This window comes from Lepisosteus oculatus, chromosome 15 (genome assembly GCF_040954835.1).
Source record: "Lepisosteus oculatus isolate fLepOcu1 chromosome 15, fLepOcu1.hap2, whole genome shotgun sequence".
NCBI classification, from domain to species: Eukaryota; Metazoa; Chordata; class Actinopteri; order Semionotiformes; family Lepisosteidae; genus Lepisosteus; species Lepisosteus oculatus.
In genome coordinates, this window is record NC_090710.1 from 4,810,238 (window position 1) to 4,882,326 (window position 72,089).

General features: G+C 38.5%; 4 protein-coding genes across 7 annotated transcripts in view; 1 reads left to right on the forward strand and 3 right to left on the reverse strand.

Annotated features, from left to right (window-relative positions):
- The first annotated feature begins 19,702 nt into the window (after positions 1-19,702).
- On the forward strand, positions 19,703-26,681 carry LOC107079407 (interleukin-5 receptor subunit alpha-like). Its single transcript, XM_015363361.2, has 8 exons — positions 19,703-19,896; positions 22,913-23,018; positions 23,120-23,301; positions 23,958-24,106; positions 24,191-24,335; positions 24,524-24,614; positions 24,765-24,846; positions 25,982-26,681. The coding sequence occupies exons 1-8, from the start codon at positions 19,809-19,811 to the stop codon at positions 26,030-26,032; spliced, it is 894 nt and encodes a 297-aa protein (XP_015218847.2). The 5' UTR covers positions 19,703-19,808; the 3' UTR covers positions 26,033-26,681.
- Positions 26,682-27,823: 1,142 nt separating this feature from the next.
- Positions 27,824-31,920, reverse strand: slc25a6 (solute carrier family 25 member 6). Its single transcript, XM_006638897.3, has 4 exons — positions 31,680-31,920; positions 29,999-30,485; positions 29,302-29,442; positions 27,824-28,285 (listed from the first exon to the last, which is right to left on the reverse strand). The coding sequence occupies exons 1-4, from the start codon at positions 31,788-31,790 to the stop codon at positions 28,128-28,130; spliced, it is 897 nt and encodes a 298-aa protein (XP_006638960.1). The 5' UTR covers positions 31,791-31,920; the 3' UTR covers positions 27,824-28,127.
- A 2,365-nt stretch (positions 31,921-34,285) lies between these two features.
- On the reverse strand, positions 34,286-52,397 carry asmtl (acetylserotonin O-methyltransferase-like). Of its 2 annotated transcripts, none has more exons than XM_069178957.1 (14): positions 52,296-52,397; positions 48,612-48,733; positions 48,363-48,494; positions 48,029-48,076; positions 47,638-47,702; positions 46,627-46,691; positions 45,960-46,068; positions 43,741-44,185; positions 41,081-41,255; positions 40,162-40,346; positions 38,164-38,296; positions 37,128-37,271; positions 35,353-35,475; positions 34,286-34,649 (listed from the first exon to the last, which is right to left on the reverse strand). In XM_069178957.1, the coding sequence occupies exons 2-14, from the start codon at positions 48,702-48,704 to the stop codon at positions 34,444-34,446; spliced, it is 1,923 nt and encodes a 640-aa protein (XP_069035058.1). In that variant the 5' UTR covers positions 48,705-48,733; positions 52,296-52,397; the 3' UTR covers positions 34,286-34,443. The 2 variants fall into 2 exon arrangements, with proteins under 2 accessions (XP_069035058.1, XP_069035057.1); XM_069178956.1 differs by lacking the exon at positions 52,296-52,397 and adding an exon at positions 50,859-51,351.
- Positions 52,398-65,016: 12,619 nt separating this feature from the next.
- Positions 65,017-72,089, reverse strand: part of p2ry8 (P2Y receptor family member 8) — a 13,495-nt gene continuing 6,422 nt past the window's right edge. For 2 of the 3 annotated variants that reach the window (XM_015363350.2, XM_015363351.2), the window contains exon 2: positions 65,017-68,229. In XM_015363350.2, the coding sequence (XP_015218836.2) occupies positions 67,199-68,206 (1,008 nt within the window). In that variant the 5' untranslated portion in view covers positions 68,207-68,229 and the 3' untranslated portion in view covers positions 65,017-67,198. Of the gene's footprint in view, positions 68,230-69,693; positions 69,776-72,089 lie in introns of those variants that run through there. The other variant, XM_069179086.1, reaches the window with a different exon arrangement.

The window sequence follows — 72,089 nt, forward strand, 5'->3', positions numbered from 1 at the left end:
GCAGGTGTCTGTTCTACAGGCTAATGTCTGTGTTCATGAGTTTACAATAAGAAAAACACTGAACATGAGTGGTGTGCATGGGGGAAAACCACAGAGGAAACCGCTGCTCTCCAAAAAAAGAACATTGTGTCTAAAGAGCATTGCCAAAGATGATTTGGATGTTTTACAATGCTACTGGAATATTGTTCTGTGGATATATGAGACAAAAGTGGAAATTGCTACACAACTTTATGTTTAGAGGAAAAAAACTGCATACTAACACAAAACCCTCATCCAAGCTGTGAAGCGTGGAGGGAGTATTATGGTTGGGAGCTGCTTTTCTGCCTCAGTGTCAGAGTCCCAATCTTAATCCAATTTTAATGCTGTGGCATGACCTAAAGTAAGCCAATTATGCAAGAAATCCCAACAATAACAACAAACTGAAACAGTTCTGTAAAGAGGAATGGGCCAAAATGCCCCCAAAACAGTGTGCAGGACTGATCAGCAGCTACGGGAAATGTTCGGTTAAGGTCATTGCTGCTAAAGGAGCAGTTTCACCAGTTACTTAATCTAAAGATTCCCAGACCTTTTCCAGCATAGACAGTGAATGGTTAACCAATGTGTTCAATATGGACATGAAAAAGTACAATTGTTGGTGTATTATTTGTTAATCAGATTGTGTTTATGTATTATTATGACAGAGGTGAAGATCAGATCACATTTTAGGAGCACTTACTGCAGGAATACAGTTAATTCCAATCGGTTCACAAACATTTTCTCACCACTGTATACAAACACTTAAGTCTTTTTTATAAGTAGCCTCTTCTAGCTCAGCATTTCCCATTTTGTATTTCATATATTGCATGGATTAAGGTTTTAATAATAATAATATTTCCTAAACACAGTGTTATGACCCCCAAGTGTCTGGGGGTAAAGGGGTGTAAAATTTGGCATAGTTTTTGGCTGCAGGTGGGTTCTGGTGAGGGACTAGGAAGCGTGATAACAAAGGTCGGTGCAAAAGTGATTATTTTAAGTTGAATAAGTGACTGGTTTGTAATAGGACACAATAACACACAGGGTAAGGGAACTGGAGCAGTGCCAAAGAAAAGAAAATAACAAACAAAATGGAGCTGGCTAAGAAAGTGAGGGGAAGCTAACCTAACTACAAAAGAAAACCCAAAAACACGGTCTTCAGCGTCTTCAGACACCCTAGCTAACCTCCACTGACTACTCAAAACCATACAAGACAAAAGGCACTCACCCATCCTAAACTAGTGTTACTAATACAAAAATCAACTACGTGTGTGCAAAATGTACCCAACAACCTAAACTAACTCTATACACAAAAGTTCACACAAATACATAAGTGAACTATGAATACAAACAAGAGTAGACAAGTAACAGAGTACAAAAGCACACAGAGGTTGATACAATAACAAGTTTGGGCAAGGTAACGGCGAAACGAGGATAAACACAAACAAATGAAAGTACAAAGAGATGAACAGAAACCAGCGAAGTGAAGCAAAACGAAGCGAAGCAAAGCGGGACCGAAGTCAAACAAAAGGCCTCTTCCTTCTGAAAACCTCCATGTTATATAGTGAATAAGATGAGTTGTGATTGGTCGAGAAGCTGATGATGTCATACGGAAACAATAGTGTAATGGTGGGCCAATGGAGAAGGGAGAACAATCAAAGTCAGAAGTGTGGAACATAACAACAAAAACACATAGACCACACACTGGGACGTAACACACAGATATAGTGATTTTCTATATCCCCTCCACCACCACCAATATGCAGCCCCATCGGGATGACACTACAGCAGCCATAGTGCGCCAGAATGCTCAACACACACCAGCTATCAGTGTGGAGGAGAACAGAGTGATGAAGCCAATTCATAAATGGGGGTTATTAGGAGGCCATGATTGGTAAAGGCCAATGGGAAAATTTAGCCAGGATGCCGGGGGGCAACACCATCACTCTTTTCAAGAAAGACCCTGTGATTTTTAATGACAATATTGAGTGAGGAGCTTGGTTTTATGTCTCATCTGAAGGCCTGTGCTTTTTTACAGTATAGTGTCCCTGTCACTATACTGGGGTATTATAGCCCACACAGATCACAGGGTGAGTGCCCCCTGTTGGCCCCTCTTCCAGCAACAACCTTAGTTTTTCCCAGGTGGTCTCCCATCCAGGTACTGACCAGGCTCACACCTGCTTAGGTTCAGTGGGATTGCCTGTTGTGAGTTGCAGGATGATATGGCTGCTGGCTTGTTGTTTGAATCTAGGTTGATAAATTTTATGTTTTGTTTTTGACATTTGTACAGTGATATCTCATGGTGGTTAAAAGTAACTGTGAGTGTCAGGAACAGTTCTTTCCGGGCCCTATGCGGGCGACACGATCCAGAAGGTGAAGAAACAATAGGGAAAAATATCATGCAGGAGTCGGTCAGGAGACAGGGGGGCGTGTCCATGCAGTGCTGGTGTCCGGGGGGAGTGAATCCAGGGCGAACAATCCAAGGGTAAATCCAGAGGGGGAATCCAAGACGGGAGTTTTAGTCCAACACCAGGGGATCCATCCGTAGTTAAAACCAGAACCGGGTCGGGACCGGCGGGGCAGGGAATCAGGAACAGGAAACTAAAACCATAACGGAGCCAGACGCGGCAGGACCCCGGGCTCTCACGACACGGAAATCAATGAGAAGCCCCGAGCAATCGCCTGCGTCTGGCTTTAAAGGTGGAACTAAAGAGGGGCTGGAATAAGGAACAGGTGTGGGGAATGGGACAGAACGAGGAAGGGCTGGAGCGCCCTTAAGAGGAGGAGTAACGATCGTGACAGTGAGACTGCTACCAGTGAGTGGCCCATCTCTCCTGAGACATCTACAGTAATTCCAGTCCGTTGCAAGCTGGCAGCCAGTTACTGCACTGCCGAGCCCGGTCTACAGCACATCTACCGTTATCTGCCATGACAAAGCGTACCTGAGAGCGTGCCCCTTGATCAGCCTGATCAGGTCCAGGGGCACTCCCATTAAGCACACCCTGACCGTGTGCGTTCTGCTTGCCCAGCTCCAGGAGGGGACCCTCTACGCCAGTCTTCATTGCATCAGCAGGCAACTCCCACGGTGACTACTCTAGCCCCTATCTGTCTAGCCCCTATCTGTCTTCTGCGACTGCCAGTCCTCCACCTGTTTCTGCAGTGAATAACATGGGGATGCCAGTCTACTGCTGGTCAGCAGCCCACCTCTGTTGTGACTGTCACCGTAACTACCAGTTCTCGGCCAGTCTCCACTGCAGCTTCAACTACCACTAATCACCGCACCCTGGTTTTCTTCAGAGAGATTCGGCTGCTCCAGCTCACATCTGAAGCCTCGGAAACTCTCTGATCCACAGCACATGGATTCTGACCTGTCTTGTGCACAGTGGTGTCATAACAGAAGCACACCATTATTGTCCTCACAGCTCCCTAATGGTTCTCTCACCTCTCCTCACTTCACTCAGGCTTGATTGTCAGAAAACCCCAGATCAATACAATTATCTTCTCCTGCAGGTGCTCTGACAAGCTGGATAAGAAAGCAATCATTAACCATGCATACCGTTAAAGTTTCTGCTGCTGAGATTCCCCTAGGACTAGGTCTTTCCCAGTCAATGACGTTTCCCATAAAAAACTACTTCTTATTTTGCAGATAAATATAATTATAATAGCATTAAATATGTAACATTTTAAGGCAATAAAAATACATACTTAAATATCCAGTTAAAAGAAAAATCTAAAATGTAGAGAGACTCAAGCTGCAGTGTAAAATCTCACACCTCATTACTAAATGCCAGGAAACGCTTTTGCTCAGCTTGGTATTCTATGAAACGTACAACATAAGAAACATCATAATATTTCTGTGCTCTGCATAAAATGCAGACAGGAAATTTGTAAAGGAAGTCTCTCTTGCTTTTAGATTTTTTCAAAAAGACTTGCCGAAAGTATACAAAATCTTGCCAAGTGCATAAAGTGCAGCTCATGGAAATATTTCCTGTAGGGGGTTGTGTGCTCAAAATTGACACCCACAGCAAAAGCCTTTATCTGCACTGCATTGTCTAAAGGGAAAGAATGTTTGTGATAACTGCACAATGGTACGGTAGATCCCTTCTCTTAACAAGATGATGTGTAAAGTTGTGTTTTAAAATTGGGTTACATCAATTTATAGCTCAAGAATATAGGAAAGATCAATGATACATGCCTAGATATGAGTGGAGGAGCTTTTACTCTCTGAGTTCTGTCTTAAACAGTATCCTGAAAATAATATCTCTTCTTTAAAAATCTAATGATAGACATTTTGTAGGATAATGTCACAGCATAACTGTTGTGTTGGGATAGTGTGTATGCTACAGTACATCATAAACAATATTAGTACTGACAAAAGTGCCCATTGAAGATTCTGAAAAGTTAAAGTTTTGTTTTCAGACTGCCCAAAGCTTAGCTCTTTCTACACGTACAAATACTTTATGCTTTCAGATTTCTGTATGCATTGTTACCTGTGACTCCTTTCATGAACATGCCTGCATATAGTAATCTACAGTTTAATTAAGGGGCATCTCTAAAAGGACAGATTACAGTTAAATATATGAATGCTTTATTTTCACACTCTGTAATACCATCCAACATTTCTGCAGAAAATACCAAAAAGAAAACAGCAGCAGCTGAGTTTTTGAAAAGATTTTCCAGCATATGAAAGAAAAACAGATTTTCAAAAAGTGAAAATTGCAATACATATCTTGCCATAAGTGATTATTTTTGGCAGCTGATTGTATTTTTTTGTATATTTTGGGGGGGGTTTTAGCAAAGAAAATATTTTGGAAAAATGTATTTTATATGTTTATACATGTACAAATGCTTAAGAAACAGATACTTTGATAAAAAAACTCTCTTAATTGTTTCCTAACTTGACTTTTTTTCCAAGAAAGAGATTATAATTCGGGTTGTGAACGTCATAACTTCAGTCACTCGTGTGAAAATTCTTTATTTCTCCTTTTTTCTCCAACGGTAGGTTTTCGGAAGATTCCAACTCCCCCTCACACCCTTGCAACACTTTATCTTGATGGTTTGTTTCCCTTTGTACTTCAACAGGAGATGGGGAAATGTCTTCTGTAAAATTTTCATAAATAAAACATTTGAACAAAATCACAGCATTTAGTTTAAAGGCTGGGTCATGTGAATGAAAGGTTGTATCGCTTATAAAGGTTAATCTGATTGTTGCGGTACACACAATTTAGTCAAGCTCTTTTAGAGCTATCAACTGTATTAGGTCATTAGAATCACTTCCTAGTTCTTTTTTGCCCATTTATGAAAACTGTTTTTTTCACTTTTGCAATCATAACTTAGTGCAATTGGAAAAGGGGAATACTGCTGTAGCTACAGATTATCTGGTTGCTAACACACAACTATTGCTTCCCATAATATTTTGTCATGATTTCTGCCAAAATGTGAGAAAGTAAATGTCAGAGTTAATATGATTTGTTTTGTTTGATTGTGTCACAATGAATGTTAAACTGAAAGACCTTTTCAAATTTATTTTTTTTGCTTTTACATTGTTGCCATGCTTTGTATTGCTACCTCAGTAAAATAAAAAATCACAGAAAAAATAAACAAACTGGTGGTCTATACCTGGGCTATACAGTATGTGTGGTGCTAAAGTATAAAAAACATCATACAAGGTAAGCAACGTGAAGTAGTTGTTATGGTTCTGGATTTGTAACTTCACGTTTGTAGGTCCAGGTTTGTGGGTAGTAGTGACATTACATGTTGAAAAGAGAAGAAAGGAAACAGAATGTCGTTTCAGCTGTGGAGCTGAAGAAGGCTCCACAATCAAAACATTGTGTTTCTTTCCTTCTCTTTTCAGCATGGAATAAACCTTTACTTGTTCCCTTGCAGACTATGCATGCTGACACAGCTACCTATTTGTAGTGACATTACTGCTGCACACTTGAATTCTGTTTCACTCAGATATGCATCTGTAAAATACTTGAACTTTTTACCTAGTGCATATACGTCTATTTGGAGGACTAAATCAGCTATATAAAGCAGTAATTTGTTAACATGAAATTTCTAATTATTTTCTAGTTATTTTATCTGGATTATACATCTAGTTACAGGATTACTGTGTCATTACTGTATCCTATAGTTTATACATTTATTACTTTAAATGCAGAATAAACAATATTACTCTAAATAAGCATCATTTACTGTTGATTACTTTCTACTTTGTATTTTGATTTATGGGGTTCTTAATGGGGTCACTTAAGCTGACTGAGGAAAAACTATTTCAGGCAATCTTTGACTTTGCACTATTTTAAAAAGCCCCCAAAAGGTAAGCGTGACCCAATGAGCCTGTTTTTTCCAATTAAGCAATAATAGAAAACCTCTGAATTAAATCCTGCAGCAGGATACGCCCTTGCCGATCAGCAGGAGCTGAATGTATGCCGTCTTTGTAAGACAACGTATGTCCGGGCAGGTTGAGCTATTTTCTATCACAACACTGCCCCCATGTGGCTTGATGTACTGGCTCGTCTCTGCCGGTGATTTCGCATCTGAAGGGCAATTTCAAAAGGTCTTTTTTCTGTCTGTTACACAAACAGAATAAGAGTTGAGTAACTAATACTTAGACTGCCATTCCTTACCTTATAAAAGGCAGCATAGTAGGAAAACCAGCTTTATTTCATGGTGTCATCAGTGACTGGAATTGGGTGTGTGTTTGGAGGGATTCTTTGTCTCCCATTGCTCTGTTAAACTGCCTGCTGTGGTGTTAATTTCTTATAGTTTGTGCAGATATCTGTCTTCTGCTAAATTCCCAGTGGCTAACAGCCCACCTCCAATCAATTTTAATGAATCTTAGAGCTGATTGCCAATCTCAAAATATAGTTTCTTTCCGCAGCCTGGACCTACAGTATTTATAACACTGTCACATACAGATGCTGAGATTACTTCTAGTTCTACATCAAGTACTAGTCTATTTGTCAGACACCTTTTATCCAAAGCGACTTACATTTGTACACATTTATGCAACTGGGTATTTTACTGGGTGAAACCTTGCTTAAGACTTTAACAGCAGTGTAGCACCTACAGTTTGAACCATATTCTTCCAGTGACAGTACAAGTCCAGAACTCTGACCACTGCACCGCATTGATTATAAACACATGCTGCAATTCAAAATATTTAATGTTAAGTTAAAATTTTGAGCATCTTCATGCCCAGTGCATGGTCTGTTTTTGCTATTTTACGCAGAAAGATCTTCAGAACATGGAAATGAATTTGTTTTACAGGAAAACACCTGTAAGTGCTGTAACAATTAATAGCATCTAACTGGGCATCAGTGTGGCACCTCTTTTCTCTCCTTTTTTCACAGCCTGGATCTTGGCATTGCACTGTAGCTCAAAGAGGACAGTGAGAATCTGTGCCAAGGTAACTTGATCTGATCTGCTCCTGGAGCAGGATGCCAGACCCTTGATCATAAACCCAAGAAAACCAAGATACCCATGAAATGAAAACCAGCATTCTAGATGATGATATCCTATATGAAAGGCCAAAGGACTAAAACACAATCTGAAAGTTAAAAATGATTGAACCTTTGAACACTTATGTTTACTCTCTTTGAGAATGTTTTGCTCTCCTCTGTGGCCAGTGGTCGCCTATAGCTATAAATTGTTTTAATCGCGCATTAAAAATATAAGATTATTGGCTTTAATTACCGATAAATCAGTTCACATGAATCTAATTTAGCAGCAGACTGTCAGGATGTAGACTGCAGATGGCAGTGTCCTGCCGATTCCAAAAGTATTAGCTTGCAATGTTTGCGCGTACAGTAATTCGGATTTAATGTCTCGTAACATTAACAATATCTGGCTGTCGTAAAGGAAATCTTATACAAAGCACTGTCATGTTTGTATCGAGAAAGTAGTAAACAAATTACAAAATATATCAAATGTCACTCATTTTTTTATATTACACAGTTCGTCCTAGATGACTATTAAGGAAGCTTTTAACTACTATGCTTTGATAACTATTTTTCAGCGATAGAAACATCTCGGTGTTCAGTCCAGTCCTATGTTTCTTAATACCAGAACCCCGAAGCATATTTGCTGTTGAGCGAAAACGCTCACTTTCACGAATCTTGCAGGGCAAAACTTTGCCGTCATCTCAAGTCTTCAAAACTTCAATAAACAAGCATCATGACTTTTAAATGTTACATTATTGCTTCTAACTACTTCATTTGCAAGTAAGTTACCAGAGCGTTTTGTGCTTTCCGAGACACTAAACAAGAGTACACGAACGTCACACGGCGATAAAATAATATATTGCAAAGTTTCTGAATAGAAGCAAACCATTTCCGTTATAACTACCGCAACTCGAAAATAAACCGACCATCCACAGTAGTATGCTCTGATCGGAAATGACTATGAAAAGCAGAATGAATGAACAAAATGCACATAAAGCGAAATGAGGCGAATGTGGTCAGATTCCGTTTTCTTGTTGCAAAATAGTTGGTGTGACGGTACAGTACGCGGAAAACTAAAACCTCATCAGTTGTTGGAGAGCTTTTTAATAATAAAAATAATAATAATAATAATAATAATAATAATAATAATAATAATAATAATAATAATAATTAGTAGTAGTAGTAGTAGTAGTAGTAGTATATTGTACCTTCCTACAGAATTTGTCGTCTCCATTTGATCCATTAAAATGGCGTCGAAATTTTACATGTACAATGCGTAAATCGTGTGTAATTTATAATGACTGCTTTCGTTCTTAAACTATCTTAATCCCATTTCCCCATTCTCTACAAAAATTAATGCATGTTGCACCAAGTCTCTAAGTACTTCACCGTTGTCCCTCTTATTAAAATATCTATGTACTTCTGCCGAACTTTTCGATATCGTTAGTTTCCTGCTCCTTAAGCATCTGATGAGAATGCCTGGAAGGACAGTGTTTTTCAAGATGTGGGAAGTTACCAGGTGCAAGGATTAATTGTAAACCGGCTGAAATAGAAGGTTTATACTGTGAAAAAAATCTCACAGTAATTTATAGATCAAAAAGATGCTGTTAAGCAAACCTCACTAGTGGCATACCTTTTAAAGAAAACCAAACTGATAAGTTCCTTTTTTTCTTTTAAGAATCCAGATCAGGTTACTCAAAACTCACTGACATCTTTTCATACAAGCATATGGTAGTGTTTGTGAGTTTCCTGATATGTTGGAGATGTAAATGTTGTTATCGTACATTTTAATATCAAAGCACTTAACACTACCAATATAATTACTTGCAGATGCAGTTTGAAGCAGTTTGTCAAAATTCTGTTTGAACAAAATCCACTGTCTTTTTATCTGTCAAGTACAGTAGACCTACACTGGATGCTTGGAGAGGTACTGTATATCATATTACAGAAGATTATACTACATTAAGCTATTTTAGTAAATTGCATTGGCTTTTGATCCCTGTTATGTTGATTGACTTGTATGGTTTTCATTACCCATGATTTGAAGATTGTTCTGTTGATAAACAAAAAGTTTAGTTAATATAATCGCTAATCAAACTGCAAATTGCTTTGCTGAAACATGCTGTGTTCATTAGTCTTTTTATTAAATCTGTCTCCATAAAAAGTATTTGTTATTTTTCTGAGTCTTATGCTATGGTGCATTTAGTTTTAGTAAAACCCTAAAAAGTTATTTTCCATTTGTGCTGTTTTTTGATACTTGTCACCTCCAGTATCATAGGGATCTAGGATCTAGGATATGTTTGTTAATATCATGGTAGTTGGTGCTTCTCAAGTTCGTTTCAATGACAGTAAACCCATCAGAAGTGAATTGGCATTCATGTGGTCATGCCTCAAAGGAACTACTCAGTAAGCCAGAAGATGATCCAAACCATGATTCACTACCTCAATATGTCTAAACACAAAATAGGAACAGAAGCAAAAACACAGCATTTGCTGGGATATCAGTTAGTTCCTGGTTGCTTGGAGGATTAAAATCCTAACTCAGTTTCATTTCTCCTTCAGTTCTTAAATATTAGACTTAGACTGAAATGGTCCTGTTGCTATTTACTGACTACTGAACAAGCTAGATAGGCTTAATGAGCTTAATGACTTTCTTTCATTTTAGCCATTCTTAAGTTCTTATGACTTCCGTTCAGCCAGTGAGTCCTTGCCTAGATCCTGATACAACCACAGATTTTTCTCTTAACCCATTTTATTATTGTATTAATTTGTTGTTTGCCATTAGAATTCTAATTTTACTCTTTAAAGCACATAACTGGCAAGGAACGATGAGTTATTTCTGATCATCTCCTCAGATTTCATTTGTCCACTACATATTACTTTGTTAATTTTAAATTAAACAGGAATTATACAGTTTATTGACGCAACTCCAAATACAAAGCAACAATAATAGGGAGTTGAGAGTGTGCTGTGTGTGGTTCTACCTTATAGTTCATAGAATTAAGAATATTTTAATTTCCTCCAGACTTCGTGTCCCAATGCATTCAGTTAACAAAGCAGGATGATTCTAACTATGCATATTTTCAACAAGTGGCTTATTAGCTTTCATACCCCCAACACTGGAAAATAGAAAATCTCGAAGCGGGTCGAAAAAAGCAAAAACCCTAACTGATTCCTAACTGTAGTCAGATTTATTTAGTGCAGCTGTTTCAAAGTCAGCTCAACTGACTTTCATTCTCCAGGTTTCAACTGGAGGGATAACTACCCAGTAAAGTCATATTCAAACCTTAAAATTTGACAAGGTGTTGGAGTTGCTGCAGAAGACAGCTACAGAATGCAGGTTATCAGCACCTTACATACAAGTAAAGTTGCAGGTATGTTTCCTGGGCTAGGGAGGAAGGTGAGGCATGTATTCGGACAATTCCCAGCTTCTCTGATCTTGGTTCACTGACTAATATTTTTATAACAAGCAAGAACACTTATTCCAGCTCTCTGGCTTCTTACAGTTCACTTTTATTGTTTCTCACACAAGTCATTAATTGTACCACGTAGTCCACTTTAATCCTCTGCCTGCTGTACATTCCTGAAACCCTTCCCTAACCGTCACTTAGGAAGGAGACAATTTCATAGTGCTCCCTAAAGGGGAGGGGAAAAGAAGCTTTTCATGCCATGGAAATTGTCATGCTAGGTTTTTCATTTTTTATCTTTCCTTGGGAGAAATAAACTGTCTTCTCTTGTCCCCATATTGTCAAACTTTCATAGCAGGAATTTGTTCTTCTCAGACTGCAGATAGAATCCTCAGCTTCACACAGGAATGTCAGTAATAAAACTGTGTACTGTTTCCATGTTTTGTATAAAGATTGAAAATGTACATCACAGTTCAGTTTCTAAAATTACAACACCTTGTAATTAAAATTACGACACCAGAAGAATCTAACTTAAACCTGTTGATATTGTTATTGCTGGAACAAAACATCCAAAGGCTAATTTCAAAGCACTTAAACCAAATGTTCTCTATATGCAGCCTGTACATCTGTTCCTCTTCCTAGTTTCACACACATTTTATTTTTTCATTTATATATTTTCTTTCAGCTTCAATATTAGGAATCCTGTATTTCTAGTTTTTCAGATGAATTGTTAATCATCTATCTTATGATCTGTTAGTCTGGTATAAACCATGTAGTATGCCTGTTTAGTACTCACCAATTTGTTATTGTTTTTCTTTTTTAGGTGTTGTGAAACAGATATTTCAAAAGACTTGAGTGCAAAACATATTGACCAGTATGTAAATAAACATTTCCCACATATTTCCTGCACATTCACGAAACCAACAGTTGTTCTCTCTAACTCTGCTACTGTACACATTTTCACTGCACTGCCTTTTTATCACAAGCTCTTATATATAAAGTTCTTATTATCTATAATCTATGTACAGTTTCCTGTTTCAGGTGGAAACAGAAACTCTCAAGAATTAAGTTTGTTATTACAGCTTGACAGGCAGTGATAAGAAGTTGTGCAACATGCAGAGTAACAATACATTTCTTGTAACAAGAATAGGATCTTGTGAAATAGAGTAAAAGGTAAATTCTTAAGATTAAGTTATTGGGTCAAGGCAAATTTCTTCCTGCAAATATCCTGACTTTGTAGGGGCATATAATAAAGATAAGAAAGCTTATACCTTCATAGAGCTGTTTTTCAGAGCTCCTCGTTTAGATAATGCACTTCAAGGAGTTAGTGCTGGGCATATACTGTATAAAGAGTACGTGCAAAAGAGGCAGAAAGCTATCAAATCTCACAATAATATGTGAGATCATTTCAAGATTACAATGCCAGACACCTTCCAAAACATACAGTATTTGGAAAAAAAACATTTCTGGACCAAAAAAACTCAATGGAATCTAAAAGACAAAAAAGCAACAAAAAAAAACACATAATATAATGATACAGTATATTACATCAGAACTTCAAAATTATTCAAAATTGCCTGTACAGTGTGCTGAACCCATGTTAAAAGGAAAACGATGCTTAAATTACCGGTCTGTGAAAAAGTTAAATTCCTTTTGGAATAGAAAACTTCACAAGAGCATATTACCTCGTTTACTCTAATTAGGTGTAGTAGGAATTAGTAATTTTGCTTTGTGAAGGGACTGGTGACAAGTTTTCAGAATAAATTGAGACAGAATTAACTTAATAATATAATAATAACTTTGTCTAGGAGAAACCATGGTTCTTTTTTGCTGGTTCTTGTCAATGAGGAGCACACAAAAGACCAAAAGCATGGGTTAAGTTAGCTATCATGGTTAAAAAAATATGAAAGAGTATTGTAGAGGAATTTCAAGTAATGAACTGTAATTTGGTTCGTTTCTGACAGTTCAGGACTGCCACAATAAAACCAGTGATGCTGGAATTAAGGTTTGAGGAGGGGAAAAGTGTTCAGCAGCCAAGGCAGGAAAAGTTTCATAATCCTGGTTTTGTCATCAAGATGTGAGAGACAGCAGTTGCAAAAGGAAGACAGTGTCTAGGAATAGCTAACCACCAGAGATGGCCAGATCTTGACAAGAAGAAATATAACCTTGTGCTGATCTGCTGAACAAAACCAACATTCATATGTTTTGTGAGTATCAACACAGTGATGCCTCATTAGGCAGGGAGTAGGACCTTAACAACAGCTGCAAACTGAGGGTTGTGAGTTAATTGCTGTTGCAATCCAATAGTCCAAGAAAAATCAGACATGATACCGTTACCCACTTCTACCAGACAGCTAGAAACAGGCATAATGTTAACATGTGATGGCAAGGAACAAAATCGGAGATAAAACTTGGAAATGACAGTGGAGGGAAGTGAGCAAGTGGTGTCTGCCTGTAGAAGGTGATCACAGAACTTTTATTAGAAGATCAACTCACACACACTGAAATTGCTGAAACCAAAAGGCAGAAACATCAACAAATTCAAGTGGGACAAAGTGAGAAAGCCATCCGGTGAAGTTGTCAGCAAGCAGCTCAAGGCTAACCATCTGGATAGTTATGTGTGTCTGCAGATATCATCATGGGGACAATACACTGTAACAGATGGCAGGACCTCATCTGACAGTAAGACTCCTTGTTATGGCTCCTTCATGCTGTGTGATGTAAGGATTCAACATGTATCCATAATGACCTCTCACAAGGAAGAAAGGAATCCTGTGACAGCAACTGGAAGTAGAAGACAGGGTTTTGAAATAATTACAGCATACAGGTAGGCAACAAATGAGAAGAAGCTATCCAGCTTGTTTTTTTTTTGTTAGCAGCTAACTGATCCAGTTACAATATTTCATCCAGCCCTTTCTTGAAAAATCCCTGAGCCTCAGCTTCAACAACATGGTTGTGGAGTGTATACCAGACTTCCCCAAGAGAAGACAAGCTGGTGACTCATTTGCTAACTGCACTCATCTTGTTGCTGATTTGATCAGTTGGTTAGAGCGTGGTACTTATAACGCCAAGGTTGTGGGTTTGATCCCCAGCCAGGAAAGCTCTTTCTCTTTTATCTATTTATTTTATTTATCTAAAAAACAAACAAAAAATCTAATTTCCCTTGCAGAAAATTGATAGAAAGAAAGTATCTATCTATCTAAAGAAAAAAGTTGCAGAGACACAAAATGAAGTACGAGCTCTCAGTTCAAGAGTAAACCTTTTTTAAATGAAAAATTGTCTAAATTGTCAAATTATTCAAAGTTAAAAAGTGCTGGTGGTTTTGTATCATTTTTGTGGGATACGCACAAGAAATATAAAGACACTATATGATTTCTCCAGTATCATGGAATAACTTTAGAAGAGTGAATTGGAAATGAAGTTGTAACAGGAGCCGGTCCAGGCTCCCACGAAGTTTAGTTAAGGACCCTATGCAGACGGTATAATCCGGATGTAAGAAGGAGAAGGACAACAGGGAGGAGACGATGAGGATCAGGGCGGGTTGACAGGGGGTGTGTAATGACTGTGATCTGGTGCTCAGGGGGCATGGCAAAGGCCATAGAGCCCAGGGGGAAAATCCGGGACGCAGTCCAAAATCCAAAACCGGGTGATCCATTCAAGACGAGACAAAACATGATTAAAACCCGGAACGGGAGCCAGGACAGGGACAGGGTCAGGGAATAAAAACAGGTTAACGAGGCCAGGCGCTCCGAGCCCCAGACCCAGATGGTCAGGACGCCATGATAAAGCCTATGCCGTCGGGTCTCTCCTGGATCCGTTGGTAGGCTGGCTTCCGGGCATCTATCTCCCAATGCTGAGCCCGGAATAGCGAGAGCACAAGCCTTAAATAAGGAGGGGCAGAACAGGGGACAGGTGCATATAATCAGCTAAAATACAAAAGAGTTGGAGCACCCTTAAGAGGAGGGATGCAATTGTGACAGAAGTGTTTGTTTTTGAACTGGCTAATGACCTCAGACACACTATTAAACCTTAATACTAGCACAGGAAGAAAAAGATTGCAGTGCATTGGCCAGGACCCTGATCATCTTTAACCCCACTGAAATGTTCGAGGCTGTAGCAAAACTAAAACAATTGCTACCAGAATAAATTAATTGGGTTTATAACAAACATTTGTGAGGGATGACAACAAGTGATAAGTTCAATTTCAGCTGCCCTAAATGATAATCATTCTTGATGTCATTTCCTCACATTAGAAAATACTATCCGTAAGCTGCTTCTCTTCCTCCCATTTGTGATCTGCATCCCTCCTTCACTCTGTTGTACTTGTGTGGCTGTCCTTTTGAGACTCCTCATGTCAGGAGCTCCAGGTTGGACCCTATGGGGCACTGAGGCAGAAGGTTATTGCTACCGATTGGCATCCAAATCCCAGAGGCAAAAGTCATAGCCAAGGCAAAAGAACTAGGTCGGGTAGCCAAAAGAGTCAGGTCAAGGTTCTAGGTGTTGTTATTCCTAGTGAAAGATGCTTAGAAAGATGATTAGAAACAGAATAAACAATGGAAAATGACAGAGTATAAAACTTGTCTGACAGAATGTCTGGCTTATGAGTAACTTTGTTTTGTATTGATGGTGGTGAGGGTGGTTCCTCCTGGAAGAACCTGTTCTTAAACATCTTGCACAATTTTGGAAAGTAGAGGTTTAGAGGTTTATGGCTTAAATTGCAGCTAACACCTTGGCCATGAAGTCTAAATAATCAGATGTCTTATTTTTTTCTAGAAAGGATGCAAAAAGATTAAGAAATTAAACAATGAACACATTTCATTTTTTCTTTCTTCAAAAGTCAATGTTCGTTGATACTGATACTGTTGTGGTATCAAGTTGTGGTACTCTAAGAAACCTGAAAAAAGTGAGATAGATTAAACAAATATAAACATATTCTGCATACATTTTGTATGAAGAAATGTCCAGGAATGTTTTTTGCCGTCCCAAGACATGGGAAAAAAGGAACGAAATTGGACATATCACTGAAGTTAGAGACATACAACAATGTTTATTCTGGAACTATATACATCATTGATATAAGTTAAGGGTATTAAACATGTCAGGATGATTTTCTACGCTTACTGTTATACTACTTCAGGATCCAAATAAACCTCTGTATATAGAATTTTCTCAGTCCTTGGATAGCATTGAATCAAATCAAATCAAAAATCAAATTGGATCAAAGATTTATTTCACAAGCTGTAATTTGCAATGACAAACTGGAAAGATGGGTTCACAGATGAAAATGGGGTCTTAGAATTGTGAGGAGGTTTAACTGCTATGTCTGGTCCCCAGATGAGGTGTTACAATTCATTCATGCATGTTGCTCATCTTTGAGCTTCTCTGAAGCTTTGAGCATTGCCATTTACACAACCCTCTGCAACACTTGTCTGACCTATGCACAGCTCCATAGCATATGAACCCCATACTGAAAGGATACTGATCATCTCCCATCACCCTTGACCAAGCCGGTCCAGGTCATGTAACGAACAGTTCTTTCCGGACCCTATGCGGACGACACAATCCGACGAAGTGGGGGAACACTGGGGAAACGTCATGCTGGAAAACGGGGCTGAAGACAGGGGGTCGTGTCCAAGGTGCGCTGGTGCACAGGGGAGGTGTGGCCGAGGCGAACAATCCAAGAGTAATCCTTAGGGAAAATCCAAAAACACACGAGAAAGTCCAAAACCAGGAGATCCATCAGAACAAGAATTAAAAACCACGAAGACCGGGTCGGAACCGGCGGACAGGGACAAGGAACAGGGGTTAAAACCTTAACGGGACCAGGCGCTTCCTGGTCCCGGACTCGCACGATATGGAAATCAGATGCAGAGCCCGGAAGAGCGTCAGCGCCTGGCTTTTAAGGTGGGCAGTGAATGGGAAACAGGTGCAGGGAATGAAGTCTTTAGTGAAAGGGCTGGAGCACCCTTAAGGAGGGGGGACTATAGTCGTGACAGGTCAGCCTTCAGCTCATCAATGATTTGGCCGGCCATCAGTTCTCGTGCAAACAGCTCAAGTGTGTTCAGAATGCTTTTCTGAAGATGTGGCTAATGTACTTTAGTCTCCAAGTTCTAATCAGCTCTATGAAGTGTTGACTATCGTGAATGTCCAGGACATGTCTCACATCTTCCTGACATTCACATGAACTCATCCAAATGAGCCAGAGCATAGATGATTCTTTAAATTAAAGAACCTAAGAATATAAAAACAGTTACAAATTAGTTCATTTAGTACATTTAGCTTGCTTGTTTTTTTCCTGTAGTGATATAACGAGGACACCAGGTGTTTCTTGAAAAGAAGCCAGGGTATCAATTACAATTAGATGGCTGGGTGGTTTGTTCCATGCTCCCACAACCCCTTGTGTAAAGAAGTGCCTCCTGATCTTGGGTTTAAATGATCTTTCATGCAGTTTCCACTCATGCCCACTATTTTGTCTTTAATTGTTGATTCTGATTAGGTCTAGCGAGTTAAATTTGTGAATGCCTTTAAGGATTCTGAATATTTAAGTGTTCTCTATGAAATGTCTGCTCAAAATTAAAAAATGGTTCAATTTAATTAGTTTAAATTCAATAATTTAATTAGTGTTATACAGTCCTTTAAGCCCAGGAATATATCTGGTTTGCTCTTCTCTGAATTATATATCTAGAATAGTAGCATTCACTGTAAGCATAGGAATACAAATACATTTATTTTCTAAATCCGAACTAACTTTGGTGAATCTGGACTTTTTTCTTGGTCTTTGTTTACATTCATTGGCACCAAACATTCCTGTCAGGGATGAACTAACTAACGTTCTCATGCATGAAAACCGTTCTCAGGAGAACTTGGGCTCACTGATATCATGAACAGTTACAGTCACATTATGAGGAACACTTGTGATCTCTTGAGTTTAGAGACTGAATATTTCCCACATTCAAAGGTGCACATATAAAATATGAGTGACTGCATTCTGGAATTCGGTAAATATCATTAGTGTCATGTACTATCAATGTTACAGTCTGAATATAAAGAGTTTGTTATCCTTTCAAAGAGCGAAACTGTACCACTTACAGTTCGCCAAGACCCACCTCTCCCTACCTCATCCGTCTCAACTTACTTTTGTAAATCGTTTTGCCTTATTTTTGCAATTATAAAAATAATTATAGTCATGATTACAAAAATGAGTATAGATGATAGTTAGATGCATTACCATGTCATCCAATCCATGTTGCAGCTGAGTAGAATTCACCACGATGTGTCAAAAAGTTCAGTACTTACGATGCAATCATTCTACATAGTGAAATAGTTATCCAGTGATGGGGGAAACTCATGTCAAAATAACTTCCTCCCCAGGGCAATAGCTTTCATAGAATAAGAGTTATTCTGTTACATGGAGAGGTCAGGAAATCATAACATTCCTTGGCCTTGCAGTCACCAGACATGTATAGTCTCCACTGAGAACATGTAGGCAATTTTCTAACTGCCTCTGTAAAAATAAGTCTCGGGAAGCTCACATCCTGGTAGAAACTGGTAGGAGGCAGTCATAGCAGGTCATTTAATACGCAGAGCCTTGTCTATGTGTCATACTACAAAGCAGTGGAACTCTGTTTCTAATGTTAACTAATATAATGTTTCTAATGTTAATGTAGGCAAAAGAGCTGGGGGGTCTTCCTCAGGTCTTCTCCTGATGCTGAAACTGCTCTCCAGAAATGTGCCCAAACTCATCCTCTTTCCTCCACAACACATTCAGTGGAGGCAACACTGAGCTATTACCAGGGTCATCTCTGTTGCAAGGGTGGTCTTCAGTCTGAGAATGGAGATGTGTTCTTTTTGCAGTGTCACTACTGGCTTGTCTTGACACAGCAATGACATCGTAGTTAGTGAACTATAACCGTATTTCCACTAGATATTGTTGTGCGAAGTGCAATGGCAGTCTGTCTTTTACCATGGGGATACTCTTAAACAGTTACGGCTTGACTTCTGACCAAAATGAAAAAGTATTTATTTCATTCACAGCCTTGCTGATTTTTGTTTTCCAGCCTCAATACATGTGCTGCCGAGTGACAAAATCAGCTGTCTGATGGATTCTTTCAGCAGGATATTTTATGCATGGTTGAATTACTGTACTATTCATGATAAAAAAGATTTTCTATAAGCAAAGGCAGCACACGCTACCCAGCCACATTGTTGAAGATGATATCCTGGTGCTCTTCAAGAAACAGCTGGGTAGCGATCCTTAGATCAATTAACTACTACCAAGGGAGCTATATAAGAAAAATGGCCTCCTCTCTTTTCTAACCTTTCTTAGGTTCTTACATTCTATCTTTGTACAAGTCTGTGCCTCAGGCATGATCATTTGGGTCCCTTTGCTGGTGAGTCCTTCTGAGGTGTCCGGTCTACAACACACTGACGGCACAAAGGTGCTCTCTCTTCATAATCACGTCATATTTGTTCTTGTACGAGTTTTTTTCTTCTGGGCTTGATATTCAAAAGGTGATATAATCTCATTGCATGTGTCCTTTTAACTATCTCACTAAGGAGATCTTCTACTTATGCAACAGTCAGTCAAGTACATCACGATCAGTCATCAGTTGTGAATAATCGTTAGTAAAATGAAGTCAAAAGCATTTAATCAAAAATCTCAAATCTGTATACTTTATTTTTCCAAAAAACAAATGTGTATAAATAGAGTTTTAAACTTCTTTAATGCAAAAAATAATATAAACACCATATTCCTTTTTTTCTTTGTGGTTATGGGTGTTTTGCAAAACTATGGGTGTGTTCATAAACTTTTAAAACTGTAACTGTGAGTCAGGTTTGTATCTCTTTCTAGATTACTCAACCACCAAGACAACTACAGCTTTTAATTTTTCGCAGACCTGTTCCACAACTCTTTTCTATTTTTAAGCACAACTTTATCTAAATGGATACAGTCGTGAAAGTGATTTTGGGTTGTTTTATTTTCGTGATGTTGACAGATTGTGAGAAAATCAGAAATCAGCAAGAAGATAGTAAGTATGATGATGATTTGTTAACATAATATAGAGTAAGACTATTCTTTTGTACAGTGAGCATGAATATTAGTCTCTGGAGGAGTCAGACGCATGTGTCTGCAACTGTGTCAGGTTAACTTTCATTAGTTTTGACTATTGATTATTTTGCAATCAGATCAGGAACATGTGTCAAAAATCTTGATATCATCTTTGATTCAAACCTTGATCTAAAGCTCATGTTTTCCATATTGTGAAGGTATCTTTTTTGCACTTGTATCCACGCACAATTCTCCCATCTCTCTGTTTGATGTTGAAAAGTTAATCATGCCTTTGTCTTTTCCAGGCTTGATTAATGTAGCACAGCACTTGCTGGTGTATCCAAACATCTTAACAAATTGCTGCATGTTCAGAACTCAGCTGCTCCGAACATAACTAAAATGTACATGTGGGAGTATTTTATCACATATTTTAGCTTCCTTGCACTGACTTTATGTGGATTTCAGAATTACTGCAGTTCATCATTAAGGGCTTAAATGGTGTGGTTAACTGACTGCGCATCATCCATCATACAGAAAACATTAAAATCTGTTTTGCAGACAAGGGCTCAGATACATACTTGGGTTCTGCGTCCGAGTTACCGCGTTTGACTTGTGAGTTGTGGATCATAATATTAAATTAGCCCACATCAAGCATTGCTATTCCTAACCCATTTTCTAATATAATGCAATGGAGACTATTTGAAAATAAATGCACAAATAATTTTGCTCTCCTCTAAATGGTGCAGATTATGCAAATGTAATCCTTTAGGTCATCAAATAATCCAACAAAAAAGAAAAATGGAGAGGAATGCTTCTTTTTAATGGATAAATCCTGTTCATAATATGATTTTTTATACTCAATTGATTTTTTTCTTTATATTCTGAACTGGTTATGAAAGAAAATAAATGATGGTTCAATGCGATTCTAGTACTGGAGTGCCACTAATAAAATATTGGATTTGCTTTTTTATCTACTGTTGAGGATTTTAAATTGCAATGAAAAGAGGTTAATTAAAATAAGTGTGTCTTATGTTCCTGCTAAGGTTGGAGAGGAAAAACTGAATTTTTCTTTAAACTGGCATCTGTTCACAGAAACTAATTCAATTTTACAGGGCTCAGACCTTATTATTATGTCTCTGGTGCTCCACAGTACAGACATCACCATACAAACCTCATTTTTATATCATGCGGAGAACAGTACTGTGGGGAAATCGGACAATTCTGCTATTTTGAGCAGCATCCACTTTAGTAATACAAATAAGTAATAATATTAATCATAATTTAATGAGTGATTGTCTATTCGCTTCTTGGCTGACATTGTTGCAGCTAGGCAGAAATCAGGAAACATTCAAGAACAGCAAAATTTAAAGAAAGAAATAAGAGTACATGAATATTTCATAAATGGTGTCCGTGCCACACAACTGGGATACTATATACTATACACCACAATAATAATAATAGCTGGCTTATTAGAGTAGATAATGTTCAAAAACATTCAACAACAGCAAAATTAAAAGAAAGAAGTAACAGTACATGAATATTTCATAAATGGGGTCCGTGCCACACAACTGGGATACCACAGTATGTACTGTAGTTATGATCCATTAAAGAAATCTGCAGGCGTGAGGCACATGTACACAAAGTGAGCATTTAAACTGGGGACCAAGAGTGGCTCATATCCTAAACCAGTGTACACCTAGATGTGTTATGCTATGATTATGTACTTGTCAGAAAGGCATTTTAGACTACAACGATGACAGGTGGATTTAAAGAGCTATTTTAGTGGTAATATTAAATGTGGAAAACACGTTTAAAGCTGAAAACAGGAGAGCCAGAAGCCTGTAGAACAAGCTACCCGGATCTTTTTGCGAAAATGATACTCTGACTTCTTCTGCACAATAAGTCACTCATACTAATGTGTGGAAAAAACTGACCTTTTAAAAGCCTCAAAATACGTCTTCAGCATTGAAATCTAATTTCAGTCACAAACGACCTTGAAAGTGTCACATGAAAAAGTTGATCTCTTTTTCCTTTTCTGCTCTTGTACCGCTTTCAAGAATTCCAAGAATTAGACTGCGCGAAATGAAGCTGTGTGGTAAAATGACAATTCTTTGTCACTGTTTCTAGGTTTTCTCAGTACCACCCAGATGTATTTCAACAATGTTGTTATGTTGCACTTCTTCTGACCCTGTCAACAGCCATAACTGCATCCCTAGAACAAAACATAATACGCGTATATACAGTAAACATACACTCGGTGTCTGGTGAATGAAAACGCTTTGAACAATATTTATATGTTGTACTTGATGGTGCAATAAGGTCCTTTACACCAGACCCATTTATTATGCTGATAGAGAAATCTTAACATTTCACCAGAACATCTAATTGCTTCTACAGGTTAGAACTCTTATGTATGTGCATATGATAAGATACAGTGCAAGAGAAACCCCCCGAAATAGTGCCATACTTGTTGATTATACTGTATGTATTATTTCTCTTTTCTAATGGTTAGGACTTTTCACAAGCTCTCCTATCGGCATGGGAGCTACAATCCGTTCCTCCTTTTTCTAACTGCTTGATCCAATACAGGGTTGTGGGGGAGATATCCTTCAAGCAATGGTCACAATCCAAGATACACCAAGGACAGGACACCAGTCCATCACAGGGCACACAGACACAGACACACACCAAGGCACCTGCACCATTTTCCCAGAAGCCAATTAACCTACCGGAATAACTGTATTTAGTTTTGGCAATCCAGAATTAGGAACTTGGAAAGGTATTGGACATAATTTCATATTTCAAGATGACAAAAAACCCATACACAGTAGACTTCATTGAAATGTCATAGAAAAGAGTTTATAACGAAAACCTATACCGGAGCGTAAATTTTACTTTGGTGAATCTAAAAGTCTTTCACAAAATGCCACTACACACAGTCAATCAATTCACTTTCAGATGGAATGTGACTGGTGTAACATGCTGCTTATTTTCAGATTTGCCCAGTGGGTCCTCCATTGAATGCATCATTTACAATGTCACATCTCTGAACTGCAGCTGGTACCCAGCAATGACAGAATGCCAGTCAACTTTAGGTTTCTGGTGAGTGCAATTTACACATTTTGTACACTTAGAGTACACTTTATGATGACTACAGTGAACTGACTTTTCTTTATTCTTACTGTAAATATGTTTTTAATCAGGCAAATGGGACAGGTGAAAGAATGTCCAGTGTATCTGAAAGACAATCGAAGAGGAAGGAACAAATGCCATTTTCAGAGCATCTCAATAATCAGAGATGTGCAGTTCACTGTTCAAATCAATGTGTCAGTCAGCTTGCTTCCAAACCTGTCATTCTCACAGATGTTTGAACCATATGAAATTGGTAAGGAAGCGTATTTTCTTTTTGCGTGTGATGATTCAGCACAATATCTAAACCTTTGTCAACACTACACTGTTATCATTTGCAGTCTGTCGTTACCATGGTCAACAAAAAGTGACATCTATTATTCATAACCTTTACAACAATTGGGTATTTGTGTTGTTTTCAATTCAACCGATTATTCACTGGGAATTAAACAGGAAATTTACAGATGCCGCAAAATGGATCTCAACAATTGTATTTCAATTAGTTTTCATGTCCCTCATAATTTCATCCAACCCCTAAACATCACCAAGTCACTACACCATACCTTACTAGGCATCATGGGTGATACCAGAATGAGAGAATGTAGATGAAGTAAACAGCAAGTACTTGAAAGATATAAAATCTCTTTTTGTGCTTCAAGAATTGAAATAAAAGTATCACAAAACATCATCTTAAATTGTTATTTGTTTAAAGTTGTGCATTAACATTATCAACCTCTATCTGTAGAAAATGAGCCAGCTGAAAACATTCATCCAAAGAGAAAGCACACAATAATGACAGCAACCCAAACCAATGAAATAAAATGAATGAGTATTATGCAGTTTGCTTTATTCAAAATCGATTTACTTACCAAAAGCATGTAATCTAAATTGATTTATACCTTTTCCTTTCAGAAAAACTAAATCCACCTTTAGATTTCAGATATTCGTTGAAAAAGGAATCTTTTTCACTGTTTTGGAAACCGCCACCTACAAAAGATCCAATAATGAAAAACTGCTTTGTATACCAGTTAATCATTAAAGGCATGGATTCAAAACATAAGGTAAAAAAAAGGTTTAATAAGGGTACAATTAAGGTACCTCCATTCAGCAACTGTCCAATAATCCAATTTTATTTTCCAAATCAGGAAAATATCACTCTAAATGAAAAGACATCCTACACCACAGAGACAGACATCACTAAAAGATATGCATTTAAACTCCGAGTGAGAGGTACAAAAGACTGTGGCTTTGGTAATATATGGAGCGAATGGACTGAGGAAACATATGAAGGTAAGAAGCACTTCCTTATTTTCTCTATAAAAGCCTAAGTCATGTTGCAATTCTAGTATGATCCTTTTTGCGCTGGAATGAATATTGTTTAAACATTAATGCGTCCTTCAATGTTTCCACTTGCATTCCAGTAGTACTATACTGTACATGTGTGGTTATTCATAGATTTTTATTATTTTCTTCCACAGGTACAGGAAAATATTCAGATGTTCTCATTTTTACTTCTCTGGCGACATTAACTCTAATATTGACGCTGATCCTATTATATGTTTTCAAAAGGTAAGTGTATAGGGTCCATGTTTAAATTGTCTCGCATTGTAAACCATATTACTGTATTGAGTAACATATTACATATGACTTACATATTTATTAGGAGCGGAGTTCACGATAATTTGTGAAAATATTCACCAGAGGGCTTTAACTTTTCAGGTACAAGCTTATTGATAAAATATTCCCTGCAATCCCACATCCCAAAGAAAAGATGGCTGAATGGTTTTTAAATTTTGGCAAGGTAAGCACTCAGATAAATCACCTTACAATTTACAATGATCATCCTAAGGTTCCCTTTGTGCATACTACTTGAACTGGATGTTGTACAATAAGAGAATATTGCACAAATTATGTGGGTAAATGAATACCTCTGACGCACACACTCCTGTTATAACATTCCTGTAATTACACCACCCTCTTTCCCTTACTGTCCATCATTAAACTCTGCTGCCCGATATCATCTACGGGGTTTGTAGGCCTTGATTCTAACAAGTTTTTCTTTTTATGCAATTTAAATGTTTAATCAAATTATTTTATTTTTTAAATTCCTCATTCTGCACATTCTTTAACAGCATATCGGTTTAAGAAAGGTTACAAAAGAGAAGAGGCTTTTTAGCCCTTATTACGCCTGGTTCTTAGTAGTTTACTGATCCAAGGATCTCACTCTTCCATTTTCTTGAAGGAAGATCAAGAATATCTACATCAAAAACATTAATGGGTAGTTTGTTCCAAAATGCACTCAATTTCTACAGGTTATACTGTAGCATTATTGATATCATGTATCACTAATTCTTGCAACTAAGACTGAATTTGAACAGGCTATGAATCCATCCATCCTTTTTAAACCACTTTACCCAGTACAAGGTCTCAGGGGATGTTGCAGCCTATCAGAGCAAGCAAATTGCACAAGGCAGCAAAGACCCTGAACGGGACAGCAGTCCATTATAGGGCCCACGGACAAACAAACGCACAAACCAGGGATGATTTTACACAAGCCAATTAACCTACATGTAGGTCTTTGGACTATGGGAGGAAACTCACATGAACATGGAGAGAACATATAAACTCCAGTAGTTTGCACCCCATGGACTGAACCCAGAGCTCTTGTACTGTGAGGAATCAAAGCAAACCACTGTACCGCCACACCACCCAGCTATCAATATGTAACAATTTCTTGTGCTTATTAGACAAACAGCAGTTGTAATACTAAGGAGGTGTGATCCCCAGATAAATTAGCTACTGAAAATAATACTAGATAGGCACAACCTCATTTGCAATTGTTCTTCGAGTTGTTAAGAACAATTACAGATGATCCTGGTAACCTCGAATTCTGGCTTTTGACAGCTCTGACTATACAATATATATTTTGTTTTCAGGGGGAAAGGGACTACTGCCAGAGATTACAAGTGCCAGTAGAAGTTATTTAAATTCCAACAGAGAATAACAGTCTGTATAAATGTTGGGATGCTCCAGGATAAGCTGTCCTGAAGAACATCAGATGGCATGATGGTTTCAGGCAACTATGAACCAGTGTGATTCTTTGATGAAGCTGCATTGCTTACTAAATATGCACAAGAGTTAAGCGGTGAAAACCACTGGGAAGAGCACCAATCTATACCTGGTGATGTGACAGGTAAAAACAGAAAGGGCAGATTCAAGCAGATAATTTAGAGCTTAATTATACAGATCTTTTTTGCAATAACTGTACTGCTTTTTCTTTTTACCATGTCCGCATGTTCAAGAACTTCAAGGTATTTAAACAAGTATTACAGGACAGTCCTGCTAAACACTAATGCATGATTTCCAATGCATTCGGTTTTAAAATCACTATGCTCATCTAACTTTTCTTTTCTGGGGAACAAAATTAACTTAGTTGGTATTCAACTACTTCAACATACACTAGAATGCCAGAACTAGTCCTTGCATTCCAGTAACAATAGATATTCAGGACAATCAGGATCAAGGCATTTTAAACAATATTCATCTCACTTCAAAAAATAAAATGTATTTTGCTATGTCAAATGTACTATAACTATTGTACATAGAAATAAAGTGAAAAGCCTTGGCTAAATGAAACTTGCCTCGATTGGTGTTTTTTCCACTACAATAACAGGGATATAATATATATAAAGATGAATGCCTTTGCAAATGTTTGTCATTTTTGTTGAGCTCAGAACAAAAAGCAGCCATATCACCCTGCAACTCACAACTAGCAACCCACTGAAGTAAAGCAGGTGTGAGCCTGGTCAGTAGCTGGGTGGGAGACCTCCTGAGAAAAACTAAGGTTGCTGCTGGAAGAGGTGTTAGTGGGGCCAGCAGGGGGCACTCACCCTGCAGACCATGTGGGTCCTAATGCCCCAGTATAGTGACGGGGACACTATACTGTAAGCAGGTGCTGTCCTTTAGATGAGATGTAAAACCGAGGTCCTGATTCTTTGTGGTCATTAAATATCCCAGGGCGTTTCTTTAAAACACACTTAAAGAATAATGGAGAATAATGGAGATGATACAATGTTTAGTTTTGGTTTTTTTTATTGTACTGGCCTCCTAATAATCCCCCTCTATGAATTGGCTACATTACTCTGCTCTCCTCACCTGTGTGAGAACGCTCTGGCACACTATGGCTGCCGTCGCATCATATAGGTGGATGCTGCACATTGGTGGTGGTGGTGGTGGAGGGGAGTCCCCATTACCTGTAAAGTGCTTTGAAGTGGAGTGTCCAGAAAAGCACTATATAAGTGTAAGCAATTATTATAAAAAAAACTTGCAGAATAGACTTTTTGAGTTGAGCCAGAGAAAATGCATTCTTAGCACCACCTTGAGGAAATATTGACACATTGCAACTCCCCTCAGTGCTGCCACCACAGAAAAAACAATGCTAATTTTGTGAACAATTGAGACGATTAGAATAGATTTGGAAAATTATTTATTCACCTATTCATCTTATTCAGGACTTTGTAAATGATTTACACTTCTACTGAAGGTCTAAACTGCCCTGGGAGTTCAAAAAACAATATAAACTTTAAATTTGTGAATGGTAAAGTAAATAAACTGTGAATCCTTGGACAATTATACATTAATTGCAAACAAAATACTCATCATTCCAACACAGAAATTTTTTTTGTGCTCGACTGAAAAAAATTCAAATTGCCGAGCAAAGCCAAATTAGGAAGATAGCCGAGGACACACACTTAAAGAATAATGGAGATGATACAATGTTTAGTTTTGGGTTTTTTTATTGTACTGGAGGAGAATGACCCAGTCTAAAACATAAGAAAATTAAAGATGTGCAAAAAAATAAAAGGTACATAGTGCTTAAAAGTGGAAAGTACACAGCTCAATGCACTGAGAACATAGTTGGCCACTACGTTTCAAGAGCTAGGTTTTACCTTGACTCCATAAATACTGGAATTTTTAAGAATCTGAATAGGCTTAATGGTCCTTAGTAGTACTGTTATTCTACAATGGTCAATATCTTTGTTCCCAAGACAATGATGTTTCTAAGACAATGATGGAACAAGCTTAGACAATCTTTTTGAATTCATCATACAGGACAAGTACAAAGGCACCCCCCATGCCTCGAAGAACATTGGACCATGCACCTTTGAAGAAAGCTCTTCCACCTTCATCTTTTGCAATTTTCTTCCAGCAGTCAATGGTTCCAGTGTACATGATATCCGCTGTGAACAAAAAAGGAACAGGAATGAAAATACATATGCATTCAGAAGCATAATACTGATCTGACTTATCAGAAAATAGTTTTGATATAACTTAGGAATAGTGCAGCTTTTGAAGTACAAAGGCTGAATATCGAGAAGAATTCGTCCAGTACTCAAATCTGAAGTGTATCACACCACTCTGTATACTCACTTTTTCCGCCAAGAGAAAAATAAAACCTGTGGAATTCAAATGAGCTTCCTATACATGGGTGTAATGATTCTACATGAAGAGGATGAACTTCACTTGTGCAAAAAAGTAAAACGTGTTTGATTTTTGGGTTGAAAACCATTACCGTTTTTGAGGGAAACTGATCGCGTCCAAGGTACAGTTTTGTTCTTTGTCGAAGAAGAAAAAGACGAAGATATCACATTGGCCCCACAAATCAAGAAAGAGAGAAGCAAAACAGCACCACTCTCTCAGCAGTCCAAAGGTATGCATCTCCGATCTTGGAAAGCTACAGTGTCTTCTAGTTTAATTCCAGTTGAGCTCTAAATAACTTAATAGGATCAATCAATTGCTTAACTACGAAGAGCTAACACGCTTTCAAGATTTCACTCACTGACCTTTTGTGGCTGCCAATAAAACCTGCAGGACCACTGCTCTCCAGGATTCACTATGCAATCAGCTTTTTTCCCATATAGGTAATTTGTCACCGGTGACTCTTTCACAGCATACAGCTATTGAACAGGGATGTGCACGGCATAGTTTCGCTAACATGCCAAGTATCATTGCCCTACCTTGTGTTCACCTATATGGCTTTGATGAATGAAAATATATAAAGTGAAATTGCAGAAGGATTGATGGCAAACATGTCAAACACTCCCCAGTAATATATGATTTAGAAAATGAATGTAGTAAGGACAAACACTGTTCTTAACGATTACTAGGTATCTATGGCATAATTAACTTGAGAAGCATATTCTCTTTAGCCAGACCTGATGATTCTCACAAAGCCACACAATCTTGGAATTTTTACCTCCTTTACGTCCAGACTGCATCATCATACGACGGCGCACAGTATCGAAGGGGTAAGACATCACGCCAGCCACTGCAGTCACAGTCTGGGCGATCATCCAGCTCACCACAATGTGAGTGTTCTTGGGGTCAGGGAGCATACCTGAAAGAAAGATGATCTTCTTCATAGAAAACATCCAGTTGGATTTACATTTTCAGTGCATTTTACTTCTGTGTTGCACACTAACCTAAGATTTATGCTGAGGGAAAATGCCTCATTCTGTAAAGAACTAAATTCCTTGGAAGCCTATTCAATTACACTGAAATGATGTGAGCTCCTCTCAGGGCCTGTTCACAGCAAAAAGTAATCAGCGAAGGCTTTATGTATGTATGTGATATCTACTCTATAGAAGTCATAGAGTGAATTAATTGTATGTAGGAAGTACTGTGCTCCAATGAAAGGTGATAGGAAGTAAACTACCAGGAGTCCCACAATCAGCACCTGTATCAGATTGCTGCAACACAGAACAACTCTTGAACAACAAGGACACTGCATTGCAAAGTCAAATGAATGTCAAAACCCCACCCCACCCCTCCATGTACTATAAAATATGTTCTTAGTGAATAAAAAGGGCCCACCACTTAATAGGATAAATCAGATTTGATCACTATATTTCCTGAATAGGTCACAAAAGACAAGGATTTTCATTATCATTTACCTTTAGCTGTATCGTAGATGCCAAAGTAGGCGGCCCTGTAGATGATGATGCCCTGCACCGACACGTTGAAGCCCTGGTACAAGCCCCGAAGGCCGTCCGACCTGAAGATTTTCACGAGGCAGTCGCCCAGCCCGTTGAACTCCCTGCTGGCCCCGGCTTTGCCCACATCCGCAGCCAGACGGGTTCGGGCGAAGTCAAGAGGGTACACGAAGCAGAGAGAGGTGGCCCCAGCGGCGCCCCCCGATGCCAGGTTCCCGGCAAAGTAGCGCCAGAATTGCTTGTGCTTGTCGACTCCCCCCAAAAACACCTGCTTGTACTTGTCCTTGAAGGCGAAGTTCAGGGCCTGCGTGGGGAAGTACCTGATGACGTTCGCCAGGTTGCCACGCCAGAACGAGACGAAGCCCTGCTCCTTGGGGATACGCACCACACAGTCGATGATGCCCTTGTACTGTTTGTCAACAGCAATCTGTTTACTGGCATGTTGCACCTGGAAGGAAAGTCAGGAAAATTATGTCATTTACACTTTGACCCTGACTAGTGTGTTCAGCAAAAAGGGTCATTAAAGAGCGCAAAGATCGTATCTTAAGTAAACCTCATGAAGTACATACGTAAATTCCCCTGTGGAAAAGTGATAGGAATGTTGCTAGTCACCGCGCTCTAAATATTCCATCTGCATCTCCTTGCATGAATAAATGAAACAATTGTTGAAATACCCCTTCAAAAATAAAACCAGCAGAGAACAGTTTTTTTTTTTGCTGAAAGCATCCTGCTTAAAATGAAGAACTTTTATAAAATATCAGTAACCCTGAAGAAAAATGTCTATTACCACCCTACCTGGGTAAATGCAATAAATACTGGATAATACATTTAACACCCAAAAAATCACAGTAACGAGACACAATTGGTGACTTAATGTAAAGTGAGCAGGGTTGTTATAGTATTTACAAGACATACTTGAGATAACTACGTTTGTATGTATGGAGTATATATAGTCTTACACTTTCTGTTCTTGCCTGAATAGAAGCAATCTGGGAAAAGTACAGCACTCAAGCATACAATACAAAAGTTGAATAAGAAAAAGATGTTCATATTAAAAGAAGTTGTTCTTAAATTGGGATTTGAAACGACAATCTTCAGTTAAAGGTCAGGAGCCACTGGGGCCTTGTCGTAACAGCTTGGCTATAAAATAGTGTTGTACATCGCTTTTGATACTGCTCTTAAAGTCTACGCGTTAGTGAATGCATCGTTAATGATGCAGTTAACGATGAGGATTTTCATCTAGAAACTATTTAGGTAACTGAATTAGACATAGATCACAGTTAATAGGTGCAGATTTGAACACGAGGGAGTCAAGGTTACTCTCATTTCCAGTTATTAACATAAATGATAAAGGCGTACAAAGTCTACCGCGAGCTATGCAATGATCCTAGAATTATGTTAACGGACTGAAAAAGATTTGAAAACGATGCTTTAGCCAGCGGTAATTGGAAGAGGACTTCAATATGGCTGTTCAAGGAGAACGCTGAAGGTTGCTAGAGCCAACTGCATTATGCGACAACTTCTCAAAGCAAAATTAAGTTTTATACAATGCATTAGATCCCTGACCTACAGCAATGTACAAATGTGCTATTCCAGTGTCTTTGCCCAGTAATCCCTACTCCTCAATTACAATCAACCTTACCTGCAGCAGCAATTTCACTCTCTCTATAGGGGCCACTGCGGTTTTAGATATGGCAGCAGCAACTCCACCAGCGAGGAAATCCTTAGCAAAAGAAATGGCTTGGTCCGCCATGGCAAGCAGCAAATTTGTTTAAACCGTCAGGTAGGCGCGCTTGAAAAAGACAGAGGCCGTAAGACACAGCGATAGCTTTGACCCCGGTACTGCTACACTTCCTCCGCTAGACCCGGACAAAATGGAGGAGCTACGTATTACCGTGATGCTTTGGTACTGGACAGAACATCGCGAGATTTCCCCGGAATTTAGTTCTGATAGGTGCTAAGAGTAGAAAAAAATCTATAAAATTGCTTATATTTAATTTCTAAAAGTATATACAAATAAACGACTGATGCATCAAATACAAATCGTGACTATTGATATGAGTGGAAACTAATATGTATAATAATTTAAATTGCGATTAATTTTGTCAAGCTACGCGAGCTGAGATTTAAATTGTCAGAGAAATAATAATCGAAACTTGTGAAAGGAAAGAGATAAATCACAATGACCATACAAAATAGATAATACGATACTGGCAACAACCTCCACCTACAATGCTCCCATAGGTGGAAAGTGGGAAATAATTTTAGATGAAGAGAGACGCTTAAATGCTGGATGCAGCCGAACTGGGATACTGCACGAATTCCTATTTTCACTTGCTTAACTGACATATAGACAAAAAGTAGTCAGGTGTTAGATAATTTAATGAGACGTGGAATGTAAAATACAAAGAGAGATTAAATGACTGCTTTCATCGCTTACAGCCACACCACCCTGAATACGTCCGACCTCAGAAGCTAAGGAGGGTTGGGCCTGGTTAGTTCTTTGACGTGAGACCGCCTGGGAATACCAGGTGTTGTACGCTTTTTGCACCTAGGAGGCGCTATGCCATCATTTAAAAAAACACCTGAACACCTGAAGAAGGCTCCATAGCAGCAACATTGTGTTTCCTTTTTCTTTTCAGCATGGAATAAACCCGTTACCTGTTACTATTTTTTTTTAAACTATCACAATTCCACATTCAAATATTTTGTTAATCTCCTCCATCCCTTGTCTACAAAATACAAGATAGAAATTTAGAAAATCCCAAATTTGGGTTGATTACTTATTTGTAATTATTTCAGTGTGGTATTGCTAAGTTTTATAGCCTTGATTGACTTATAGCAGGGTCGAGTAACTGTAGTCCTTGTGTTCATTTGTTCTAAAAAAGAACACGAGTCAGCTGTAAACTGAATGCATGAGTAAAATGTACAGGCACAGTAGCTGACCCCTGAAGCTGCCCAGACCAGAATCGTGAACAAATAATCTCCTGCGTACAAAAAACCCACACTATCGAATTTGCAGAAGAATATTATGTAAGAATGTTATATTGACTTCAAGAGATGTTTCAGCTCCCAAACTGAGATGCATAGACACATCACATCTCACTCTGCAAACTCTGTTTTGCTTCCACTCATAGAAAACGCCTTTGCTCTCTAGGTTTAATGTTAAATACATATGAGAAAAAGTACTGTATATACTTCAATTGGCTTAGTATAGACAAGCCTTCCTCAATTGAAAGTGATGTTTTCAATTCTCCCAGGCAGAAATGTATGGACTTATAAGTTTAAATCAACCTGAAGAAGAATGAGAGCATTTTTAGGGACGCTGGAAATAACCTTCCGTACATCGGCAGGAAGAAATTATTAGAAATAGGCTGAACGACACTCAGAGCGTCTTCAACAAATGATTTATTTTTTGAATAACAAAATAGCATCCAGAAAGTTCCCAGTGTGGTTGACCTGCACAACCACAAAGCCGTAATTTTGTAACACATTTTTATACTGCAGTGTGGTCTTTTCCCTTCCCTCAGTGTGAACCAGCATATTCAAGGACTGCAAAAAAGCTCTGCTGGTATGTGGAGTTCCCTCATCCAAATCTGCCTCTGCCACTAGTGCAGCACATCCTGCAAATTAAGAAGGCCATTGGATTAACTTTATCACCGTGTTTGAGGATTTTGAAGCCTATCCCATCACAGTCTTCTCAGTACAAGACTAAAAAGATTTCATTTTTATCTTTACAGTGCTTTGAGCCTGGAAATGTATCAGGTTGCCTTTCTGTGAATAGATTCCAATGCAGCAAAATCTTTTCATATCAAGGTGACAACTTAATACAGAATTCTACACGAGATCTTAATGGCGCAAAGAATTTTAACATTGCAATCCTTGATTTGAAAATTCTATGCATGTGTTTATGTGAAGGTTCTGACTAACATTCTTGGATATATATTTTTAATTGAAGAATTTAAATCAAGGAATGGCCTTTAATGTTAAAATGTGCAGGCACATACATTCTAAGCTTAAAGAAGGCTCTATACTGAAAGGGATCACAAAATGTTATTAGGGAACAAGCTACCCATTCGTGGTATTGAACATCAAGAAATGTCTGTATATTTAATCCGAACTTACCAGCAAGCAACTAAACAGGCTGAATAGTCTCTCCTCTCACTGCTCTTATGTACCTATGTATGTTATTCTTTCCAGTAGTCTGCACATTGAAATATTTGTAAAATAACAGATCACTAGAAGTGCTTAAATGTTAATATTATTTTATTCCAGATTTATGAAAGTATGGTGACAACATCGTGTTCATGAAGAGAGGTAAACATTTCTTTTCAAGAAAGTAGATAAAAGGTCTTCCACATTCTAAAGATATTCCACTCGGAGCCACCTGAAATGGTCGCAGCAGGTTACTGCTTTACACAGAGGATTGCATCGAGAAAGTTTCCTGTGTGTTTGACATGCACTTCAGTGAAGCCATACGTCTTCAGTAACTGGCTGTAGTCGGGTGCACTTCTCTGGCTGCCCTCACACATGCCAAGAGCCTGCAGAAGAGCTCTGCAGGGGACTTTCCTTTCTTCATCCAGGAAGATTTCAGCTACCAGCAGCCCACAGCCTAGACATTTCAAACAAATGGATGTGGCAGGTTTTCTTTTTTGAAAAAAACGAGATGTGACTTTTTTACTTATTCTCTGCATCTTTACAAAGCATCGAACAAATCTTGCAAGAGCATTAAGTATGAAAAAAGCAAAGTAAAGGCCCAGCTTTCTGTTTAGAGTCAAAGCAAGTAAACTTGAGCTCACAGTCCTGGTGAGGCCAAGAGCACTCTCCAATAAAATATTGACATTTTAGTAAAATCTATCCATTATCTAACCACTTTATCTAAATAGGGTTGTGGGGGAGCTGGAGCCTATCCCAGCAGGCAAAGGATACAAAGCAGGATACACCCTGGACAGGTTGCAAGTCCATTGCAGGGCGCATACAGACACAGACATGCAAACACTGACACCAGGGTCAGTTTTCCCAGAAGCCAATTAAAGTACCAGTAGGCCTTTGGGTTCTGGGAGGAAACTCGAGCACCAAGAGGAAACCCACACAAACACAGGGAGAACAGACAAACTTGAACTCCAGCACTGCGAGGAAGCAATGATAACCAGTGCTCCACCTTGTTGCCCAGGAAACATTCAGTACTATAAAAATCACCCACTAAACATGACTCCTAAAAGTTATTTTACACATTCTCTTGTGGTTAATGTATACAGTTAAGAAATTAGGGTTAAGATGGAAAGCACATTTAATTTTATTTTTTCTTTCCTTACCTGGCGTACACATTTTTGACAGCTTGCTCAACAAGATGTGTATTTTTTCCTCTGGCAAGTCATGCAGAATTCTGGCAAGGATGTACAGGTCTGCCTTTGGGAGATCATCTTTGAAAAAATCACCTGTTATGACATTAACATCAAAATCAACTATGCATAAAAAAAAACAGATTAGAAGGCAAAGCTCTAAAACAACATGCCAGAAACTCCAAACCTTCTAAGGGTGTGGTAAGGACTACAGCCACATACTTCCAATACTAATATTTCAAAGCTAGAGTTGAGATAAACTGTGCTACTGAGCAGTAATTTCAACAAAATGTCCTTAAGTCTTAACCTTGTGACATGAATGGTTTCTCTGAATGGACCGCATGGTGTGAATGCATTGTGTGCATCGGGTAAGTGAGATTCCAGCTATTCAGGTTACAGCTGTGAAATCCCACCAGGTGAAACTCATAGGTGTGAAAAGTCTGGGGTCATGTCATACCAGATGATCCTGAATGAAATAACAAAGGTAAAGAAGTGCTTAAATGTTCATATTATTTTATTCTGCAAACTTCTCTGAGAAATCTTTTCAAAGGTCTGCATGGCATTCCTGGCACTGTTACACCTACTGAGTCTTGGTTTTCGTTTACAGCTTGGTACAATTACTGTAAATGCCGCACGGAATCTTGCGATCAGTGTTCCCTCCTGTGTGGAACAGAGTGTGGAACATATAGACCACATAGCTTTGGAACATCTACCCTTTCGCTGCTGTTTTGAAAGGAGATTTGTTATGTCAGCAACTCTGAGCTGCAGTGGCTATCAAAAGCATTCAAACCCCCTGGACTTTTTCTTATTGTCTTACAATCATAATGTATTTAATTGGTATTTTGTGCCACTGAACAAGACAAAACACTCTATAATGTCATGAAGCAAACAAACTGTAGAACACAAAGTTCTACAGATTCTCCTTAATGTATTATTAATACAAAACAGTAAATGGCCGACTGCATAAGTACTATGACACATCTATATAGGCTCTAGTGAAACCAATTGTCTTTAGACGTCACATAATTAGTCGAATGGAGTCCACCCTCGTGCAATTAAGCTGTTTCACATGATTTTCAGGTTAAATACACCTATCTCTGGGAGCAGGGCCGTTAAATATGAAATATTTTAATAAAGTGACACACAAAACTTATTTTAACTCAAAATGAAATCTAAAGTTAGTGGGAGAGCAGATGCTTTATTCAGAACACACTAAGTTAGCCCCACACTAAGTCATAGGCCATCGGTTGCAAGCTAAAAGTGATTGCGGCCTTACTAAACTAGCTTGGAAAAAAAGTGAGCTGGTGTAAAACTAGTGAGCACAAGCAGAGACAGGGACAGATTTAGAAAATTCTACAGTGGGTGCGAGAAAATAAAAAGGAAGCAGGAGAGAGGATGTAAATGTGGCACTTTTGAACGGTTGGTTGTAAAAACCAGGAGCGAAGAAGAAACAGACATGAAATGGAGAAGATGTGAAGAAAGACAACTGCAGAACTGTGTAGAACAGGGCATCCTCAAATACCACGTATCCAGGCAAGAAGGGCAAGAGTCAGAGAGGTCACCAAAAGGCCTATCACATCTCTAAAGGAATCAGTCTTCCAAGGCTGAGATGGGAGAAACTGGGCATTTGACAACAATTTGCTGGGTGCCTCACAAAATGTGGGATTTTTACTGCAAAGCTGTCAGAGGTTCTAAAAGAAAGAAAGACGGATTAAAAGTTCTATACAATTGACCAAGAAAATACGTACCGGCTGCAAATTGAACTTGGTTTGTGTCTTGATTGTGGGGATGGAAGTGGTTGCTCATTTCAATCACGGCTGGTAAATCAAAGACTGTGACACTTAAACCAGGATTTAATTTTGCAAACTCATAGGCCATGGCTCCTGTGCACCCTGTAAAAAAACACAGATTTTTGTATGTGTATACATATATTATTACATAATTATTAATTAATTGGTATATTTATGTACGTGATTTAACCTCTACAAATTACTCCATGAAAGAAAATCTTGAAAATATGTATTTATGTTATCATGTGGGAATTTTTTTTTTTTAAATCTCTACTTTTATTTTATCCACACCTACATCCTGTTCGGAACAACTCCTAATAGTGAGGGATATAAAGTGACATAACCATAGCAAAACCAGACTAACTACAGTAATCAATATTATTTGTGGAATTGTTCAAGACACATTTAGAGAAGACTTTAACATCACAATACAAATACAGCCTCAAAGTGAAGCCCAATAAAAGTGAGTTTTTATAGCAATGTAGCTAAAAACGTAATGTCAAAAAATTTTAACATCTCTTTAAACTTCCCTGGGACTGATTACATATGTTAAAAACACAAAACATCTGCAAACTTATTAATTTAGTTGTTTGGATTTTTACTTAGCATCTCAGTTTTGCCAAATGTGTTCTTTAAGCACAGTTTACAGGTTTATATAATAATTCTAGAGCCTGTTTGACAGATAATTCAAACCTGCTGACTACCAACTGACTTGATGACCAATTTACATCTGTTTTTGACTATTTATTTTTAGCCAGTCATTAAAGTAAAAATCCCAACTGTATTCATTTCAGAAGAACGGAGATGCTACTGCATCTATGGCATGTAAAATAGATATGGTTAATAATGCTAGAAAAACCTATCGTATTCTCTATATGCAATAAATGTATACCTTGCTAAATGGGAATTTTGTTAAATAATCACAAAATATGAAGCATTAAGAGTATATTGTCTTTTAAGTTTCTTCCATATGATTCTCTTAAATAACTTTTACCTCCCAAGTCACAGGCTGTTTTAAAGTGAGAGAGGTCAAAAGCTGTTGCTACATCTCCTGCTGTAACCTTGGCAATGCTGTGCATGGCATTCATGAAGCGCAAAGTCTTCTCCTTAGTGTCGTAATAGGTGTCCTGAAAAAAAATATTAACACGAGGAAAGGGATTTTCTAGCATCAAACTTCTCTAAGGTGATATACCAGCAGCCATATCACCCTGAAACTCACAACTGGCAACTCACTGAAGCTAAGCAGGTGTGAGCCTGGTCAGTACCTGGATGGAAGACCTCCTGGGAAAAACTAAGGTTGCTGCTGGAAGAGGTGTTAGTGGGGCCAGCAGGGGGCGCTCACCCTGCGGCTCATGTGGGTCCTAATGCCCCAGTGTAGTGACGGGGACACTGTACTGTAAACAGGCGCCGTCCTTCGGATGAGACGTAAAACCGAGGTCCTGACTCTCTGTGGTCATTAAAAATCCCAGGGTGTTTCTCGAAAAGAGTAGGGGTTTACCCTGGCATCCTGGCCAAATTTCCCCATCGGCCTTTATCAATCATGGCCTCCTAACAATCTATGAATTGGCTTCATTACTCTGCTCCCCACTGATAGCTGATGTGTGGTGAGCGTTCTGGTGCACTATGGCTGCCGTCGCATCATCCAGGTGGATGCTGCACATTGGTGGTGGTGGAGGGGAGTCCCCATTACCTGTAAAGTGCTTTGAGTGGAGTGTCCAGAAAAGCGCTATATAAGTGTAAGCAATTATTATTATTACTATTATTATTATTAAGGGTTAAAGGGGAACTGCTGTCCCACTTTCTCAGACCGGTTATGAAATCTCGGGAACAAAATAAATTCGCAAAATGTTTACAAATTCCGCATTAAACACAAAATCAGGAACTTTGTGAAAGTACTGTAAGGTCCCCATTTTGTCACAAACCACTGAATGAGAGTTTGCACAAATGTTCTGTGATCTATGTGTGGAGTTAGTAAATATAAGTAAATATTATTTGTCTGCAAAACCGTCTCTAAATTGAGAGCAATATTTCTATTCCAATTTTAAAAGATGTATTCACAATCCTGCTCGTCTACAACGTAAACAGGCCTTTTCACATCACCGAAAGCAGTACTGCCTTGTTCTGAATCGCGCTGCACATACTGTACCTGGGACTTTAGTCTATTTTGTGATGTAAATCGAAAAAAGACAAATTCCTAATACAAGAAATTGTATATGGCCAATAAAGTGATCATATCTTATCTAAATTGGAGATGTTATGCATTAGTGTCATTTGACTTCCATTGGAATTTGAAACATACTCATCAATTTAGATTCTTTCTAACCCAAAAACATAAAACTAGCACTGTAGTTCCCCTTATTTAGCTTATTTATCAGCTAGATATCAAGTGTAGCACATGAAACAGTTATAGATTTTTTCTGCTTCATCATCTTGCTGTTTTTGAGAGAGTCTCTGTAAACTTTGCACACACTTTTTCTGCTGAAGCTGCAGTAAGTTATGAGATGGGGCATTCAGAACTGGTTTGAACTGGAATGAAAGAATGCTAGAATGAACTGGAATGGACACAAGTGCTACTATGTATACTATACTGTTATATAGGAATACATGCTACAAAACTAAGTACCCAACAATGTTAAAAGACATTATCATTGGCAAACAGGGAAGAAGAAGATGTGTGCGATTTTGGAACAAGGCTGACCTGATAAGAGCAAGGGAGTGTGAAACATAACAAAAAAAAATATTTAAGGCCTGTTCTAATTTAATTACTTTGAGAAACATACAACAAAATACACCTCTGTGTGTTTCGCTCCCATGCGGATGAAATAACTTGGAGAATGTCTCCAACACTGTTCTCCAATGGAACAAAACGTAATTTTGGAATTCATAACATTACCATTCTTTATTGTGCAGTTCAGTGCAGTTCTTTTAAATTTTTTGTGTTAACTGATTAAGGCCAAAACTCTCCCCCACTGCTCAGAAGGTAGCCTCTCACCTCGAAGAGACGGTCAGATTTCTTCCCAAAGGCTCGCTCATTTTGGCTGGTTCCTTCCCGGATAGCATGTTCCAGGTGTCCAAACAACGGCCAGACATGATCGTTACAGTGCATGATATACCCATGGAGAGAATACTCACTGGTGGACACAAGGTACCGGCTTGCTTCTTCTGTATTTTTAAATACTGGAAAACAATTTTAACAACAAAAGTAAGTCTTTCCTATCTTCTTGTAAGTGATGTGCGTGGCATGTATAGGGTTCTACAGACATCACAGACTTGCTACTGCTCAATTTTGAGTGGCTAAATACCGCTATTCCCTCTCAGAAGTTGGACGTTGACTGTACTGGATGGTGCATTGAATTGTACTGGAATGCCATTCATACCTGGCCAGGTAATGAGTGGTGCACACTCAAGGAACACATCATTATGAAATGGCTGTTCGAAGCTCTAGATTAAGCAATGCCTTGAGATTGAGGTACGTTTAGCATCATTGCCACAATGACAGTCAAGCACTGCATGCTGAAACAGAAGAGAGTTTGGAAGTGATAGTGCTATCTTTAAGCAGCACCGCTGTTTGATCTGAATTGCCTATCTGGAAAGCTACTTATTTATAAAGCCATCAGGAGGAGAAGTACAGTATTTTGTAAAAGAAGGATGGGATAGGAAAACAAAGTTGAGATGTAAGCATGGGCAATATTTTGAGGTTCAGAATAAAACCTTTAATGCCCCACATGCATAAAAAACAGACTGAGCACATATGTAAATAAAGGTTAAAAACAAAAATCAAATTTTAAAGGTACTTTCCAAAAACAAAGTCAGAGCAATAAATATATTAACTCATAAGTGCAAACAGATGGTTTTGTTGCTCCCAGCTGCAGGAACTGGAGTATTGCCCATGATATTGCTACATGTCATACCTACGGAATCTCCCTGTCGAGATTTTTCCAGCAAGCCCAGTGAAACGGCGGCATCAAGCAAGCGCTCTGTGCCAACAACAGAGGCTGGAATTTTCTCAGCAACCTCTGCAGCTCTCAAGCCTTCTGGATGGGATAGCAAGTCAAACACTTTCAGCTTGGATGCTGCAAATAAGACCTACAGTACAAGTGAAAGGTAAAAATTCACTCACAATGGAACAAATACATATTACAAAGTTCTGAGGCAAGTTCCAAAAGATAAGTCCACATGATTATGCTTAATACACCTAAAAAAGTATATTTGTATTACATCCCCACGATCGAATTATTCTTGTATTTTATAATTGGATTGTGGAGTGTAAATACAATTACTTTAATGCAACCATTGATAAAACTACTCTTGAAGAAGTTGAATTGCAAGCTATTGTAGATCTAGCTATATTTTATTGACTGTACTTAGTAATATTGTCCATTCATAGATTATAAAAACAGAGCTCTGAAATGTTAAACTAAGCACAGTACAAACACAAAGCAATCTTCACCATCATTGCACATGAATGTGGAATAAATTTCTACATCCTTTGTTGCACCCAAGGATAACATGCAGCACCAAGACAGAGGTAACTGCTAAAATAAAGGAAAAGCCAACATCAAGCGTCTTAACAGGGCATTGGGCCACCACGAGCTACAAGCTTGAATGTGCCTCAGCGTAGATTCTAGTGTCTGGAAATCTAGAGGAGGGAGGAGACAGCACTCTTCCGCTCATTGAACAATTCAGTGACCACCCGTGCCCTGTGGATGGGGGCAATATCATCCTGGAAGATTTCCTGCCCGTCAGGAGAGAAACGCTTCACCATAAGATCCGTGTGATCACTCAGAATGGTTTTGCTTTTATTTTGCACATTAAGGGGTTGAGTGAATCTAAACAGACACAGGAAAATGCACCCCACTGCATAAAAGACCCGCCATAACCAATCACCGTGGGAAACAAGCACTTGAGCCTGTAGGCTTCTTTGTTGTGCGTCACAGATGTACTCGTCCACTTGTTGAGAACAGGGCGAAGGATGACTCATCTGACCTTATGACTTTTTTGCGCTGCTCAGAATACCACTGCTTGTGTTCTTTGCACCCCCTGACTGTCAAAACTGTATTTTTAGGTGTAATAAGGGGTTTATGCATTGCAACCCGACCATTGTATCCCCCTCAGTAGTTTTCAACAGACTTTAGGTGATGAAATTGCCTCCTCACACCGTAGATTGTCATTTGTTGTCTTCTGACTGAAAGGCACACAACTGTTTTGCCCTGCATCTCAAACTAGTACACACTCTCCACAGTTGAAGAGCATGCGTGTTTGTCTATAGTTGCCCCTAATTGATGACGTCTTACACACAGACTTCCAAGCCAACATCACCTTAGCCACTTTTTCTCTCAAAACATCAACAAGTTGAGCAGTCTTTGTCGCTGAAGCTCCTGCCAAACATGCCCTAAGAATCATTCCTCTTTCAAAGACACTGAGATCTCCTCTTCTAGCCATGATAGCCAAAATAATGGGCAACTGCCTGCCCAGCATTTTTATATAAGACCATAAGCATGAAGCGATGTTAATTGCTAATTTACTTAGGAACTACACCAGCTTTTAATATACTTGGTATCTCTCACTTACTCAAGTGTTTGTTTATTTTGGAAGTTACCCATACTCTAATGTCAAGACATTCTTTCATTTACTGAAAAAATGTATTGTAGAAGGACCACATACCAAAGTTTCTTTCCTGTTCCATGTTTTGTAAGCTTGTGTCTGTTCCTTCAGGTTACATTGTAAAGTGTTTGACTGTGATAAATAGTGTGAAAACTGTACAGTACTGTAGGTGTTTAGAGTGCATGTCATTCTCTTACAAGTCACAAGTTCGGAGGAGGTCTTTTAAAGGCAAAAATGGGTTCGAGGGAGCATATCCCGACTCTGCCATGAAGACCAGAAGCCATGGTGAAGGAAGAGCAGCTGACCAAAGGTAAATTGTTGTTTCATTTGTCAGTATTCCCATTTCAAAGCTCTTTAGTTTCAGCAATTTCATCTTAGGACAAACTGGCTATATTTACCATCCTTTCATTTCTTCTTTACTATCCTTTCATTTATAGTGCTAATTGCATGTATGATGTAGATTTCTACTTAGGAGAGATCAGTAAATTTGTCTGTTGAGACGTTTGTAAGCGCAATATCCGGTATCGGTTTTCCAGCAGTCCATTGCTGGATCCGTTTCAATTACCCCTAACGGAAATGACCAGGAGTCTAGATCCTATGTGGTGCAAACTCAGACAGAAAAAAACTTACTGAGAGCCTGCGAGTTGCTAAGAAACCCTGAAGAAAAAGAGTTTTGGAGAGAAACCTAATAGTTTTAAGACTGATGGCTGTTAGCTGTTAGATGGTTGTGTTAGCGAGGGACTTGACTTTGAGGAAGTCAGTTAGCAGTAGCGCGAAGAGGAGCTAGGCTTTTGTTAAATTTTTGTTTTCTTTCCCTCTCACTGTAAATAAGGCAGCACTGGTTTGTACCTTACACTGTGGTTGTGTCTGTTTTCCTTGGACCAGCTTTTTGAAAGATCCTGATACACCACCCATGGCCCTATTGTGACATGGCGCGTCACAATGTTTTATATAATAAAAAGGATACCTTTGAGGCTTTGAATCCATCCAACAGATTTGCAATCCTGTGAGGGAACACAGGCTTCCAGCCAGTCTGACCCTGAGCCCCTGTAGGGGCTACTGATCCCCACTGTGGTGAAGCAGAAGATCGCGACTCATTTTCACTTTTGCCGCCATCCTTGATTGAATCTGCAGGACCGGCTTCCTTCTGATCAGGTTCTTCGGCTTCTCTTTCCCCCTCGCATGCCAGAAGTCCATTCTCAAGGTCGCCCGGGCTTTCGAATGTTTCCACACTGGGGATGGAGTCATACTTGACACGTTTGACTTCGTTTTTGGAAGGGGGGTTGTAGATCTCTCCCAGCGTCTTGCAGAAATGATTCAGAGGGAACCCGACGACGTTCAGAAAGTCCCCGTGCACATATTCCACCAGCATCCCACCTAGAGCTTGGATCCCATAGCCTCCTGCTTTGTCCCTTTAAGACAACCAGTTCAAGAAAAAAAAAGAACAATCATTGTCTTAGTACAATTAACAATTGTTGTGTTTACAACCACTGCGAAGAAACACTGTGGTTTGGAAGTGTAATGCAAAATGAAAAATATTGTCATCTCAGGAGTTGCTTTATCGTGTTTCACCACACTGCACAGTGAGGCTATGTGTTAATTGCTACATGTCAAAATGCCACTGGTGTCAGCTTTTTCTGACTGATAGTACACAAGACTACTCATTTTAGACCTACTTGTCATCCTACACCTACACAGACTGCATCATGGCTTCTATAATTTTGGTTGGTAATTGTCTCTTTGTGCGCATTTTAAGTTTGCATGTATAGAGAATGCAATCATTGGAGAGTTGTATGCAAAAGGAATGGGACAAATGACCAAATCGTTAGTGTTTTGTAATTAATCATTCATATTGAATTCAAAGGTTGTCTGCCAAAATCTGGGTAAATTCCTTGTGCACTGTATTACTCAGCAAAGTTTAGCACATAGTGAAATGTTCCCTTTTATAAGTGCGTGGTGTCCATCAGCTTTTCATAATGCACAATAAGAAATACTGACAAGTCCAAGTCCAGTGCAATGTCCATCCATCTAAAAGCAAAGTGTAATGTTCTCAAACTGTTTTACAGACCATAACTAAAATGGTTAACTATGTTTAAAGTCTGTGTTTTTCATTTATAAATGTAATATGTAATTGACCTTTAGAATCTTATAGGTTTAAATACAAATAACACACTCTATCTTGGATGATTTTCCAGGATCAGTTAGGCAACTTCACAAAGCAAACACAATCACAGGGCAGATGTACAGTACCAAAGTCTAAAAAAGTGCTTTTCAAAGCCTGTAAAATGTTTGCTTGAAAAGTATGCATTATAGACTGAAGTTAAAATATTACCGCAGTTCTGTTAGACAAAACATCTTCAAGCTGCTAACAGGTGACATACAGTATTTTGAAGTTTACATTAAGATTTTTCTCTATTATGTCTTAATTTCCTTATCCAAATAGTTTTTTGTCAGAAGATAAAGAAGCATTTAAGCATATATCCAACTACACACAATGCTGGTAAGATGGGGTTGCCTTTGCTACATCTGATCTTGTATTTGACTCAGGCTCACAGTGCTCATATCAAAAGTACTGTATCACTTGTCATATGATAAGCACAACATAATTGTTCTTAAGCCCTTTGAGTTTTTTTACACTTAAATCATGGGTCATATTATTATTATTTCAATCACAAACGTCACACAGAATAATCCCCAAACTGTTTTAAACCAGGAGTGTAACACCAGATAAAGATTTATTTATGTATTTATCTCTTGGGGCAAACAGATAAAAGACAATCACGTCTTGCTTGTTTGGTTGCAATTTGGACTTGAATTCAAGTATAAAGGCCACTTAAATAACATCTGCCCATAACATTTAATCCTGGTAAGGATCATGCCATGTGAGGTGTTCAGAATGTCCCAGTGCACAAAAGGGCCTAGTTGGGTCTATACCCCCCATATGGTGCCAGTCCATCAAAAGCTGCACATATGCATAATTTAAGACACAATTTTAGAGACATCAAAGTTACCAAGCACAGTATGGCTTTAAAAGGTGGGATGAAACTGGAAGACCCAGAAAAAACCCATGCAAACCCGTGGAAAACATGCAAACTCCACACAGACAGCAAATAACATGCAACCACAAAATTAAGATCCATCAATCACACTTCCACGTAGAGCGAGAATCTGTTGGGCTGCACGTACATTGGCTCACCACTATGAATGTACTCCCATAGCATCTCTTCTGATAGCTCTGCAAACCTAACTTTAGTTTCTTCATAAAAATCAACAATATCGTATTCCACTTCTTCACCTAAAGAAGAAACAGCCAGGAATTATTAGATGCCATATGATGTTCTGAAACACTCTGTCCAGACTGTAGGATAGCACACACAAGATCTATATACAAATCTACACAGTTTATATGATAAATTAAATGCCAAAAGCAGTAGTGCTTCTCCCCATACTGTACTTCTACTGGTACTGTATAATTGTTGATAATCCAACAACTGAAAAGTAGCTGCTGTTATTGAAAATCAAGAGCAATCAACGCAACCATGATTGCATTGAAATAAATCTATTCCTGTTTAAAAAAATCTATTCAAGCAAATATCTTAAACAGGTAAGCGTAAAAAAAACAATTCAAAGCACCCAAAAAACAATTTGTTCAGGAAAATGGGATGTTTTTTTCCTGAGGTCTTGAGCTAAACCATGCACATATTTTATTGACGTCTCCCTTTTTTCTCCCTAAGAACTGATCCTCTTAATCTAGTTAAATTTCTAACCTTTAAATATTTTTGCAGTGCCTAGAAAAATGATGCATTGAATGCCTTTATTTCTCCCACAAACTGTCACACTGTTCTCTACGTACCTGACTCACTGTTGCAGTGAATTATTACAACTCCTGTATACACGCTGTGCTCTTTACCACTTAGCCTAGAAATGACAAAAAAGTAAACACAGAACAATCACATACTAATCCTTCTGCTCTCCCATTATGTACATTTCAAATCCCTGCATTAAAAAATGTATAAAAGCCAGGGTTTTGGAACTGAACGTTCGGTTCATATCCCAGGTGGGGCACTGTAGTTTTACCCTTGTATTGTTCCTATAAAATGTCCTCCCAGGAATCTATTGTAAGTCTCCCTGAATAATTCAAATAATGACATAAATATCCGAGGAGAGAGGTGGTCAATTCCAGTCCTCTAGGTTTCACAAGCACAAAAAAATCAACTGATTAAAACTTAAAACAAGGCATAATTCCGCTTCTTATCAAAATGATTAGGTCAATAAAGCTACTGTGATCTGAGGTGGAATGTAAAGCAGAGACAATCCTGCTGTTCCTGAAAATGAGAACTGCCCAAGCCTGTCCTAAGAGCTCGAGACTGGCTTCATCTGTCTCAGTAGCCCCTCGCAGCCCAGATATTGCTCGTTCTTGTCTAGGCTCAGGCACTGTTCAAACTGATTACCCAAGCAGCTGCAGACAACAGGCTCAACACCGCCAGAACAGGGCAGTCAGCCCGGGTAACCTTAGACTGCCTCTCTGTGACCCACCTGGCACCTGTGAGCTTTCAGAGATATTTGTGAAAGACCATGCACTCTTCAGGTCAACACTGAGGGCACAGTGGATGTTTCTGGGGACAACTGTGCTTGTTTTTCATACAGATAGATTTTTATTTCTCTACATCAATACAGATGCTGTGCATACCTGACGTTGAGAAACAGACTTCATATAGTATTGGGTATCATGGAACCAATATGTCTGGAGGTCTTAATAACTGGCACGAGTAAAGCTCTGTACTTATTCTTCCTCAGACGGGTAACAGCATTTTCCTGCTGCTTACTTTAAACCGAGCTGCCAAACGAATGAATTGATGCAAACCTGGAAAGCATCCTGTAGGCATCTTGCTTATCCACTGGCTTCTCCAGGATGCAGCCGTCAACTGTCTGGGAAAGCGATGCAGAGAGAAAGGTGTAACAGTCAATGGCATTTCTGGGAAAAATTCCACTTAAAAGACCAACTAGGCAAATAAATAGATTTTTCTCGTGTATTACAGTGGTCAGCTCTAAATAGCTGTAATATTATCATTTCAAAATAGTAAGGAAACTCATCTGTCGCAAACATCTATTCCTCAGGAATTAAAAAAAAACTCTCTAGCATGGAGAAAAAAACACAAGGCTTAATAAATAAAAAAAAGGGTTTCCAGAAAATCTGTCTAATAAATCTCAGCTGTGCATAAAATCATAAAATTAAAACACTCAAAATGCCTTACCACAACTGTATCTGCACCAATCACAATATCTGGAGTTTTGAGGTGTTTCTGAATTGAATAAAAAAAACAAGAAAAACAGCCAATAAACAGACATCAAAATAAGGTGATAACATTTCTTAAAAAACAAAAACTCTTACCTTTGAACTTCAATGACCATAAAAAGAAAGCCAAATGATTCGCATTTCTTTTTACCCTAAAACAATTAAAATTTGATCGACGCCAGTTTCACGTTTTCTATGCTGTGTGTTAGATGGACATGAGTGTACAGTGCAGTGACTGGATTGTGAGTCTGTTCCAACTTCCACAACAGAGTCCAAAAAACAGATTCACTCACAAACTGCATTCGTCTCGCCACCTCCAGCGCTTTCTGCTTTGCCGTCTCCACAGCATATTCATAAGGAGCTTTGAACAACGACTTGTCCAGGGTTTCCTTAAACCACGAAGGGACCACCTCAAACCGCAATCCCTGGAATATTAAAAAAGGAGGCTCTCACAGATTCTGACCTTGAGACAAACCGAGAAACACAGGGAGTTCACCCGAGCCCGGCACAGAAAGTCAGTGAAATGGAGAAGAACGCCTCACCACGTTGGTCAGGATCTCACGGCGTCTCGGAGAAGCGCTTGCCAGTACAACCAGCTTGCCTCCTAACTTAGATATTACTGGGTTCAGCACCATGTTGTAGCTCCCCCAACGTCCTTTCAGATCTGTGGAAATCACACACACACAAAAAAAAAATCCAATGCACGACTTATTGGAAAACAAAATAGAAATGGAAATCAGATTCATGCGGGGAAAATACTACAGCGGTGAAGACATTTGATGTAAACACGTTTAATTTTCAATTATCTGTCAAACAAATTCAATGTATGTATGGACATTTAAGTCTGTGATTTAGTTTTAAGTAAAACTTAAAAACTTGAGGAGATGTTATGTTTTTCCTTTACCCGTACACCTGAAGGTGGCACTGTGAAAAGAGAAATCGCTAACCTTTATTTAAAAACATCAAAAGGCTTATTATTATCATCATCTAGTACTTTCATAATTTCAAGACTTTAATCAGTTACATACTGCAAAGGTCATTTCAAACACCAGCTAAACTGAAATCTGTTTTGATACAAATGCATTACAGTTGTAACATTACACTATACGTAGTTCCTGCTTTAAAAAAAGACCGAATGATTGATTTTAGCAAGAAATTATGTATTTAGTTGCAATAAAAAAGGACAGTGTTTTGAGTTTCTTGAAAACCACTTTATAAATAGTACTGTATTGTTATTCAAATTAATGAATAAAGCTACAATTAATAAGCAAAATATGCTCATGCATCAAAATTCTAAGTGGAAAAATTCTGTCACTCTAGATTGACAACTTTGCATTCTTTTATGGTGCTATTTTAAAAAACACCAGTAAGGAAATACTTCTCTTATGCATGTCATGCTCCTGTTTTTTTTAATCTTACCTAATTTTCACAACACAAATACTCTCAAAATGGTCAAAGAAGGAGCCTTAATATCAGGCTAAGCAGCACATAATCTGTTATGGCAAGTTTCTGAAAATCATTGCTTACATTTGAAAAAAAATGTATTCTGTAATTACAATATATTCGCTCTCTCTTAGAAAAGAGTAACATATTACAACATGCCCAACATTAACATTATTCAACATATTTACAGCCTCTCTAATACTAAATGAAAGCTAATTGGTGGCATTTTTGTGAGATATCCAAGAGTATATTAATTTAATGTAGTTAATGTGCAGTTATGCTGCTAGCAATTTCAAAGAACAATACTTTATGGCAATCACATTAAATGAAATATTGATAACATATATAATACTGAAAAAATATTGAATATTAGTATTCATTTTACTGGATGTGATCAAGCCAGTGTTATCTACTTCTCACTATTACAAAAGGCTAGAAATGAAGTGTAAATGAAATTAAGTTCACACTTCGACACTTGTAAGAACAGCTATAAAGGAAAAGTATCACCTCTGCGCTTAAATGCCTAAGCAAATTTTAAAAATTAAAATGTAAGAAAAGAGCTTCAGTAACTCAGGGCCACATAGTCCAGTGCTTTTCATTACAACTCTGATCTGAATTGCCTAAATGATTTAATTAGCAAATTAAGTCACCATATCCTCTTTTCATATGTTTTTATTAGACAAACACAAACTTTATTTTCTGTAGCTATAATTTTGGATCTCCTATTGGGCTAGATTACATTGTGCACTTTGCATGAAAAAATATGTGAATGTTTCACAGCAACATTGCACAAACAAAAAAAGCTTACATAATGCAGAAGGTTACCAGCAATTCTGAACATATTAGGTAACAGATCTCTGGGAAGGCAAAAAGGGCTTAATGCACAAATGAAGAGTAGTCCAGTCTGAGTTTTCCCTTCCATTAATATTCTTTTAGTGAGAATCTACTGTCTGGTTGCAAAAATACCTCACATACAGCTGTGCAGTGGTTCATCACATTGAAAGCAATATTTGATTATATAATGGTTGAATTATGTAAGACAGATTTAAAGTTACATTTTCTCTTAACCTCAGAGAAGGTGGCTGAGTACAGAGATTTAATTATGAGTGCCTTTAAGCCAGAAGTATCAGACTCGGGTACTGGAGGGTCTATTGTCTTCTGGATTTTTTTCCCCATCTGAGATATCATTTGCTGCACTGTAAATGCATCCTTGTACTGTATAGTTGGTTTAATAATAATTAAAAGTTCCTTACACGTATATAGCACTGTTCTGGATACTCCACTCAAAGTGCTTTACAGGTAATGGGGACTCCCCTCCACCACCACCAATGTGCAGCCCCACCTACCTGTAGATGATGCGACGGCAGCCATAGTGCACCAGAACACTCACCGCACATCAGCTATCATTGGGGAGGAGAACAGAGCGATGAAGCAAATACATAGATGGGGATTATTAGGAGGCCATGACTGGGAAAGGCCAATGGAAAATTTGGCCAGGATGCCCTGGGATTTTTAATGACCACAGACAGTCAGGACCTTGGTTTGATATCTCATTCGAAGGACAGCACCCATCACTATACTGGGGCATTAGGACCCACACAGACTGCAGGATGAACGCCCCCTGCTGGCCCCACTAACACCTCTTCCAGCAGCAACCTTAGTTTTTCCCATCCGGGTACTGGTCTGGCTCACTTCTGCTAAGCTTCAGTTGCCAATTGTTTAATTGTTTAATTAACTGCAGAACTGTAATACTTCTAAGATTATGAGCTGTTTCAAGGTACTTTAAATGAATGCTTTGAACTCAACTACAAAATACCTTTAAATCTTTAACTAAGCAAACAATTAGGTTTAATGTTTATTTGACTGCTCAGGTTAGAACAAAAAGCAGAAGACAGGTCCTCCATGAACTGAGTTTGAGACTCTGCATTAAGGGGTCTCCAACCCTTATCCTGGAAAGGTAATCTTCTGGTTTTAACCAGATTAGTGCTCTAAGAAACCATAACTGGCACTGTTCTGCGAGATGAAAGATGAGGTTTAACCACCATCTGGCAGCAACTTTTACAGCATTACAACTATTACAGTACATGCTTCTAACTACAGCAGGGCTGCCTCTATTTCTTTTGTCCTCGCAACAGGAAACCGGTGGGTTTCTTTAGGTTTCCTTAATAACATCCACATCTAAAGAGCCTGTACAAAAGTTACGTTTACAATTAAAAGTTCACCAGCTGGATGTGCTAGATTGCTCATCATGAGGTCCGTATATGGGAAACTCTGCTTCAGGGGGTAAAAGAGAAGTGAACGAAAGCTCTGAAGCGCACTCGTACCGGTTACTTCATTTGTCTTTATTTACAAAACTCTCCTGGGTGAATGCATGAGTCATTACTATATAGTATTATTAGTAACACTGGCATATATGTAAAACTTGAGGATACGATCTCGCAACAGAATGTATTGCAAAATGTGCCAATAAAACTGTATATGTTCTTTTCAACCTCGCCCATAATTACGGCAAATGGCTATTGTGCAAGAGACTGACGAGAAACAATAAAAAGTAAAAAAGACAAGGGATGACTGTTTTGTAACCTAGCTTGCAAACGTAAGGACACACTAGCTGCATCGTAATTTGCAACACTGTGCAATCGCCTGCTGTCACACTGCATATGCAACCTCAAACGTAGCGCGCAATGGCAATCAGTTCACCGCAGCATTCTTACAGGAACTGGTGTTTGCACACTATAGCTTCCTAATAGTACAATACTGTACACTTCAAAAGAAAACGATACCTGTTAAAAGTTCCCAGCCATTCAACTTCCCTTATGCTTACTGCAGCAGCAGCTCCATCCGATCAGGAGGAGGAGGAGGAGCATACTTGTGCGGACGTGAACTTTGCTGACAGGAAGAAAAAGGGTGGAAGAAGGGTCGTGAAGTGTTCCTGAGTTGTTCTGGGGAAACGTGGCTGTGCTTGTTAATGTTTCTTTATACAGTGGCTATAAGAAAATAAAAAAAGACTGAAATCTGCAGAACTCACTGCTGTTAGTAATCCACCTACTGTACACTGGTTTCATTAAACCAATATAAGGAGACGCATCTAAAACTATAAGATTAATTAAGTTTATTTATAAGATTAACATTTTATCGTGAAGAGACAGTACTACGCCTAACTCCTGTTTCATGCTTAATCAACGTTGTAAATTTACTTTCAATTTCAAGTTTTAAAGTAAGAGAAGTTGTGGTACATAGTTGCAGTATTGCTTAGTGGCGGCACGGTGAAATGTATTTTGAATTTAAAATTTTGCGTAAAAGGTTCAATCTTGCCCAAATTCTGAGAATCGATGAGACAGAAAGGACAGTTTTACACTGATAAATACAGGCGAACGGACACAAATTGATGTGTGAAAAAATAATTAATCTTGTTTTGTGTCATTGAAAATTTTGTCACATTGTGAAACAAAATTGTATCAACACGAGCTTTTCTTTACTCTCCCGATACATTTGTGTTAAAATAAATCATGCGTACCGAATTGGATTTTAATTTCTTAAATTAAACATCAAATTCTAGCATTTATAAATACTAACAGGAAGAGCAAAAATAAAGCAAAACTACATACCACATATGTCATTACTTACAATAAGGATTTTTACGAGTTAATTAAAACGGCAGTGTCATTGATGGCGTGACCCCTAATTTCAGAAATTACTGTGTACTGTTTATAATTACACCACCTAGCAATTATAAAGGATGCCAGAACCCTTTTACCCTTGTTAGGTTCTATTCATCTCCCAGAATCACCAGTGCACACGCAGACCAGCAACAGACTAGGTTTTAAGTGTCCTTTTTATTTTCTTGTGATTACATGCTTTAACACTCTGCCCAAAACCCAGAGCACATTATACAAAAACTAACTCAAAAACACACATTCCAGACCAGCACAAGTACCCCACTTACCAACCCCAAATGTCACAGAAAGGGTCCAGCAGCTTTATTCTTTGGAACTAGCTCCAGCTGGTAGCCTGGCATTCCTACTTATGCCACAGAGGAGAAACAGTGAAGTTCCAGGCATCCATCTCAGACCCAGTGTCCTGAACAGTGTGTCCTTGGTGTTCCCCCTTCTATCCTGTTTGTCTCCCAAGTCCAGTTTTGGGTAAAGGAGAGAGGAGGTCTGTGCTGGGGTCTTCCGTCACTGCTCCCAGTCACTGGTGTCCAAGCTGAGCACTCCTGGGTCCGACTGCTGCAGTCTGTCCCTCAATCCTTCCATCTCCAAAAGTACTCCATTCTCTGTTGACAGGCTTTTAGATGCACTCCGAACAAGGTTCTCTTCACTCATCCCTGTGAGTCAACTGCGTTCAGGAAATGGCTGTGCACTTATGGCCAGGTGTAACGATAGTTCAAGTAGGTAGCTGCGTCAGTATGGGCAGGCTGCAAAGGAACAGGTAAAGGTTTATTCCATGCTGAAAGAAAAAGAGATGCAGCATTCCGGCTGTGGAGCCTTCTTCAGGTCTCACACCCACCGAAGGCACCGCAGCCAGAACGTTGTGTTTCTTTTCTGTTCCTTCACCATGGATTAGGCCTTTACCTGTTCCTTTGCAGGTAACAATGCATTCTGGTCCAGGTCCTCCGGGGCCAGCAGGCACTCACCCTGTGGTCTGTGTGGGTCCTGCACACAGGCAATGCGGTGGCTCTGTGGCTAAGGATCTGCGCCTGTGGCTGGAAGGTTGCCAGTTCGTATCCCTTGGCAAGCAGAGGAATCCTACTCTGTTGTGAGGAATCCTACCCTTAACCCCAACTGCCCCGGGGGTGCTGTATAAATGGCTGACCCTGTGCTCTGACCCCAAGCTTCTCTCCCTGTCTGTGTGTCTCATGGAGAGCAAGTTGGAGTATGCAAGAAAGACAAATTCCTAATACAAGAAATTGTATATGGCCAATAAAGTGATTTTAGCTAATCTAATGCTCCAGTATTGTGACAGGGACACTATACTGTAAAAAGGCACTGTTCTTCTATGAGACATAAAACCGAGGTCCTGACTGTCTGTGGTCATTAAAAATCGTTTCTTTTCTTGAAAAGAGTAAGGGTGTTACCCTGGCATCCAGGCCAAATGTCCCATTGGCCTTTACCAATCACAGCCTCCTAATAATCCCCATCTATGAACTGGCTTCATCACTCTGTTCTCCTCCCCACTGATGGCTGGTGTGTGGTGAGAATACTGGTGCACTACTGGTGCACTCTCATTTACATAGGTGGTCTAATTAATTCTAATACCTCTAACTGGGCTCCAAGGTGTTTTAAAAATGACCATTCCTTTCAATGAAGTACAGTTAATTATATCAGCCATCAATTGTAAAAACATAAAAATTCAATATAAATTAAACTGAGAAAATTATCAAGTTAATTGTTTAACTGACTGCTTGCACAGGAACAAAACGATAAGATGACTTTATTGGCCATATACAATTTCTCTTATTAGGAATTTGTTTTTTCACACACCTCAACTTGCTCTCTATGAGACACAGACAGGGAGAGAAGCTTGGGGTCGGCCATTTATACGGCACCACTGGAGCAGTTGATGTACAGATGATGTAATGATGTAAAAGTTGCTGCATGGATGTCCATGATCTTTATTCTTTTCTGGACAGAGAAGGCTTCAATCTGTCAATGTTGTCACAGACTGTTTACTTCAAAGGAACAAGTAACGGGTTTATTCCATGCTGAAAAGAAAATTAAGGAAACACAACATTTCGGCTGTGGAGCCTTCTTCAGGTGTGAGAAAGACAGGGTAGACGGCAATGATTAAATAGCACAGGAGAACAAAAGCTGGAAAAGTGCAGGAGGAGGGAGAGGGAAGAGGCAGAGAGGCCACTCAGGAAATGCAAAGTAGAGAGGGGTGGAGAAAGTTGTGAAGTCAAAACCTGCATGAGAATAGAGAAGATTACACAAACATAAGTCGATCATTGAGAGAAGGGGGATGGTGTGAACCAAGTTTCTGGATGGGTTTTGTTTCTGTTGTCTTTCTGCTGTGGGAGTTGAGAAACCCTTCTTTGAGAACAGAGACAGAGAGATTAGTGTGATCATGGCTGTCTGAGGTGAAATGAGAACCTATGGGCTTAAAGAAGTCTTTTATCTTCACAGTCCGAACATGTTCTCTGAAGCGTTCTCCTAGTCTCCTTCTGGTTTCCCCAACGTAGATAGCTGGGCATTGTTTGCAAGACACAGTAAATGAGGTTGCTGGAGATACAGGATGTCGTCTTGGTGATCCGGAATTGACCTGAAGGGCCCTGAATGAGTGTGTTTTAGTTATGTATTTGCAGGTGATGCAGCAAGTTCTGTTCCAGGGGAAGATCCCTGGTGGGGATGATTGCCGAGTGTGGTTGACGGAGCCGTGAACTGTGGAATATGCACCATTACAGACTACAAAGGGCAACTCAGCTATATCACACAACAGTCTGCCTTTCTTTCTGATGAGCTAAATTCATTCTACAGGTATGCTCGGTTTGAGGTCAGTAATGCAGATCCAGACAGGAGGATTCCAGTCATCCAGGGAGAACACCCACTGATCATATCAGGCATGTGCAGACCAGCTGGCAGATGTCTTCTTGGACATATTCAATCTTTGTCTCGCTCAGTCTATAGTTCCTTCCTGCTTTAAGAAAACCACCATTGTCCCTGTTTCTAAGAAACCCAGAGTCTGTTGCCTGAATGACTACCACGCCACTGTACTCACATCAGTTAACATGAAGTGCTTTGAGCAGTTGATCAAAGCATACATCACCTCTTCATTGCCTGACGCCCTGGACCCACTGCAATTTGCGTATTGCCAGAACAGATCAACAGAGGATCCTATCAACACTGCCCTCCATACTGCCCTCTCACGCTTGGATAAGAAAGGAACATATGTGAGAATGTTGTTTGTTGATTACAGCTCAGCATTCAATACCATAGTTCCCTCAAAGCTTGTCATCAAGCTCCAGGACCTGGGACTGAACACCTCGCTTTGTAATTGGATCCTGGACTTCCTGAGGGCACGTCTGCAGGTGGTGAGGGTGGGCACCAACATATCTTCTAATCCTGACTCTTAACACTGGAGCCCACAGGGCTGTCTACTTAACCCTCTCATCTACTCCTTATTTACCCATGATTGTGTTTCCAGGCATAACATCATTAAGTTTGGGGATGATACAATGGTCACATACCTACCTACAACAATGGGACTGCAGTGGACAGGGCCAACAGTTTTAAGTTCTGGGAGTTAACATCACAGAGGACTTAACCTGGTCTCACAACACTACCATCATGGTCAAAACAGCACGGCAGTGCCTATTCTTTCTCTGCGGGCTAAAGAAGTTTGGCATTCCATCATATATCCAGACCAACTTCTACAGGTGCACTATTGAGAGTATCCTGACTGGCTGCATCACTGGCTGGTATGGGAGCTGCTCTGCCCAGGATCACAAAGTACTGCAGAAGGTGGTGAAGTCAGCACAGCTCATTACTGGCTGTGAGCTATCAAACATCCAGGATATCTACTCAGCTAGATGTCTTAAGAAGGCCAGGTCTATTCTCAAGGACCCCAGTCATCCAAGTCATAAACTGTTTTCTCTCCCACTATCAGGTAAACGGTATCGAAGTATTAATTCAAAGACCAACAGATTATGGAACAGCTTCTACCTCCAGGCAATAAGACTGCTAAAATGAAAAGCTGTAGTCACCTTCGGCAAATCACCCTTACGGTCATTGTTAAATAGTCAGGTTACATGGACATACAGTTTTCATTGTATTTGACATATTGCACTATTTGGACATAATGTATTGCATACACCCCATACATATAGCAGTCCTATTTATATTGAGTTTTATTTTATTTAATACAATTTTTTGGTGCTATTATTATGTAACTTTTAATTTGGGGATTTTTATTTGCCCCCCAGTGAGCTCGCAGAAAATACATTTAATTGCCAGCAATTACTGCTGCACGCTGTATTGTTGTGCAATTGATTGGCTGGGTAGTAGCTTGTGACAGACTCCCATAACCCTTTGCAAAGCATCAAGAAATAGCCAAGCAATAAGCATGTGACGCCCTGGAGCAGCATAAACTGGATCATTGATAGGTCAAGATAAAACAGACACACGTAGCGGCCAAAAGAAAGAAAAGTTCTTTTTAATTCGAAGTGCAAGGGAACTAAGCTAACACTCAGACAAGTGTTGAGTTTGACCTCTTTGAGCTTCTAGACGTCTTCAGTCCCTCTCTGTCAGTAACCAGATAGTGTAGCTAAGCTACTTACTGTACCAGCTCTAAAACAAAGTCTCTGTTTTTAAAACTTTAAACACTAAGTTCACAGTCCCTTAAAAGTTCCTTCTTTCCTTTCAATCAGTTCCCATTACATATTCAGACAACAGATGATGACCAACCCAGAAAGCTTCAGCTTCCTCTTAAAATTTCATCTGACCTGTTGTCTTATATCAATTGGTGAGGTGACTAAGGACAGCAACTAATTCCTCACAGCCTGCTGAGGATGTAGTGTAAACTTACTGCCCTCTCACAGAGCTGTAGTTCTCACCTGTTAATAATTAAAACAATAATAATTCCCAAAGTGTTCATCCACTTTATCCACTACAGCATTGCTTCATCCAACTTGGCGACACAGGACAGCCACTGTCACACATCTGTCCCGCTACACTGCACATCTGAGGAAGCAGTTGGAAACAGCTTCACCTTCTGAATTAAGGAGGACAGACATCACAAGCCCAGCATGGAATTTAGCCATGGTACAGTGGCTCAAACAGCTACTCCATTAAGCAAACAGGTCTTTATGCAGTGCATGGGGAAGGCAGAGCCTGGCTATTGTTAGTGTTGACTGGAAAACACAGTTTCGTATCTGGTAACTAGAAGATTATTGTGCATTCAGTACTCTTTCAGGCGTCCTCAAAGCACCTCTCCTTTAACCATTTCACGTTCTATTAATGTTTTTTTTTCGCTCAATATTTTTTCAAATATTAGTGGGCCCAAGGATTTACTGGGCCACCCTCAGTAACTATTGGGGACAAGGGTTCCTTCTGCCTGAGCTTGTTCCTATTCTACTGGTACGTGATCATATTTACTGACCATTTTTACTGAATTATTTAACTATTCAAAGAAATGCTGAAGGCCAGCCTGTGGCAAAAGTGTTGAGTGGCACCTATGCCACAGGGTGGCCTTCAGCATTGATTTGAAAAGATGAATAATTCAGTGTCAATATTTTTAAAAAATAAAAATATTTGTTTAATAATATTAATGTGGAATAATGAACTTGGCCTCATGAGTCACTTGTTGACATTTGCCTGCATGAACAGACATTTACCAAAGTCCAACAACATTTTGTTAGAATTCAAATAACCTTTACTTGACTCTGTGTATTGATTTTAAAATACACAAGTAGTAGTGATGTATTCATCAGATTCTTCACATGATATGTGAATGTGTTGTATGAATGGTTAAGGTATTTCTCATATATACTGTAGAGGGATTCTGAAAAGAATCCAATCTCTTTTTATGTATTTCTGCTAAATTTAAAAATGAATTAGAATTACAAAAGGTACTGTCAACATAAATTACGTATTGTTACTGTAGGTTAAAATTTAATATACACTGTCCCTACAATACAAAAAGTATCAAATTTCTGTTCAAACCGGTGTGACTTATAGGTTCATACATGTAAACTCCCTTTTCTGTCAAGGAAGAGCAGCCTTACTGTTTTACGCTTGACTTGTGAGATTAAACAGAGCTCATATCAAAATCTACATGAGTGATTGTGATTTATTAATTGGCATCTGTAATATTTGAATTGTGCCATAAAAAATGTTTAGCAAAGTATGTGTCTCTCTAAGTAGATGCCAAACGCTGAACACAACTTATGAGTCCCAAAACTAAACACGAAGAGGATAAGGCGTTGAAATATCACCCTGAGGTTTCCCTCCGCCTAGGCTGGGTAAGACTGAAGCACAAGCTTTTTCAAAAGGAATGTTTCGTTACCTGCTATGAGAAGCTTTTATGGTTTTCATTTGCTGGGTTGCAGTTTTGTTACCCAGACTGGGTATATCTGATGTGTATATACCCGTGGGAGAATTTCCCACTAGCCTCACTTGTCTTTGGGTTTAACCACTTTTCTGAAATGTCAAGCCACACTACAGGATGTCTCCGTTTGCAGAATTGTGCTTACAAGGCCCGCATTGATTTATGAGCTGTGATTTTTTGTGTGCAAAAAAAAGCCTTTGTCCACGGATTTGGCCAATCCATAGACAGCATACCTACCTAGTCTTCGATTTTCTAAAACAATAAAAAACTACATATTCGTACATAAAATACAGTGAGTTTGTAATTTGGTATTTACAGTATATAGTTAAAGGAATAGTTAAAGGAATGACCAAATGCTCTAGTGTGAAATACATAAAATGAAAACAGAAGTAACACCTACTGTACACTGCAAAGGTGATGTTTTACTGAAAGTGGTAAAAAACATTTCATGGTTTCCTGTAATTGGCACTCTGCCTGATTTCAGATAATTTACAAGTGTGTGCTTGTGTATTTATATGGGTTTCATTCAATCCATTATCAGTGCTCAGAGCAAGGGTGTTTCTGCGTTTCAAAAAAGGAAATACAGTACGCAAGAAAAAATATTGCTTCCAGTCTTCATCTCAACTCCAACAGATTAACAACACCAAGAAACATAAAATTGAACAATATACATTACATTGTTTTAAATCTTAAAATAGTTTTGGTTGAAGTTTCCCCATGTGACGTTCTCTTTCACTCTTGAGTACAAATGAAAGAGTTTATAAGCTGTGCAATCTCAAAATGAGTATGTGAGAAACTTCAGCAGTAGAAAGGCACAGTATCGATAACAGCTTTTTTTCAATGTATCTCAATATTGTATGCACAAACCAACAAGGTCAGGGTTTGAATGGCATTTAAAAGGTGTTTAAGACTGAGAGACTGGTTTCTCTGCTGTGCTACTGACAATAACATTTTTTTCCAGACAGGCACTCTCTTATTTGAACATAGTAATGAAAAGGTATAACTACTATTATTATTATTATTATTATTATTATTATTATTATTATTATTATTATTATTATGCAATTTTAGCCCTCTGGCATAAAGAAAATGTTGTGTGTGTGTGTGTTCATTCCCTTCCGGATTGTGTTGTCTGCATAGGGTCCTGAAAGACACTTCGTAACAATTGTTGGATTAACCTCTGCTTGTTTCTTTTGCAGCTTGCCTGATGCCACAGCTGCGCTAGCTCACCTCTAGGTATCCATGCATTTGTGCTTGGCCTTTCCCGAAGAAACGTTTGACAGTCATTAAAACTGTCACTCTATCTAATGCAATTGCATGTTTTTGATCAATTTGAATGCTTGCATTCAGTGAGAATCGCTATTTAGGTAAATGAGTATTTTGCAGTTGATATCACCACCTGGATTAAAGCCAGGCTCTGTATAAAATGTTAAGATTCATAGGGCAGCTTGAACAATTATGTAGTGATTACATGTGTGAGATGATTAGGTTTATTGCGGCATAATGGTTATCATTACTTGGAGACAAACAAAACCAGAGTTTGAATGACATTTCATGTATCACAGATTGTTAAAGCTCGTGCAAAAAGTAAGCTTTGTGGTTTCTTATCAACCTGTTTTGGGTGGAGGTGGTTGTAATTAAAGAACATGTTTCTGAATACATTGGAAATGTTTTTTTTCTTGGTAATGCCACAGGGTTCACCATCGGCATCACCATATGTAGAAACTTTCAACAATCCTCTGTTTCCTGTTTCCTGTTTGACTGGTTAGTATTTGTGACCCCCATATTGCCTCCCTTTTAGAATCAGGTTCTAAAATCACCATTTCTATCCAATGCCAAGACAAAGCAGTAGCAAAATCAGCAATGTTTGAAATATAATGTTAGAGGGATGTGAGAAATTGCAAAACTTTGTAGGTGCTGGAAAACGGTGAGCAACTTCCCATAGGAATCGGATGAAAATGTTCCAGTGTTACTGCGGCTGGTGTGCTGGTTGCTGACAGCATAAGAAATGGAGACCCGCAGGCAAAAATAAAGAAGTAATGAGAGTACAGAATTTAATCAGACAAATGAGAAAATTGTGTGTAGGAATGAATACAATTTAAGGAGCAAAAAATAAAGAGGAGCAGAGTTGAATGGAGAGGTTCAGTGGAATTGTGGTGGAACAACTTTCTGCAGGATTTTTAAAGATTAAAAGCTACAATTGGTGCTGTTACTGTAACATTTGTTTTTTTACAGGACAGGGTCGTTAGCCTTGTACCCAACCTCCAACATGGAGAACCTGGCTCCCAACAAGGGACACGAACCCACTACCCTGAGATTATGAGTCTCATGCTCTACCAACAGAGATAGCCAAGTACCTAAGTATATATAATGGCAGAACATTATCAGAGATACAATTTTGATCACTTGCAAAACAGTAGCTTAAACCTTCGTATTTCTCAACATATGGTATACTGCCCTGGAGAAGACACTGCATGAAACAGAAAAGTGATGGGTTATAGCTAAATCTACAATAGATGAAACATTTATTAACACTGTACCTTCCTCAGCTAATCACATTTTCTAGTTCTACTCCTTGATAAGGAGTTCTTACAGTAAGTACATCACTTTCTGTGACAGGTCCGCTCCTGTTCTAGCAGCCCCTGAGTGCCATTAGACTAGGGAGTGCTGTGGTTGTTGATGCTGCTGTCTGAAGGTGATTATGGAGGTGTGAGACTCTCATCTGTCTGACTTGTTCTGGGATCGTTACAGACCTGTCACTGATACAGTATGTCATAACAGAAGTATTATTCAACTCTTCAATGTGACATTCCAAATTGAACAACACCCAGAGCTCGATTACACTCATTTCTAGATAACTGTGGCATCACTGCATATTGGACAGAGACTTCCTTGTTTATGGTTGCTCAAAATGTCTTCTTCTATAATAAAACAGTTTCCATATGCATCCCAAAGAATGATGACTCCAAATGTGAATACTTTCCTTTTTCATCAGTATACATGTGAAAGATCTATCCTAAAACACTGAGTTATGATACTGTTCTACTCTATATAGACCAGACAATACCGGTCACCCTTTCATTATCACTGACATGAAGAAGTAATTATCACATAAACAGAAGGGTTAACTTCAAATGCTAGGTCACATTTTGTTTTATTTATTGTTGACTGTACTGAAAAATGCTTGTGTGGAAATCACTTAGATAACTAGTCTTTTCAAAATTAGATAATGTCAGTCATTGTATCAGTGTTAGTAATCTTAAATAGTAAGAGCACTGACAATTTTCAGTCCTCAGACTTTAAAACAGTTTTGTATTTTAAAGAGGGATTTGGTAAGGTGGACTGAGTGGCTTACTGTCATTTGTCATTTGTATTCCTTTTTAAGCTAAATGGCTGCTCTAACAGTGGCTACTTACAGAGAGCAAGAACAAATTGAAAGACGCAAATGGAGAAGAGTTTAAACCAACAGCAGCTGTGGTTATGCAAGAGTTCAGACAGTGGTCAAAAAGCTTTCTGTCGTTGAAAACATCACATGAGGTCAAATGATGTATGAAAAGGGTTAATTAAAAAAATAAAGTGTGATTAAATATGTCATTATTTGTCACGCATATCATGCATTTTATTTCAGATAGCTGGGAGTTCATATTATTAAGTGCCATGCATTTTTAATATTCCTTAAATGCATTGCAGGAGGGTCTGTCAGCCAACTATTAGTTTACAATAAAATAACAAAGAAGGAAAAATAAAAAAGGAAAACCTTGATGGTTTGCTGTTTGTTAATCCACCCTTTCCACAGAAAAGAAAATATATCAATGATTTTATTTCCTCTACCCATCTTATAAAGTGAAATTGCACACTCTTAAATATTTCAAATCTTTATATTACCAATACGTAATATGAATAATGAACTCGAAAATCATGTTTTTATGTTTAGAAGAAACTTTGTTTCCCCTAGTAACTAGAAAATAGGTGATACATAACTGTTTTGAGGGCAACACCGTGGTGCAGTAGTCAGCATTGCTACCTTGCAGCTCTAGGGCCCTGCGTTCAATTTTGTGGGTCCCTACTGCCTGTTCATGTGGACGCCCCATGTTTGTTTTGGTTTCTTCTGGGTGCTCAAGCAGTGATGAAAAGACATACTGGTTGATTAATTGGCTTCTGGGAAAATTGACACGGGTGTACGTGTGTGCATTTTTTTGTCTGTGTCTGCCTGTACCCTGTGATGGACTTGTCACGACTGTAGTCCCTCCCCCTTAAGGGCCCTCTGGCCCTTTCACTTAGGACTTGATTTTCTGCACCTCTCCCCTGTTCCCAGTCCACCTTAAAAGCCAGGCGCTGACGTTAATCCGGGCTCTGTATCTGATCTCCGTATCGTGTGAGACTGGGGCCTGGAAGCGTCTAGTCCCTTTAAGGTTTTATTCTCTGTTCTCGTTCTCCTCCCGCCGGTTCCGACCCGGTTCCAGTTTTTAATCCTTTGTTTTGGATGGATCACCTGGCCATGGACTTTTGCGCTGTTTTGGATTCTCCTTTGAACTTCTTCTTTGGATTATTTGCCCCAGACTCACCCCCCTGGACACCTGCGCACTTTGTACACGACCCCCCTTATTCATTCCCGATTCCTGCATGACTTTTCTCCCCAGTGTTTCCTCACTACCCCGGATTATGTCGTCCGCTTAGGGTCTGGAAAGAACTGTTCCGTTACAGGACTGCTGTCCTGTTGCTTGCTAGGATAAGACTTTAGCTCCCCTGTGACCAAATATTGGATAGACTTATTGGATATTGGATAAGACTTTCTTTCAATAAATCTACATAAGATGACTTGGTATTGTAAGAATTATTGTAAGTCATGCAAGCCTTGACCTCATCAAGTTACATTGCAGACAAAATAGTATAGCCGCAACTTGTAGCATTGGTTCCTTTTTTATTACAAGGTGAGAAATACGAGTGCTATTTTAATCCACAATATGAAATGACTTCCGGGAGCTGTGTTGGGTTCAAATACGCCCAGTTAAAATAATACCTCTACAACTTACTAGCTTTGAAAAGGTCAAATACCATAACTTATCCATACCACACCCACTGATAAAAAAGCATTCTTAATCCCTGTTCTTGGGAACAGTCTGCAGGCAAAACAGCAGACACCTGAAACAGTCGTTTCCTTCTTTTTTATGTAAACTAAAGCAAAGTTTCCTAAATCATTACATGCTACACAAAATTCACATTCTCTGTGCTTTTAATTTCCTCTACATTTTTCTATTATTAAAAACAAAAGAGCACACAGCTGATACAGGAATATTGACACAGAATATTAGATTTTACCTCATGTTGTTTAACACACCATTTAAAGACAGCAAATTGTTACATGTTCCCTCTTTAAAAGGACAAGTTGAGGGGACATGAGAAGTTTGTTACTGGGTTACAAACCTGACCAGGGAGAAAATGGAATACTCAAAGTCAGCATTGGTTTGAAGGTTTATTCAAAGGAACTGAGTAAGGGCCCGGCATACAGTAAGTAAGAACACTTTTTACATCCTGTTTTGCTGTAAAAGTGGAGAAGCAGCAGAAATCAAACTGTCATCTCACAGCATTTTGGATCAGTCTGTAAAGCTGCAAACTATCTAAGTGATAATGCCTGAGCACACCTTTTTATAAGATATACAATTCATCAAGTTGTATTTATATAAAATATATCATTGCTTAATTTAAAAAACAAAATTAACAAAATTGATTCCCTGAATTAAGCATTTAATGCTACAGGTTAAAATACTGTAGAGCACAATGAGCAAAGCTTTATTATTAATTTTGAGCCATGCTAAGCTTAAAATAAATGCATTGAACAATGATATTCTATGACAGTAGAATTGTTTACAAATTGCTTACAAATAAAACAACATAACCTGATATGCTTATGGTGATACAGACATTTTCTTTGAGCTACATGTGCAAAAACATACATACTGTATATATATAAACATACATACTGGATATAAAACATTTGTTTTTATTTTCCATTGGAGAGAAAACAGTCAGCTAAAGAAAAAAGGTTCAAATGTGCAATAGGATTTTAAATTCAATTATAGAACAGATACCAATGTGACTGATGACTGGTATCGGATTTTAAACCATTTTAGGTCAGGTATCTGTTGTGAAACATGAAATATTCATACATTCAAGTGACATTGCACTGACAAGTACAGGAGCTATGTGGTTCTGGTGAAGGAGCATTTTTTTCTTAAAGCCAGATTGATGCATGAGCTTTTAATGCCACTAGAGTGAAAGTGTTACAAATCTGAGACGATGACAGAAATTTGTTTTCTAACAGTTTTGTTCAGTTTTGTTCAGAACATAACATTTAGGGTATTATTTTATACTAGATTATTAAATATACATTTAATATGTAGAAAAATTATTTTCTATATCTATAAAGCAATTTTGCAAAATATACAATCAGTTTAATGTAGGCTTCAGAATCCCCAATGTGCAATTTAAATACAGTATTTATTTAAGTAAGAATACTCACAGAATTTACGTTTTCTCACAAAAGATCTGAGGCGGATTTTATTTTTTTAAAATATTTGATGGTGAAAAACTCTGTAACCTAATCTATGGAACTTTGATATGGTAATTCACATTGTAACACCATCTTTACATTCTGCTGAAATATTTCACTGAAATATGAAGTTATTCCATTACCTTAACAATCTTTACATAGTTATGTGTTATATGCCATCATTCAAAACAGTTTCCAGTACTCAAAACAATATTTAAACACTCCCTTAAGTCCAGTGTGGAGATCAAGTGGAGAAATAACGTGTTATTTTACCAGTTAGCCACAAAAAGGACATGACAATGAAACAAGCTAATTTCAAGATTTCCATATTCTTGCATGAAACATTCTGTAACATAAAATATTGTCTCTTTTTGATGTAGGCAGACAGTCGAAAAATGAATCATCGGCTGTGAATAGTGGAGCAAAGGCCGGCGAAGAAGACATTTCCCCCAAAAAGATTACTTGCTTAATCCGTTACTGGAGCTTCTGATCTCAGGTTAGTTAAGGAGACAAGTACCAACACAAACCCCTTTAAACTCAGATACCAAAACCTTTCTATCTTCCTAAATTTGGCAAACATTACGAATAAATATTTTGCTACAGAATACAAGGTAAGTGTAAGCTTGTCCCTAACCAATGAAATTTTTCCTACATGTGGGTGCTTCAGTTACAAAATGAATGATCTATATTTTTTATTGCTACTGTGTTATTGCAGTTCGGTAAATGCTATCCGAAAAAGCCCTTTTTATGGAAGTTCACGATCACCAACGTGGAACCTTTTCTTTTTCTAATAATACAGCAATTTCCACACACTTCTTTCTCACACATTGACTCTCGATTGGTCTTATCAGCCAGACGTGCTGTTGACTGGGGAGGAATGCAAGAGTAAGAAAAGCCAGCAGTGAATGAATGGAATGAAACGGATGGAATAAAAATCTAGATAATCAGATAATTGAGCATTAATCTGTACAGCAACATATCAAAAGTTTTTGCCTAATTACTTCAAAGGCTGCTTATTGTAATGTAATGCGGCATATTGAATTTGTCCAAAATGCTAACAGTTTCTTCTAGAAAACATTCCTCTCAGCATCCTCATGTACTCATGAGTGTTCGGGCTGAAAGTATGCTCTCTTTTCTGTAGAAAACTTTAGGAACGTCACTGCTGTTGTTGCTATATCCCAGAACTTTCCTCACCTTTCTCCTAAATTCTTTGGAAGCAAAATAATAGATGAAGGGATCCAGGCAGCTGTTCAGGCAGCTAAGGGACAGAGTCAATTTGTAGGCTGTGTACAGTGACTTGTCAAAGAAAAGTCTTTGAACCATGTGGGCGAACAAAATGACATTATTGGGAGCAAAGCATGTGGTGAAAACGAATAGCACTGTGATAGTAAGAAGCACCGCCCTTCTCTTTTTATGGAACTCGGTGCCTTTGTTGTTTTTCATGAGCCTGAAGATGATCCCAGTGTAGCAGCACACCGTAACAATGAAAGGAATCAAGAAAAGAAGAACAAACAAAGTAAACAGGAAGACCGCCCAGTGTCCTAGAGAAGGGAGCATTGATTTTTTGAGGACATCAAAGCAAGTGGTTATGTTCAGCTCCTGCACTTTATAGGTTAAGTCAGTGCTCTCCAATGGATACATAACCATCAAAATGGTTGCCCACATTCCCAGACACACCATCGCCGCATACTTTTTTTTCATGACCTTTTTGTACCATATTGGACGCAGCACTCCAATCCAGCGGTCTACGCTAATGGCAGTCATTGTCAAAATGGAGCAGTACATGTTGGAGTAGAACATGATGGTTACAACTCTGCAGAGCTCATCACCAAAGACCCAGTTGTACCCATTGAGATGGTAGTTGATGTGGAAAGGCAGGAACAAGCATATGGCCAGGTCAGTGATAGTGAGGTTGATCATGTAAATGATGGTGGGAGTCTTGGAATGCGTGCGGAAGAGCAGGAGCCAGAGAGAAAGGCCATTGCCTGGAAGGCTGATCAAAATAACGATGCAGTAGACAATAGAGAGGGTATTTCTGACCACTGTGTTCCTGAACATCTCCAGGGTCTCATTATCAAGCTGAGTTGTATTCCAGACCATGGTGAGGTAAGTTCACAGATGATCTGAAACCAGACAGGAAAGAGACAGGTAAGAATTAACATGGACACAACAATCCCAACATTGTTTTCACCGTGATGAGAAGTAAAAAAACATAATTGTGCCAAAATTAAAAACTGTACTCTTTTTGATTTTCTAAAAAAAAAACTAAATCAACATGGGAGCTATACAAAACTACAATTTTTCTGTTGAATGTTTGCTCATTCCAGAGGAAAAGGGAATTTTTCCAACTGTGATGCCAGGAATAATTGTCAGTTGCAGTGTTGGGCACCTTGTATCAGAATCAAAGAACGTTTAAGTGTTAATCAGTCATTCCTTACATATGGCATTTATATAAAAGAAGAAAGCAAACAGAAAGTATCACAGTAAAAAGAAAATAAAGCGTTAACGTCAAAATAATTCCTAGACGAAAGAAAGAAATGTCAATTAACCACATAATTTAGTCATACAAATATGTAAGCAAGTGCGTGAAAAAAAATAAAAGAGCCTTAAGAAACTCCAGCATAAAATGTATACAATTTTGTTTGCTAGGTCATAAAAACATCAATCTTTTAAACTTGCTATTTTTCAGTTTACTGTAGGTAGTTCTGCTTAGAAGCTTTGAAGCTGAAGATTTTATGGATATTTTTTAAATTATTGTCAAGTTCCATAAACATACTAAGCCCAAATGTCTTTTACAAAACAAAACAAAAAAACAGATACAAAGGCCCAGTCTGATTTTCTCATAATCCTAAATAACCGGTAATATTGTGCAATTGTTTGTGTGACACTTCAGTTAATCTCTTTGTTCTGTAAAAGGTGTGCGTTTTTGCCCATGTTAGAAACAGATGTGGTGCAACATCATTTTGCGAACGATTTTACTACGCTAGAAATTATAGAAGTTTACAAAAAATACCGTTGATTTAGACATTTATGTTTAAGATTTGAGTTCTTTTAATTCAAATTGAAAAAAGGGCATAGTTGTCAGTGAAGCATTTATTTGTACGAAGGAAACTGCAGATCCTATAAAGCTGAAAATGATTGTGTTTTATTCAATTTATTTTTCACTGATGAGAAACAAAATATGTCAGTAAATGGTTGTTAAAAAGTGTCATTTTAATACACAGTCTGGCTTTTATTTTACTTCGCCCACAATTTCACAAATGCAAGGACCGCCGCACAGCAATGGACGAAAACAATGTGGGCACCTTATTTTCAGTAAACTAGCACTTGATTTTTTTTTCCTGCAGACGCTCTTTATTCTTCTTAAACAACTTTTTAATCCTCCAAGTATTATCATATTATCACCTGTTGAATCTTACTTATTGCAACCCTCCAACTGACATCTCATCTGAGTTGCTACAACAGTCTAACAGATAAAAGTCCTTCACTTGATTTAGAAAGAGCATTTTGAGTTAAACGTATTATTTATGGAAAGATGATTCATACTCAATGTGCCAAACGTTATCAAAGGAGGATTTAATGTATACCTTGAATCTGCAGGCGTACAATGTCTGTGATGTAGGTGCTCAGTAGTTGTGGTTATCCTCAACCTTCTTGAGAACTCTGAGCTGAGAAGTCCTTGCAACTCAAAACCACCCCACCCTTTGCTGCATCTGTGCTGAGAAAACACTACAGACCTGGGCGTAGTGATCTGGTCCATTTTAATACGTGGCAATCTCTGCAAACCTGATTGAGCTTTCTTGGTACTCAGAGAAAACCTTCAGAAGTTCAAGCTCGCAGTAGTCATTTCTGAATCCCCCAGAGATATGAAACTGAATCTCAGCATTAGTTAAATTTCATGTACCCCTGTATAGCAATGTCTCTGAGGCCATAAAGACCAAGCTTTCAGATTGAAAGTTTTAAAACAGTACAATTATGAATGTGCATCTGCCTTTTTACCAGTGAACAAAAATCCCTACCTCCCCCGGCATTTCACTCTTACAGATACTGTATGTACATAAAAAGAAAATGCTCTCAATTAAATAAAAACATAGTTTATACTGCTGCAGCACGAAATGCCAAATTTGTATTCGAGGTATACATGTAAGCGAGTTAGGCACTAACAACATATGTCTGGGAGCAAAGAAATAAAGGAAGAGAAAGGTGGAATATTTTCCAATAACAGCTAGAATATGATAAACGTTAATTTGCTAAATAAATATGTGGATTTGACTGAATTATTCTTAAGATTTGTTTTATTTTCTCATTTTAATGCTTCAAGGTTTATGCGATGGAAAAGATGCATAAAGGGCATTATTCTAAAGTGGTTGTTTAAGTCACACAGGCATTTTTATATGGATTATTTACTACAGCCTATTTTGAAGAAACCACTATTTATCATAATGCTTTAATCACAACAACATTTTAGTGCATGACATGTTTGGCGCAAGGTTTTTTTTTAGAATGTTCTGGGGTTTTTCAATAGACAGAGCCCTATCTTTATGTATTCAATTGTCTATCCCACAACAATTACTTGTTGGCCATGACCTTCCATACATGAGCAAGATAATGTGGTTAGCCAATACCTGATTTTTCAATGGAAGACCACAAGGTTTAAGAAATAAACTACCTGTGAAAGAAAGTAAACAAACTAGTCATTTTAAACATTTCTGGCAGGAGTTTAGTTTAAATGAAGGAGTAGCACTTAGTGTTATGCCATCACTAAGATTATGGCTATAATCCATCTAGAAGTCAGAAAATCGCACTTAAACATCCATGGATTCACTAATTTTCAGAGATTATTCAAACCCTTTCTTAGAAGGAAACAACATTAACACCATTTTCAACATCTTACAAATACTGTACATCAATTATCCACTTGAACTGCTCACAGTTGTAATTTGATTAAACAAACTCCTTTGAAAAGGAGTTAGCTTTGGGAGTATAAAAGATCACAGACTTGTTTATCCACATATCTTTCCTTTAGTTCAATAACATTTTAAAAAGACAGAATTAAAGGTAGGAGATCATCCAATTTCTCTCTGTAAAACATAAAGATTTCAAAATAGCAATGTGTGTGGTATCAGTTATCAGATGCTTTCTGTATCTGTATCAGTTTTTAAACAGGAAGCAAAAAGTCGTAAAAATGAAAAACACAATCTTAAGAGATTTGATGCAGGTATATAATTTACACATCTTATTACCTTGCACAGATGTCCATAGTTTCTGATGGATATCTAAACTTTACATGCTAGTAATTTGAATTCATCTTACACGAACGCAGCAAACTCTCAGTCATAATTGAGTTCCGTAAAACAATTTTGCTTTTGAATTCACTGACCTGTCTAAGAATGACAAAAAAGGACACCTTAACAATTATTGGTTTACATTACAACATTTGGTTATGTTAAGGGATTGACATTGGTTAGTTTTAAACTATGTAATGAAGCAAGTTCAGATGTGTTGATGGGATGAAAGGGGTTTTCAATGCAACATATGCCAGCTGCTGAAGCAGAACCTGAACATGTCTTCCTTTTGCAGTTGAATTTTATACTGTATGCAGTAATTTCTCCTTCAGATGACACCACTGATATAAAAAAGACATTCATGCTTTAAGGACTAGACAGGAAATACTGGGTTGGAGGTGGGGGAGAAAGAAAGAAAAGTCCCCAATTTCTTACATCAGCACCAAAAATAAGTTTTAACTTTGCCGTCGGCGACATGAAGCTCCTTTGGTATAATCATCGCCTTGTATAAATATCAGCAAAAACAAGAAAGAAAGCACAACGTTCATGAGAATAATTTCTCACACTTTTCTTTTCAATCTTTAAAGGAAAAGCAAATCAAAGGTGTGTATGTTTTGTTTCTTGTTCAATGTAAATCAGATCCCTTACAACTACAGTAAATAGCAGGAAAGCAATCAAGAAAAGATATAGATGCATCT

Bases quoted from the DNA above. Each gene is read 5' to 3' on its own strand.
- LOC107079407 (XM_015363361.2), top strand. From the start codon at position 19,809: ATGGATACAGTCGTGAAAGTGATTTTGGGTTGTTTTATTTTCGTGATG. The intron at 19,897-22,912 runs GTAAGTATGATG...GCTTATTTTCAG, and splicing joins CAGAAATCAGCAAGAAGATA to ATTTGCCCAGTGGGTCCTCC. The intron at 24,847-25,981 runs GTAAGCACTCAG...TTTTGTTTTCAG, and splicing joins GGTTTTTAAATTTTGGCAAG to GGGGAAAGGGACTACTGCCA.
- slc25a6 (XM_006638897.3), bottom strand. From the start codon at position 31,790: ATGGCGGACCAAGCCATTTCTTTTGCTAAGGATTTCCTCGCTGGTGGA. The intron at 30,486-31,679 runs GTAAGGTTGATT...CTTTCCTTCCAG, and splicing joins GAGTGAAATTGCTGCTGCAG to GTGCAACATGCCAGTAAACA. The intron at 28,286-29,301 runs GTAAAAATTCCA...TTTTGTTCACAG, and splicing joins GCAGTCTGGACGTAAAGGAG to CGGATATCATGTACACTGGA.
- asmtl (XM_069178956.1), bottom strand. From the start codon at position 50,883: ATGGCTGCCGTCGCATCATCTACAG. The intron at 46,692-47,637 runs GTTTGCATCAAT...TGTCATTTCTAG, and splicing joins GCCTACAGGATGCTTTCCAG to GCTAAGTGGTAAAGAGCACA. The intron at 44,186-45,959 runs GTACGTGCAGCC...GTTGTCTTAAAG, and splicing joins ATTCATAGTGGTGAGCCAAT to GGACAAAGCAGGAGGCTATG.